The 55,108-nt window shown below is 36.1% G+C and overlaps 1 long non-coding RNA gene and 1 pseudogene across 1 annotated transcript; one reads left to right on the top strand and one right to left on the bottom strand.

The window, feature by feature from the left end:
• Positions 1–6,849: 6,849 nt before the first annotated feature.
• LOC136822966 (uncharacterized) lies at positions 6,850–13,714 on the bottom strand. Its single transcript, XR_010848972.1, has 7 exons — positions 13,661–13,714; positions 11,173–11,320; positions 10,517–10,609; positions 8,868–9,062; positions 8,215–8,468; positions 7,439–7,567; positions 6,850–6,958 (listed from the first exon to the last, which is right to left on the bottom strand). It is a non-coding gene; the product is annotated as an uncharacterized lncRNA (long non-coding RNA).
• Positions 13,715–30,777: 17,063 nt separating this feature from the next.
• LOC136822905 (beta-TrCP-like) lies at positions 30,778–49,337 on the top strand (annotated as a pseudogene).
• Positions 49,338–55,108: the final 5,771 nt, after the last annotated feature.

Raw genomic sequence — 55,108 nt, forward strand, 5'->3', positions numbered from 1 at the left:
TTAGTCTCGTATTTAGATTCAACTTCCTGAACATTACGAGTATTACGTCCAGCGACTCTTAATTTAAAACCTTTCAAGTACGATGGAAACTCATCCTGGTGATAATCGATTTGTGTGCGAGTTTCAAAAGTTCAAAATTAATTTGCTGCTGGATCGGTAACCAACCAAGCTGTACTACATCCTCGATTGTAGAATATCTCAGCGTCACAAAAGCTGCAATTCTGCATAGCAGTTTATCAAGTTTTTTCAACTGGATTTGTGGCAGGTTCCAGAACAATGAACAACAGTAGTGTAACTTCGATATAAGAAGGGCTTCGGCCAGTTGCTTCCGCAGACGAAAAGTTGCTGTACGACGAAGATAGCGTAGAACGTATAATTTTGCGTAAATTGATTGAAAGAGTTTGTCGATATGAGTTTGCCAATTTAGATTTTGATCGAATTGGATGCCAAGAAGTTTATAAACGGTAACTCGTTCTATCAGTTGGTCTGTGTGATAGATATGAAAGGTTGCGTGATCGAGGTTCATGAAATCGTGAAGGTTTGACATTCTCAGTGTTGACAGTAGCATGATTTTGGTTTTTTTGTTGTTAAACGCCAGATTATTAGTGCTTGACCATTCTCTAAGTTGGTTTAAACGATGTGTTAAGTTGACGATTGAAGCTGGGAGGTTTACTGTCTTACAGTGTTCATAGATAGTAGTGTCGTCTGCATATTGGTTTTTACTCCCACCATCAACGTTATCTTGCAGGTCGACTAGAATTGGTCCAAGTATAGAGCCTTGAGGTACCCCAAACGATACAGTTCCGTAGTAAGATTTTTTGTCGTCAATCTGGACGAATTGGCGACGATTACATAAGTACGAAAGCATAAGCATGGCAGCACTGTTCGAAAAGCCTATCTTTCGTAGTTTTACCAGTAGCGTTTTGTAATCGACGGTATCGAAGGCTTTGGAATAATCAAGAAAGGCGGCTAGTGCGACTTCTCGTATCTTCATTAGGAGCGTTTCGGTAGAATGAGTGACGCTTGCGGAAACCAGACATGGTTTGTTGATATATCTGGTTTCTTTCGATGTACTCAACGATCTGCTTTGCCATTAAACGTTCGTAAAGTTTTGATAAGATAGGCAAAACAGTGACGGGTCTGAATTGGTCAGGAGTGACGGACTGTTCAGTTTTTGGAATCGGTGTTACTTTACCGATTTTCCATTGCTGATGGAAAGTGGTTTGAGCGATCCCTGTGTTTATGATATGAGTTAGTGGTGACGCTAGATGGTCGGCGATAGGTTTGATCAGCGATACTGGTAGATTGTCATACCCGGCGGAGCAGTCACTTCGAAGATTCTTTATTTCTTTGACAACTTGATCATAAGTGACGGGTTGAAACTCAAATTCCTGATCAACCTCAGTGACGAAATTTCGAAGAAGATGTTGGATTTCTTCAGTGGAAGTTGGTTGCGATCCAAGGATTCTTGGTGCCGTGGATAGGTAGTGTGCATTTAGTACGGATGGTTGGATATTTATCACACTTTTTGTTGGATTGAGAATTCGATGAATCAGCCTCCAGATTTCTTTTGGTTTTTTCGATGAAAGAAGTCTGCGGTAGAAAGTCTTTTTAGTGTGTTTTATCTTTCTTTTTAATGCATTGCGAGCGTCACGAAATTCGTTCCAGTCGGAGTCTGATTGAGTTCGATGAGCAGCAATGCGCTTCTCGTGGCAGCTTTGCTGTAGATCGTTGATTTGTAAGTCTTTCATCCAGGGTGCTTGCGGACGAGTGACTCTGATTCTTTTTAAGGGTGCGTGGCGTTCGACGCACTCAAAGAGTAGATGATTGAGTGTGCTTATAGACTATCATCTGTACAATTGGTTGCATAAACGAGATTGAACGGTAGGGTGGAAGCATCAGCTACGTATGTAGGTAAGTTGAAGTTTCTCATGTCACGTATTACTTTGTACCGTGGTTCGAATCGGGCGACACGAGTATTCAAGCAGGCAAACACGGCATCATGATCACTGATTTCTGGTGTTGGTAGAACTTCGCAGAATTTGACTTTGCATGACGAGTTGGTCGAAATGTGGTCAATGAGCGACACTCCTTTACGTGATGGAGATTTTACATGCTGGGTGAGGTCGAACGAACGAAGGGTTTCGAGATACGAATCTTTTATTTGAGAGTTCGATAATAGATCGATATTAAAATCACCCGTTATTACCACGTTTCCCGTCGAGTCAAGAATAGCTGTTCCAACGATTCTGTCGAAGCTTTCAAGCCAATCCACTTTTTCTTGGTTCGTGAAGTTCGGTTGATACGCAACATTGAGGAGTAGTTTAGAATGTTTGTTTTTTCCTTCAATTTCAACCCATAGATGTTCGAGGGCTGGGTTGATGTTGGTGATATCTTTGCGTATTTTATGCTTGATGTCATCTTTGATGTATATGCCGACACCGCCACCACGTCTGTTGTCTCGGTTATGATAATAAAGTTTGTAACCTTCAATTTTAACATAATCAAGCAAGAAAGGATTGTCTTTTAGCCAGGTTTCGGTGAGTGTTACCGCATCGAATTTGTATTTATTAACAAAGAGCACAAATTCATCGAACGTGGATACCATGGACTGTGTATTGATGTGAGCGATGCTAAACAAATGTCTATTTTCATTGAGTTTTTCGAATTGTAGATCTTGGAATTGTTCTTGTTGGATCTCTTGATCAATAAGCGAAAGATCTCGTACGTTGCAGAATGGTAATACAGATGGTAAGCATTGGGAACACATCCAACCAGTGATTGTCGAATTGCGCTTCGGGTCGACGCATCGAAGATGGGTCTTTTGTTGGCAGCGACAGCAGGTCACAAGTTTACTGTTTTTGCGTACTGTTTTGGCACACAAAGTACATAGAGATGGCCCAGGATTGGATTCAATATCGCCTGACAAAAGGATATCGGTACCTGAGATGTTAAGCTGGAACGAAGCAATATGGTTGGCATACAAGCGGATCGGTGCACAGAATCTATGTTTGTTGTTATTTTTCGAAGCAGCAAATCTCGATCAGTTGGGCGAATTTTCCGATCTGCGCGACAAAAAATATACCAGGAGAAGCAGCGTGACAATCTTCTTCTTTTGATGCATATTTGAGCGCACTAAACTGCAAATTCGTCAAATATTTAGCGAAAAACTTCTTGATTTTTACTTTTTGAACGTCAGTTGCAAAAAAACGTTAGTTCGTTCAAAAAATTACATTTTTCAACTGTTTTCTAACTTACTGAATGACTTACCGACAGATCGCCACCGGTGGGATTCGAACCCACTAAATGCAAAGTTCCGATGTTTTGAATCCCAATGCCTTATCCACTGCGCCACGGATTCATGAAGAAAGAGCGTTTCTGACGGCTATTTATATTGTACAAACTACAGACCAGACTGTATTAAGAGAAAATCACAAAAGAGTGCTTTTTTCGAGCTCCAACCCTAACCCTAACTGATAATAACCAAATTCCTAGCCTATCTGATACGTAAGCACACCCAAACCACACCAATACCCAACCCTACCAGGTCGCCTGCAGGTCCTGACACTATTCCCGCATGCCGGATCCGAAAAATAGGTACATGTCTTTCGCTTTTACGAAGAAGCCTTCACCGATAAAAAACCGCCATCTTTGTTTATGTTTCACAAGCGTGTGAAGATCAAACTCGATATAATTTCAGTTACTTTAGGAGTACAAACTTTCGCGAGCAGAAACTTTCGCGAGGACGAAAAATCGCGAAATTCACGACATTTACTTTCGCGAATTTAACGGAAAAATATTTTTCGCGAGCATAAACTTTCGCGAATCAAGACGTAAAATTGAGAATTTTCACATAAAACAATGGCTTAGAGGGACAAATACTTCTTGGATTGGCTTGAAACATTTTTCCTTTGACTTATTAGTCTTTTAGCAGGCAAAAAAGTACCATAAAAGTTACATTTTATTCAAAGTTTGAAGTTTTACAGATTTTCTATTTTTTCAAGAATTTTTCGCGAGCATAAACTTTCGCGAATGGCCCTACCTAGAATTTTTAAATACATTTACTTTCGCGAAAAGGGCCAAAATTCGCGAAAATCGCGAAAGTTTCTGCTCGCGAAAGTTTGTACGCCTAAAGTACTTTTTACTTTTTTGCAAAAGAGTTTAATTTTTTTGCATGAAATGATAGAAACAAAAAAAAAGTTTTTCTAAAAGTAATTTCCAGTAAAATTTACGAGATAGATGCTTCTTTTCACTGGTTAAATCGTATCATTCCTTAGAGCAAAGTCGACATTTTTCACCGTTGTCAAGCACTTCTCGATCGTCCATCGTTGTCAAGCACTTTTCGAGACACTTCTCCGAACATACATATACATTATTTTTTACGTCCGGCGTATGCGGATCTTGCCAAAGGATGCTACACTCCCTATTCGGGCGCTTCGCGCCCTCATAACGGTCGTTCCGCAAAAAAATTAATTTTGCCCTTTTTCAAAGCTCTGCAAGACATTTCCACCACACGTCACTGGAGGGCAAACTTTAAACTTTCGGAAAATAATCACAATATTTAAGTACTTATGTTGTTAACATGGTAATGCTGTGACTTTTGTTTCTAACTTTCTTAAAGTAGAAATTTTGTAATTATTTGTTGATAGTTGTAATTTTCTCAAAAACGAAAACACCTGCATATGATAATTTGTCCTTGGCCTCACATTCCATGAATATTTTGATGTTGTTTTCTTGAGTGAAGTGTGGTCACGGATATAATCAAACCTGATGAAACCTTTACTAAAATTTTGATAATTTACTGTAAAAACTTCAAAAAAGGGATAGTAAATTTAAAAAATCAACAACAAGAAGCTTCTGTTATCAACAAAATTCATACTAAAAGGTATAAGGATTTGCTTATTCAAAAAGGGAGCTCATATAATCAATTGAATAGTATAAGTCTACATATAATACAGACTTTAAAGCCAAAATCATGGAAATCAATACTACCCTACCAACTACATCTCTCAATTCAACTCTGGTAACTTCAGATAATACAAGAAGAACTTCATGTGAAGATTTCACGAATAATTGCATTAATTTTGACTTTCTTTGGACTGGAAGTGTTAGTAACTGTCTTATCATATACTTTTTTACTCGTCGCCAAGACAACCAAAAGTCATTGCTCAAAACCATCTCAACTTACAACGTCTGGTCAATCTTATTAGCAATCACTGATTTGATCGTCTGTCTTATACAGTTCATCCGATTTAGTTTTCCAATGGTCGGAATACCAACTTTCCCAAACATGGTTGAAATCTTTGGACATGGAATTTGCGTTACAGTACACGTGTCTTGTTGGACTATATGCGCATTATCGTATGACCGCTATCGAGCTATTGTCTATCCCCTCAAACCACGCCTGAAACTCAAACACATTATAGGGGTGTATTCTTTATTTTGGTTCATCGCTATACTTTTCAAATCAACAGCTGAAAGTTTGAATATGAATGCTCTTATCTCCCTAGTGTTTTACCATTTAATTTTCGAGACATCTATACCTATTATCTCCTAAGGTATTATCTTGTACGGATTTCGAAAACCTTCAAACAGCGAGATGTGCTTGATAATGTCTCTGTCAAAGAACGAAACAAAAGAGCACTTAGTGTTTGCAAGCGCTTAATCTTATGTTATGTAGTCTGTATGGTTCCAGTTCGAGTGGTCATCTTAGTGGATCAAATGGTCGATTTTAAACTTAATTATGTAAGGACTTATTTTGACGGTCTTGTAGTATTAAACTCTTGTGTTAATGTGTTGGTTTATGTCAAACAAATACCTGCATTCAGATATTTTCTTATGAAACCGTTCAAACGACGCGCAAGACAAGCTCACAGTAAGGAAGCTTCCACGGAGTAAAAGATCTTTCCAATACATTTGAAAAGAATAACCAAGGATCCTTAGAGGATGTATCAACAACACCGTCGTATTGATCTCTGTCAATAGCGAGATTATGTATCGTATTGATCTCTGTCAATAGCGAGATTATGTATCTGTAATTCTCTACGGCTACGGTTAAAGTAGCGAGGAAAATGGCGAGTAAGGCAAGTAATGGCGGGTGAAATATATTTGACGTACGGCAACATTTCGCCTTTGGTGACGACCCGCATGGGCAGCTCCGCAACCGTAGCCGTAGAATATCTCCGATACATAATCTCTCTTCAAATACGTTGTTTTGATGTTGTCGGGATTCTCAAAGTAGCGCAGATGCAAAAATTTAAGCATAACGATGAGCCTACGAAAAATATTTTCCTGGTTTGGCTTTTTTTGGCTGTGATTTTACGGATCTTTTGTACGGAAATTTCCCTAAATTTTTGCTTGGGATAAGCATCCTTATAAGCATTTTCAGCCTTGGCAATCGCTCAACCTAAGCATCTTCGAGCCTGTTTTCACATTTTTGTATTCTTATTAAAAAACATATAGGGAAGGGAGGAGTCAGCGAACAAGTGCTTACATATGCATATGATCAAATACACGACAGCACCGTCCTCAAGAATAAAAATACAGCTCGCTATTGGATTATAATCTGTTCGTTATAAAATGTAGACGGCCTATCCCATGAGAGAATGGGATATGGGATACTTTTGCAAATATGAAATATTTGGATGACTATATGGAGAGATATGACCGATACTCCAAGGTCCCAAATAAAATCTTTCAAAATCTAATAAAAGAGGGGGGGTCCGAAAATTAATAACCGTTTATTCGGGACCTGAGAGAACATGATTTTGAGGCTTTAACTCGATATTTTAAAGAAAAGACAAAGAAAAAAAGAATGTTGGTACTAATCAACGTGGAACTCACCGGCAAAAACAGTGTACTGGTTGAGGGATGTCCATATGCCCAATACTTCTCAAATCAACAAAACAAAATGATGCTCTTTCTTCTCCTTTCTATTCTTCGACTTCTCTGGTGATTGCTAGAGTGGAATTAATACATTTACACGCTTTTTCTTTTATTATAAGAATATACTTCATAAGACATAAGAATATTTATGATGAAATTGGCCAAAAAGTTAAGAATATGGTAAGAATATCACCATCGTGGAATTTGGCAAAAAAACCTAAGAATGCCATTTTTAGAGCATTTTACCATGAAATTACCAGTTATTATCCAGCGATGCTAAAAGAGTCAACAAAAATGCAAAATTTCTTCTTCAGATATGTATTACATGCTAGAATTTGGCTGGGTCTGGATCCAAGCCTAAGAATACCGTAAGAATATTTCAGGAGCATTTTCCCCAAAAAATTAAGAATATTCATGATGAATTGGAAAAACACCATTCTTAAAAAATAAAGCGTTTCAGTCAAAAATTCCTGAAATTCGAAAAGAGACTATTCTTGAAAATTCATCTTATTAAAGTATGATAACCTGTGATAAACAATAACAATTTGAATACCTTTGTTTTTACTCTGGAATTTTCATTTTGATTTTTCTTTGGCGTCCGCTGTTTGGGTGTAGATGGTGGTGGCGGGGAGTGCACCAAACGTGGAGAGGCAGTGGGCGTAATGGTGTCTGATGATACGGTCTAAAAACGAAATAAAACATTCAGATCTTGAATTCAGTTTACTAGATATCGTCGTCTACATGACTAAAGGTTTAATTTCAAAATAAGTGTCTTGGAAGATTTGAAATCTTGCAATTCTGTTCTGCTTTTGAGATTGGCCTTTTTATCAAATGAAAATATTGAGTATATACTTGTTGATATATCAACAAAATGTTGATTACAATCTCAAAGAAAACTTGCTAAGTAAAACTTGCATCAGAAGGACGGACGGAAGGACACAGGTTATAAAGGACCTCCACCGGGGTAGGTCTAAAAAATATAGGGGTTGCGGTTTTTACATCATACTTGGAAGCTAAGCCCTACTACATGACACATGATGTAACTTTTAGTTCGTAAACAATTTCTTTACTGATTCGGTTAATTACACAATATTCCCTACTGTAAATACAATTTTATTTCATCAACCCATAAATTAAATAGTGATTTCTAATTTATGACGATTTTGATTGCTCCATAAAGAAATTTGTCCATATTTTTTGTGGAACACTGTATAGCCCACCTTTGTATAAGAGAGGTTTTTATACGCAAGCAACGCTCTTACCATACGTTCGCAACGCAACGACGTCTAGTATTACGCTAGACAGATTCGTAATGAATAACTTTCTAACCTTTTTATCAGCCAACTTTTCAACCGGGCTCAACCCTGGGTCCGTCGCAACAACGGGTGCCGGTTGATCTTCACGCCTCAGGACCACACTGACGCCCACGCACGCCAATGACCGATGATCATTAGCTTTGAACTGCGCAATGGGAACATGCCGTTTGTCATGGAGGGTAAGAGATTGTTATTATTTGTGTCACTTAATTTATCAAGAGGGATCCGTGCCTCTCCTAACGTATCGTCTCCGCAACAAAAAAAAACCTGAAAATAAGCAAAAACTTATTACCAAAAAGAGAGGAATTTTTGTTTACAATATTGCTTATTTTGCCCCAAAAACACCAATTCTATAGGTGATTTTTAAATCATGAGAATATTCTTGTTTCGTGGAATTTAGAAATATGGACCAACAATATTAAACCTGAATGTTAGAAATTTTTTGACCATAATATATGAGGAATATATACCATATTCAATTATGTCAACTTATGGACCAATGTTATAAATCAATTCCACGCTTAAACTTTATGACGAACAATAGTAAAACAAGCATTTTTAAATTATTTACAAAGTGATTCTCTGCACAATCAAAAGTGCTCTGTTATGTACTCCCGTAGAGCTTGTTAATGTATGGAAGAAGTGATTGAATATTTCTCTACTTACCTTTAGTGTTTGTTTTCGTTTAAGATAAACATCAAATTTTCGAAAAGTTGTGAAAATACGAACACTCGCTCTCTCTGTAGGAATAGAAGGTGTCATCAACTCATAGAACGTTTCGTTAGTGACGTCATTATCAAGAAGTGAATAATAGAAATAGAATCCATTCTCAGAACTAATGGCCGACGTCGATGGTATAAGCTAAAAAGGAAAAAAAAGGATACGTTTATTCTGAATCAATCAGGACACGTTTTTTATAAGAATAAATTATATAAGAACATCAGAAGACTTCCATGACCAAAATATCAATAACAAGTTAAAGCATTTTTTTTCTAACTTTATGAACTCGAAAACATCCAATTTCTTAGGAAATATAAAACAAATATATTCTGTCAATGTTGAAATTAAGAATATTTTGAAGTATTTTGACATATTTGTATGTTACAGTAATTACTTTGATACTTATCAAAAACAATTTTACAAAAATGTTATTTTCGTGTCATTCAGTACTACCAAGAATTCGTAGTGTTGGAGTCCAGATATGATTTTAAGTTGCTGTACTTTGAGTTCAATAAATTGAACCAGTTTGATTTCTAATAAAGAAGAATTTGATATACATTCTTACCACAGATATCACATTCCTTTACACACTAGATAGGCTAAACTGCTTACAGATCTCCCGTGAAAGTGTGTTCAGTAAAAAGGTCGACTATAGCAGTCAGCCATGTCGTTTTCTGTTTTACACTAGATTTTCGAGCGATCGAATTTCAAAACATTCGAAACTTGCTGTTGACAATCAAAATAGTTGTATTCTATTTTGATGGCGGACTGGTCAGCTCTTTAGTTGGACTCACTTCTTTGTATAGGAAGCCCGATCCAGTCAAGAAGTTGGAGATCAGTGATTCTTAACAGTGAGCAAGCAATGATTTTAAGTTCCTGCTTTGAGTTTCAAAATTGCAATGTTTTTTTGCAGACTCAATATTTTTTCATAGTGATTCAGACCTCATTTAAAAAATTATCAACCTGACTTTCAAGTAAGAAAAGGACTTTTGAATCATCAAATTATACTACTACATATTACTATTAGATCGTGTTCAAAAATAAAGGCCTGTTTTGTGACATTTTCAAAGTGGCTGACAATTTTGTTAATAAAATGAGTATTTTTGGTGGCTAACAGTTTATTTTTTCACCAAGCATAAGTAGAACGATTAACCTTTCCAATTGTTTTGGAGCGAAATTAAGTGGCTCACTAGGTTACAAGATATTTCAAGATAAGCTATGAGTCGTTTATGTGGCTGACAACACTGGTGGCTTTTTGAAACCAACCAGTTTCAAAATGTTGCTCCTTTATCTGTTTTGAGATAATATGATACCTCTAGTTACCGATTCAAGTGTCATTTTCAAACAAACCATTTCCTCCTTTGAGGTGGCTGACAAAACACATATTTGGACATACTTGGACCTGGAGCCACACATTTTACTCATTTTACCATTTTTTTCATCAAAATATGTTCTTTGTGTAAATACCGATCATCATATAAAATTTCAACGTTTTATTTGAAATATTTCCCAAGTTATTCAAGAAATACTCAATTTTTGAGTTCCCTAAATGTCACACTATTTTTGAACATGATCATTACTACTAATATACTTACTTTGTTTATATCAGCAGTTTGTGCTGTACGAAGGTCCAAGATGCAATAACCAACTATTTCTTTACGGAGATTGGTGGCTTCTATTGCATACACCTTTGGTAGAATGATAAAAGTGAATAGGTTCTGATTTGTATAGCCTCACTCAAACAGATCTCAAGAAAAATAGAAAATTTGAATTCAAATTCTTTAAAGCATATCAGCTCTCATATGTAAAAGATGTATAAATGCTTTTTCGTTATTAGACAGGCTTTGATACATAGGACCCTCTGAAAAGATTCTGACGCAAATATTATTCACATTATGCAAGGACAAACTGCACCCATGCTCATACACAGCAAAACACTCTTTGTGTAGAAAAGATAATCTCTTATTATTCCCCCTGCTTGAAGGAATTTTGAAAAAAGAAATTACTTGAAACTATAAGCACTTTTAAATATCTTTCCAACGATACCAACCTATTTAACATACGACAAATGCTTGGAAAGTTATCGCAAAAATAAAAACGCTAACACCTTTTTAACAAAAACTTTATTATAGACAATAAAGTATCAATACTGAATACTAATCTCCCAAAAGTGTGTTTTCAGGCTTGAAGCAATAAAACAATGATAAAAACAGTATTTAAGAAAAAATTCTAGTTGTTTGAAAAAGCAAACCTGTATCTTGATTGGGGTTCGCTGAAGCTTATGTTTGTATTGAACTTTGGGCTGTCCGAATGTTTGACAGAATCAGTATTAAGGATTTCACCGTCAAAATTCGCTTCTATTATGAGGTGGTGGTGAGGTCTCTTTGGGAAATGTTGACCTGTAAAGCAAAATGAGCGGTTTACTCCAAAATATTCAAGCAATCCATGATGATGAAGCAGGACAGGGTTCAAATTTGAAAAGTTTTGCAAAAAAATATGAGGAAAGCAATTCCAGTTAGGGAAGCCATCCAGGATCCTGCCATTCTATCAGCCAGCAAAAACTAAATGACACTAATTGTAAACTTAAAGGAATAGTGTATTGGCTACAGTTGAACTCGACAGCAAAGAAACTCGCTCATGTTTTTCCCGCAAAAAGTAAAACTACCCGAGTGAGTATTTCCCGTCAAGGGCGCGAGAAAACCGAACGAGATTCTAGTCTTGCTCAAAAAACGAGCTAGAAGAAAATGGCGACTGGAAAATTTTTATTGAGAAAAACTGCAATCTTTACGAGATCTTCATTGATCATTTTGTGGCTGAGCAGTGTTAATATTAACTGAAATAGGTCATATTATTATTGAACTATCATTATGAGGTTAAGTAAATCGGTAAAATCACGACGACGAAAGAAAAGCCGCCCTACCGCCTTAATAGGCTGCACGCATCCCCTCTGATATGATTTGATATAGGGGATGCGTATCGTCTAAGATATTCCTGTCCCAGCTTACCCCCGTCTTTTCTTTTCTCTTTTTTGATTATGTGTCACAGCTGTACAACGACTTTCCTTTTTCTTTGTTTAATGAATGAAAATTTCTAATTATGAAAGCAATAACACAATGACGTCATTTTTCTCTTTCTGTGATTGGATGTAACAAAATTATGTAAATTTATGCAACTTTCGGTTACCCCAAATTTGAGGTAACTCTCGGACGAGAATTTCATACACGATACGCATCCCCTATAACAAAATAAATTCTGGGGATGCGTGCAGCCTAAGTTGAGAGCAGTGCCGTAGCAACCGGGGGGCAAGGGGGGGGCAATGCTCCCCCAATAATTCTTTCAAAAGTTGTTTTCTGGAAAAACCGAATTTAATAATATTTTTTTCTTCCTATATCACAACTATTAAGCTATTTTGATGCGTTTTTAGATCATCTAGATGGTCCAATTTTCAAAATCGCCCTGAGAATCAACTGACGTTGCGCGCGTTTTATTACGCGTGAATTCTTTGTTATTCTTTTGTTTAATGATATAAAAAACTGTAAACGTTTTGCAACATCATCACATTTTTGACACGGCAGTCAGACCTCCTTTTTAACCCGTCAATTTGTCTTTAACTTACATTTTCGAGATGGGAAATTGTAAGATGACGTTAAAATGGTATATTTGTGACGTCACAAAATACATGCAGCTTATAACTCGAACTCGAGTTTTTCAACTCAAACTTATTAACTCGACTTTTACGAGTATTATATATTTGAAAAGATAGTATTATTTATCAGAAGAAGATAGTATTATTTATTAGAAAAGATAGTATTATATTAGAAAAGATAGTATTATTTTTGAAAAGATAGTATTATAAAAACGATAGTATTTTATAGCGCTTTCGCGCGCCATAAAAGACTCTGTCTGGTTCTGAGCATCATATTGTACTGATTTGGAATTTTATGAAATAATGTTGAGGAAGTAGCAGTATAAGACACATTGATTTGATTAAATTTAAAATCCTGTGACTATCATTGAAAATTAAGATCAAACCATCGATCAAGGGACTTTGTCTTCTTGTGCTTCTGGCATGGTTCGACTCTGAAGCTAAATATCTATGCACCCTTTTTGAAAGTCCTCGTACATGCTATGATTTGAGTACAGTTGAACGTATTTTTCATGTACCAGTTTGTTTCGTGATGGATGGACATAGCTGCATTTTTTTTACAGTGGTATGGATATGCTGCTGTAAGAAGAACTGTTTACATTTTTTTTACGTTGTTAACTTGAGTGAATGTGGAATATTGTGACGGATGTTGTATGAAGTAACGATAAATACATAATACTCAATGATAAAATTTTACGATATTAAAAACATTTTCTGCTAAAAAAAGGAAGTATTTTTTCACCAACAGTTTTCCCTATGAAGTGCTACTGTGTGAAAAATTCTGAGGATGCTTTAATTGAGAATTTTTTTTTGAATGGAAAGAAATATTTTGGAAGGCAATTTCAAAGAGGAGGTCATATTATTCAAATACTTTTGCATCACTCTTGATAAAAGTGAAGCCATTAAGAATTTGTAAATACTTTATAGTTTTCAAAATCCAAATGTATATACAGGAATTTTGTAATGTGATGTTATTTTTTTCAAAAAATGTTTTATGCTTTATTTACTATTTGTTATTTTGTTCATCTGCTCTTGATGAAACACAAAGAACACAGGAAAACAAAAAAGAACTGTTTATATCTTCTCATCTCACCTGATCTCACAATCTCTTTGTGTATAGAAAAACTCTTGCGTAGTATTTACATTTGTGAATCAATTTTGGCGAGTCTGCTAAATGACGCGCCTTACGCGCCCACGCGCCCTCATATTTCTAACGCGCCTTCGCGCCTTACGCGCCTTACGCGCCCACGTGCCCTATGATTTCGACGCGCCTTCAAAATTTGACGCGCCCTAGAATTTCGACGCGCCTTCAAACTTTGACGCGCCCTAGAATTTCGACGCGCCTTCAAAATTTGACGCGCCCTATGATTTCGACGCGCCTTCAAAATTTGACGCGCTCTATGATTTCGACGCGCCCTAGAATTTCGACGCACCTTGAAAATTTCGCGCCCTAAGATTTCGACACGCCCTAGGGTTTTGATGTGCCTTAAGCTTTCGACGGTTTTGACGGACGAAATAATGGGACCGGTCTAATCATACAGGATTGGTATATAAAAGAATGTCGGCGTTAGCAAAATGATCATTTCTTAAGAGATAGCCTAAAGTCGACCCGTTCCATTTATCGGCTGTACACTTTATGTACACTTTATTAGTCTATTCCATAGAATTTTTGCATGCTACACGTTATCTCACAAAATGCACAAATTTGTCCCTTCACAGAAAACCCAACTTTTTGTATAATCATCTTTGACTTGGTAATTTTTGAAACGTTTTCCATTGTTACTGTTTTTTTTTTAATGTACATCTCAATTTGGAAAAGAGTGATTTAAAATAATAATTTGATTACTGCAGTGACGTAAAAAAAATCATGTACTGAAAACACAAACTATGGCTTGGTAATAAAGTACTCGGGAAAAAGGTTTGTATCCTCAATCGCTCATAGAACGACACTGGGATAAGAACAACATTCTTTATGAGACATGGAGAAAACTCTGATTTTCAGATCAATCAAAAGATTTTTTACCATAAGGCAAAAGTGAAGTATTAAAAATACAGTGAAAACTTTTTAAAAAACTGTAAAACTATAAAAACTTCTAGATAAAATACGATAAACAAAAACACTACAAAATATATCTACTGGTATATATGTAATAAGCTTTTTACACGAAATAAATTTTTCACAAAAACAGGCATGACGAGTTAGAATTTAACTAAATATTTTTTAAGTTCATTAAAAAAGTAACAAAAGAAAAGTGTTTTGTTGCTAAAGGGTCGGCGGAAGGCATCTTTTTCGTTTTTTTTTTAACTGCATGTACTCCTACCCCTTAAACATAACTATTTTTGGGCTTTAACGAAGTGTATCAATTTAGCAGTGATGAATCTAACCAGGCAGATTGTCCGTAATTCATCAAACTCGAAAAATTTTGGAAAGACCGTTAAAAATTGTTTCGTTAATCTTGTTTCAAAGATGGGGTGGGCCACTTGAAACAAAGTTTATCAATTAAACTGCAACTTGTATATGATTCTATTTGATGAAAAATGATTCACGTGGCCTCGAAGCTTTTTTTATGCGTAACAAGACTCTCACCCGACGTTTGAATATGGAGGATAAATCAATGAAGTCGAAGTAATTGTTCTCGTTACTGTCAGTTACTTAGGTAGTGTCAAATTATCAGGGCGGGTCGATTTTTTAGGGCGCGTCGATATTTTAGGGCGCGTCGATATTTTAGGGCGCGTCAAATTATCTGGGCGCGTCAAATTTTTAGGGCGCGTCGATATTTTAAGGTGCGTCAAATTTTTAGGGCGCGTCAAATTATCAGGGCGCGTCAAATTTTTAAGGCGCGTCAAATTACCAGGGCGCGTAGGCGCGTGGGCGCGTAACATTTTAGGGCGCGTAAGGCGCGTAAGGTACGAAGGCGCGTTAAAAATACGAGGGCGCGTGGGCGCGTAAGGCGCGTCATTTAGCAGACTCAATTTTGGCATAGCAAAACAGAAAATTTCCTTCATATAAGTATGATAGAAGACAGAAGAAATTACACGAAAGATTTTTCATTCCCCGCTCCCAACTTTTTTATGTCGCAAAGTATTTTTCGGTTTGTTTAGATTACGAAAACGAAAGTGAAAATCCCGTTCGACCAATCAAATTGTAAACTTTTATCGCGCTCGACCAATCAAATTCAAGACACGTGACCATAATATTTTGATTTGCGTAGCAATACACTATTCCTTTAAGTTTCTTACCATTTTCCATCGAAAACAATCGAAAACATTACTACTTCCCAAAGCCGGAGACCAAAGCAAATGATCTTCCTTGATAAGGGCGCCCTTTTGGATCTATTGTTAACTCATTTAAAATGGTGGACAGAGTTGCAGAATGATAAAGCGCCCACTGCTTTGAGAGTGTTAACGCCACAAAACGCCAATATGACCAGCCAACAGAAGGCGAGTTTGTTGCCGCGCGAGTTACGTCATGCACTCCACCGTAGCAAATGCGCAAACGGCATTTCACAATTATAAGAATATGTTATGTGCTTAATTCTATTTGACTTTGAGTGCTTCATTGAGGATGAAGAAGGAGAAAGATGAAAAATGCGCTGGTTAACTTTGTATAAATAGGTGTGTTCTATCGTTGTTGAACTTTGGAGAAATTTCTACCGACGCAGAAACTTTTTACAGCAAATTAAAGGCACAGTCTGCTTATAATGATTATGTTTGCTATATCGTCTGGGCAAAAAACGGTAAAAAAAGACGCAAACGTAATTTTTTTATGAGTGTGGTTATGATTTTAAAGGTTGTTATGCTAAGACATGGAAGTGTTGTTCGTCGAGTACATCCATGTAGACTGCAGTATACAACAGAACCAAAGACTTCTGAGAAACATGAAAAAATTGAAATAAAAAACATTGAGACCCAAACTGATCCCGAAGCTCCAATCCCTGATGAAAGTATTGAAAATACTGCCGAAAAGCCAACTGAGGACGTGGTTCAAGATGCTGACGGACACAAAACTGCTCCAGTTATCATTGACCAAATTATGTTGCCAAAACGAAACCAGACCGTGTCATACAAATGTCCAGAAACCAGTCAATGGAAAACCGTTAAAGTTCTAGGACCGGCTGGAAAGAAAGGAGGAGTCCATCAAAACTGGTTGAATGTCAGAAGTGACGAATCAACTTATTCGATCGATTGGAGTTTGGTGGACGAGTGGAAACTATCTAGCAATATCGATCCTTCCAAAGATGAGATTTGTGTTTCCGTAGCCTTTTCCGTTCCTGATGAATTCAGAGACGCTAAATTACAAGAACTTGAAAAGTGGAAAAAGTATGGAGCATACACTGAAGTTGATGATGTCGGCCAAGAAACATTGTCAGGCAGATGGGTTTGCACTCGTAAAACTGTTAATGGTGAAACATTCCCTAAAGCAAGGTTTGTTGTGAAAGGTTTTCAAGAGGAATCTTCAATCCCTGCTGACTCGCCAACTGGTAGCAAAGAAAGCAATCGCTTAATTCTTACCATCGTGGCTAGTAAGAACTGGACGCTACAAACACTAGACATTAAAGCTGCGTTCTTACAAGGTAAACCTATCGAACGTGATGTTTATATTGTCCCTCCAATCAAAACCAAAGGGAATAAACTGTGGAAGCTAGAAAAATGTGTTTACGGGCTAAACGATGCAGCCCGTATGTGGTATTTTGCAATTTGGGATGAATTGGAACGTCTCGGATGTAAGCGATCGTCCATCGATTATGGAATCTTTTACTGGAGAGACTCAAATGATAAACTTTCTGGTGTGATATTTGCCCATGTAGACGATTTTCTTTGGGCGGGTACACCTGAGTTCAAACAAATTATTGATAGTATCTGTAATCGTTTTGAAGTTAGTCACACAGCTTCAAAATCCTTCAAGTATGTCGGTGCCAATATGCAGCAAAACAGTGATGGCAGTATCACTCTTGACCAGCTAGACTATATTGAGAAAACTGAACCGATCGTGATGGAGAGGAATCGTCAAACCTTGAAGGATTCACCTTGTACCGTGTCTGAAGCCAACGAATACTGTAAATTGGTCGGTAAACTAAATTGGATTGCAACACAAACCCGTCCAGATATTTCATTTGATGTATCTCGCCTTAGTTCTTCAATGAAATCACCTACCGTCAATGACATTTTGAAAGCAAACAAAGTTTGCATTTTTCATGATTTCGTTTGGAAGATTGTGGCATTTCTTGCAGCCTCTGCAATTGACACATCTGACGGACCACTCACTTCCGGCACGTTCAGCTTCATTGATGACGGGGGTAGATCTTTAAGATAGTCAGCTTGATTGTCGATAACATCACCAACGTTTGAAAGATATTCAAGCATCCGAACGTCGGGATCAAGGTCATAACCATTGTTGTATAGATGGAGTTGATTTAAGACGTAATGTGTTGAAAGATGAGCTGATCTGATTCTGTTGAAGACCTTATGAGGTCCTCCAATGATGCTAAATGAGCCATCTGAGTTGACAAAGTGGGGCCCGTATGTGGTGAGTCAGATGGTAGTTGAAATACAGGTTCAGGGAAGTAGCGATTATACTTCATTCCAACCATGAAATCTACGTCACCTCCAATTGATATAGGAACGTTGGGAAGAAATTGAACATTGTTACCTTCCTTGATGTACCAATCTTTGATGTCATCGTAAACTTTTCCTTGGAGTGGAAATTGAGGGAAGGTCTCAGTGATGCGATCCATGCAAGGTCCAATCATCACAGCATTTGACCCATGTCTGGAGTGGAATGGATATCTTGTAGATGCCACGTCGTGTGAGATTTTTTGAACCACCAACACCATTCATTTCGATTTGATTGGATGAATGCTTGATGGCATGATCCCAGATGTCTGACTGCTTCAAAACGACTAATAAAGTGTCATAGAAGATTGTGTAGTTTCGACTATCGATCTTGATTGTCTGGAGCATGAAGATAGTCAATTGGAAAAAAATTAGATGCACGGAGGGAGCAATATATCGAAAAATCAAGTAATTTTCACAAATTTGGTAAATTTTTTACCTTGTAATATTTCCACAAATTATTAAATGTTTCAATTTTATTAAATTTCAATCTTTTATGGTCAAGTCTAAGAAAAAACTATATAGAAATCAGTTACTGAAAAAAATTATTGCGACTTAAAAAAGAGCGGTAAATCACTATTTTCAAAAATAGAAAGCTGGACTTACGTAACTGAGAAAGCAAGACTAGCGTGAATATACTCTAGAACTGTCACATTTTATTTTTATTTGTTTGTTCTATTTTCGCCTCATTTACATGATGGTACTTTGATACTTCTTAATATTTTTGGTTTTTTACCCCGTTCTCACTGCTTAAGTTTCAGTCATTTAAGGCGTAACTCTTTAGTTGCTTGTTTTTGTTTTTTTGGAGCCTCCTTGATCTTAAAAAAATATAATATGTTGTATTATAGGTTTTGACCCGGTCAAAGTTTCATATGTTCAATTATAATATAACTATTACAGTCCCTTGTAATATAATGGTAATATGGTGTATTAATGGTAGTAAAGCAGTCAAAGCTTCATGTGATGAATTGTAATATATGTATTATATATATCTTTGTAATACAATGGTAATATATGATGACTCCATAAACATGACGTCACTCGTGACATCTTACACTGGTCATTAGCCGGATATTTAACGATCATTCTTAACCCATTAAAGTGCCACTTGAATTATGAGATCGGCAGGTCTGGGTGATAAAATAGGTGGTTGTAAAATTATCAAATATCAGCCCAATCTAAAGCACTGAAAATCAAATATTTTCTCTGTCGACCCCAACTATAGTTGGGCCCTCCTTCACCACAACTATAAAGAAAGTATTTGTTAAAGAATGTTATTGAGGTTCTGTTCAAAATCAAAGGGATTGAAAAGAATAATTTGTCCGAAAGATTTCATGGTTTTTACGATTTTGTTAAAGAAAACTTCTTAGGGGTATTTTGTGCATTTTAAGGGTATTGAAAATTCAGTCTTGAGAGTTGAAAATAATTCAACCTTTCTCCTATTGTCGACAGATTCCATTGAAATCCTTTGAAAACTAGCAAAGATTGATTAAAAACCCTAGAAACCCTTGAAAATTTGTGGTAAAAAACCCTTGAAACCCTGGAAAATTAGTCAAAATAATGACCCTTGAAACCCTTGAATTTGTTGAAAAAAGAAGTAATGTTCACCATGGAAGTCAATATTTTCCCAGGAATGACAAAAGAGCAGAAAATCCTTTGCATTTTTAACAATAAAAATGGGTAACTCAAAGTTGGGGGCTACTTTATGATTCTTTAAACACAAAAGGCTACTAGGCAAGGATAGGCAGAAAGCACACAGATATGTCTACATGGTATTTTCAGTTCTTGACAGAATAAACACTGTGAAAACGGCACAGACAAAATATGTACAGGAATATAAACTAGGAAAATAAAACAAATGATTATAGGAGCACAATATAGTAAATAATGACACAATACAAACATATACTAGTAGGTATATATATATAAAATCAATGGGCCAGCAAATGGCAAATACATAGTATAGACCGTAAAGGAAACGGTTCACATAAAGAAAATCTAAGAAAAATATCAAAATATTCGGTGACCTAAGCATTAAATGAAATAAAATTAAATAAAATTGAACCTAGGAAAGCTTCCACCAAGATGCTGGGGAGGGAGGCGGAGCAAAAAACAGCAGTCTGCACTGAAGAACTGAAGAACTGAAAAAGGCCCATGTGGAAAATCTGTGGCCTTATAAGGGGCATGAAAGTGAGGCTAAATCAAGAGTCCGGATTAGGACCAAAACAAACCAATTGCATCTAAACCCTGATATACAAAAACATATATCAGACACAAAAATTTTTGGGGTACCAAAATGATTGGGGGTACCTAAATTTTTTGGGGGTACCTGAACCCTGGAGGACCCTATGGAAAAAACCGGGTTATCCCCAGTTATGACATCATTTTTGGAATTTAGCGATATAATTTGTCGGAAAATATTTGCTTCCTTCACCCTAAGGCTATTACATGGTGTCATCACCCCTAGCAAAAAGATCATGAAGGACACCCAGACCAGGTTAGGGGTTAGGGACTAAAATTTTGCAATTCTAAGGGGATACCTGTTCATTGGGAGTACTAAGCTGTTTTGTGGAAGCTCTGATGGCTCTTAAAATTTGTTTTGTTTATATTCCCTGATAGGAGCAAGGAGATGTTGGGTGGCCCCTTAGTTCGCCTGATCTTACAGTGTGTGATTTCTTTTTGTGGAGGTACACGGAACAAGAAATCTGGGAGCAACTCACCTTTACGATAACTTTTGATTTAGGTTACCAAATTTGACAAACGACCCCTCAAAATTTATGCAAAAGGATTGATTCTTTAACAGTTTATAGAACTCGAGAAAATTCACTTCAAAGAGGGGGACTTTTTTTCTGGGAAACCTGGTAGTTTCCAAGATTATGGAAGTTAAGTTTGGTTAAAGTACTCCTTGAATATACTTAGACACAAGTTTGGTTTTGGTGCATTACATGTAACAGGTCTGATGAAGATGAGAAAATTTCAATGGCAGCTCTCCAATGGAATTATGACTGTCTTTATCAAGTTTGATATTTTGATTATTTAACAAGCATGCAGGAAAGAAGTATGACTGCTTTAAAGGTTATATCCTTGCACAGTCGGATGCTTCCCCTTCGAGCTTTAAGATCTTCAATTTTAAAAGCAGACATCCAATTATAACTTTGAAAAAAAAACGTTTTAAATTTTTTCGATTTTTTTTCTCATTCAGGTGATATTTTTTAATATCCTACGAAAAAATAATAGTTCCAATTTTTTTTAATATTTTATGTATTACTTTTTGTGTTTTGAATCACTTTTTAAAGAAGAAGTTGAACGTGTTTGAGCAGGTTGGTTTTGCACTTGGCCAACTTCTCCTACGAAAAACGTAACGATTTTTATTTCTTTGGCTTGTAATATTATTAACTTAAAAAGGGATCCTCACTTACTCTTAGGTGCCAAATAAACGGGGGGGGGGGTTCGAATAAATGGGGGGGTTGGAAAAATTTATCAAATTAAATAAACGGGGGGGGCCTAATTACCGGGGGGTTGGAAAATGGACCTTTAAAAACCCTAAAAAGGGTCAAAATAAACTAAATTTAGGCTTTTTAGAGTAAAACAAGGAATTTTCCTTTTTGTAGCTGGGAATTTTTTCAAAAATTAATAAACGGGGGGGTCCTTATAAGGTCCGGGGGGGGGTTGGAAAAAAATCGAAAAATCAACAAGCGGGGGGGCCCGTTTTTTATTTTAAGAGTAATTGAGTTTTTAATGGACTTGCTCTAGTGCTAATTTTAGGGTTCCCTTTTCATTTTCAAACCTTTTAAAATTTTAGGTAACAATCCAAAAGGCACTGGCAATACTCCACCACTAACGATGCACGTATCTGATTCTGATGATGAAGTTTGGCTTCATCGCTGTCGCTTCATCAAGAACTTCCTGGAAAGGGCCAGAAGAAAAAGTAGTAGCTCTCGACTATGCACCAGAAGGTTCTCCTCAGATAATCTCGAATTTTTATCTTCTAATGTAGATGCAACCGCAACATCTCTAATTGAAAGACATCATAGACGAACATTTTCAGAAAATTCATCATCACAACCGAGGAAAGCTTCTACCTTAGCTTCTTACTTAGAACAAGAACTGAACCAAATGAAGAAGTTACATTAAGTGAAATAGCAACTTCCCTCCAAAATTTAGGAGACGATTTTGGAAGTAGCCAATGCTTAATTCCATTTCCATCATTAGTTTCTTCTGATTCTATGCATAAAGATGGAGGGCAAGGTTCTCTAAAAAGTGCCGAAGCAGTTCTTTAGAAATTAAAAAAAATAAATAAAAGTTTTTGGTCGTAAAAATTGGATTTTCTTATTTGGGGAAATTCCCTTATGTCACTTTTAGGGAAAAAGAGCATTTCTCGCGATTGGATTGATATTTTCTTTCAGATTTTTGGTTTTTGATGTAAAATGATAATATTTAAAATCTGATGAAACCCGATGTTTAAAAAATAATTTTTTTGGGCAAAATTTGGGTCAAAATGTGCCTAAAATGGTGTTTTCTGGACTAAAATCACCTTTTATCGTCAATAAGGACATCACGCTGAAATATTTATTCACCCCAGTATCTGCGACTATAAGTCATCATACATGCAGACTTTAACTATACTTCACAGGTCGATATTAATTTCAGCTGATGTGATACTCAATCTATTCAAGCAGTGGGGTTGTGGCAGGGGGCGAGGGGTAAATCACTAAAAATTAGGTGTACGAGATTTCTTTTTGATTTTTGATTTCTTTTTGATTTCTTTTTGATTTTTGATTTTTTTTTGATTTCTTTTTGATTTTTGATTTCTTTTTGGATTTCAATCCGTGACCCGAAAGTATCATTTGATTTTTGATTTAAAATCAAATCAAATTTCAGAAGAAAATTGATTTTCAATTATCCCTCACCAATTAAAAATCAAGTTTCAAACCAATTCTTGATTTTAGATTTTTAAATCAAATATTGCATTTATCTGAGATGAGAGCCTGTTCTTGGGAAGCACACTTGTCCAAATGGGACTCGGTTATCTTTCCATGTCATTGACACACACACATGGTACATGAAATTTTGTCCGACTAACTGTTACTCTGAAGCAAGCGTACAAAAATGAATTTCAAAAATCACTTTAAATTCATAATATTTGATTTAAGATTTTTAACCTCTGAAAAGAGGTACTTTGCGCATAGATACCGGGTGTTTCAAAAATTGTGATTGTAAAAAAACTAAAATGAGTACACTTTTTTTTATAAGAACAATTTTATAAGAACAACGAGGCTCAAAATCGCCAAAAAATAAGAACAATTTAAGAACAATGCTGAGCCTGAAATACTAAATTTGAAGCAATTTAGGGGCAAAAGTGGTAAAAATTGGGTATAACGTCTAAAATACCTCAAATGCGGCCTAACAATAAGAATATAATAAGAAAAATTTCAGGCTCAAACTGTCAAAAAAATAAGAACAGCCGAGCCTCAGAAAAGTTTTACTGGTTCTTATTAAAAAAAGTATAGGAAACCTTTCAGATTTTTTTGAAATTACACGTTTTTACCGTGGCTGAATTGGACTTTTAGTTTCGGTTGTGTTTCTTTTGTAACACGCGACCGCACGTTATTAATCGCGGCCGCGGTTTCTAAAACACGGCCGCGTCTTATATAACGCGGTCGCATGTTAAATGTGCGGCCGCGTTATTCAGCGAAAAGACGCGGCCGGATATTAAAAGATAAAAACACGGCCGGATGTTTTTGTCGAGAAACGCGGCCGCGTGTTAAAATATGCGGACACGTCTAAAAAACGCGGCCGTGTGATTAATTAAAAGACGCGGCCGCATATTTTTGAAAAAAGACGCGGTCGCGTGTTTCTGAAAATGACGCGGCCGCGAACTCGAATCATACAAGAAATTAATGGAGAGTTAATTAGGTGCTTTAATAACTTATTTGAGAAAATTATTTCGTAAAATTTAGAAGGAGAGATTTGAGATTTGACCATATTACTCGGATGCATTAATCGATTGTGGTTTTTTTACGCATGCGCACAATAGCAAGTTAGATAAACGCTTTTCTAGCATGGGCTATCAATTGATAGTTGCAAAATCAAATATCTTCGATCAGTTGCTTTTTAAAAGCCCATTCCGCTGCACGCGCTGGGCCAATAAAAAGCCAACCCTGTGGGTAAAAAAATATCTTTTTGAATGCCCTTACTGGGGGGGGGGGGTTGTGGCGAATGTTCTCTCTCGTCCTCCTTCGTCCCCTCCCGACCGGAGACTATTCTTTAAAGCAACACTTTTTTGTATAAGAACTTATTTATAAGAGTACCTTCGACCAAAATAAGATTTAAAAAGCCTAACCTGGGTATACTTTAGTAGCATTTACTTATGGCCCAGAAGGCTCAAAATTGACACTGCGCACTTCTTAAAAAAAATTTTTTTGAGAGAATTAGTGGACAAATATATTCTGCTCGTCCACCTCGGATGGAGTTGAGTTATCGAGTTATTCAATTGAAGAGTTGCATTATCAGGTCTGTATTTCTTACACGACTCATTATTGGCGCGTGAACATTATATTTCCCTCGCTTCATTCCTCATTCATTCCTCATTCATACCCTTACAGTGCATTTTAATCATTTTAATCCTTTTTCAGAGCAAAAAAATCAGACTTTTTTGGCAAAAATCCTTGGTTTTCCTGGATTTACTGAAATTTCCACCCTTACAGTGCATTTTTGCTATCCTGAAAAACACACCCTTAGCCGCCGCACATACCCGTCGGTCAGTTTGCCTGACTGTCTCCCCCTCCCCCTGGGATAAGAAAGTACACTATCTATTTTATTAATTAACTTGTGTCACTTTTGTTTTCCCATTTTCTGAAAAAAGACAGCTTTATTCCTATTGACTGATTATTAAAACTCACCCTGGAGGGTATTTTTTAGAGTATTCTAACGATTTGGCCAATTTTCACCCTGATATTCTTATACAGTAGAAGATATTTTCATAAAAAAAGCATGTATCTGCAAAAGATTGAAATACCTAAAAATTTTCGGAAAAAAAAGACTCTTTTTACACCCCTGTGTCACAGACCTACTGGGATCCTAGCCCCACTGGAAATTTGGTCCCTGGTGGGAAAATACCCTGGAATTTCTGCCCCACTGGGAAATTGACGTTGATTTCATCCCCACTCAAAAATTAATGTCTAAACATTTCACTCCAAAACCATCCACACTGGATGTTTGAACTTTGGAACAATAAAACTTCCAGTGGGATTTCAATAGGGACTCCTCCCCGCTGAAGAAAAAAGTTCCATGGTCTTTAATTAATATTAGTCACTTCAAAGTCAAATAACTTCGTTTCAGTGGATGTTGGACTCAGATAAAAAGTCAATAATTTTTTCATGATAATTTCAGTCGTTATTTTCATATTTGAAAAAATCAAAATTTATGAAAGTGAAATGCTTTAAGCGATAGGATACTAATTGATTAATTAATAACAATGATTTAATTAAAAGATGTTCATTTGCAATTAAAAAGTGAGAAATTCATTCAATTCATAAAAAAATTTTGTCATTGATAAAAATCCAGCATGTCAATATTTTAGGACGCTCTCATCTTCTCGACCAATTTCATTATGAATATTTTTTAACACTAATTAGTTAGGGATTTCGAATTCTTTTGTTTACAGCTCAATAATCCAGTGGGGATTTCCAAAATTTAATGATTTTCCCAGTGGGGATGAGGGTTCAGTGTAGTTTTTCAATGGGGATGGAGTTTCAGGGTATTTTTCTCACCGGGGACAAATTTTCGGCCGATTTTTCGGAGGGGGGTCCCACCGGGTCTGTGACACGGGGGTGTAACTACCCCATTTTCTTAGTTCATTAGGAGTAAGAAAATATCCCATCATCATAACTTAATTCCAATAGATCTTATTTTAAAGAAGATTTATTTAAAAAAATCCTCAATTCAGGTAGTATCAATCAACTTCGATTAAGATTTTTGTTGGAAAATATTAATCCAAGTTTCAATTTAATGTATATAAATGATAATAAATAGGCTGCAGTATGCTCTAAAAAAAACTTTTTATGAAGTTGAACTATCGTTAGGGCTACAATGCTAAAAATGAAAAACCTACATTTTCGGGGTTTACTACATTCTCGGGGTCAGGTGCTACAGGTGCCGTACATTTTTGCTTTTTTCGAACAGGTGAAAATTTGCTGATGACATCGCTTTTTGGATGTTGTCATCAAATTTTTTTTTCTTCCTTGAAGTTTGTGTCGTGATGGAGAATATCTGTACCAAAAAAGGCTGGGGCAAATAGGGTTAAAGTATATTCTTATAAAAAGCATGTAAATGCGTTTTATCGCTAGCTTAGGGAATATATTAATGTGAGAATAAATTAATGCGGTATTAATAAATGCGGGATTAATTAATGCGAATTTGGCCCTAATTCGCAATATTTAATCCGCAATTCCTAAAATTGTGTAATTCGCATTAATATAATCTGCATTTTTGTTACTTCTGCTGTCATTTCTAATGTCCAAAGTATGAGGTAATCTTTGCATGTCTCAGCCAATCAAAAGTTTATTTACTCGGCGTTTGTTTGTGACTTTAGGAAATTTGTGTATTAATTGACCTAGCGCACAATGGAATGGGTCTATAAAACGCAACTGGTCGAAAAGGTTTGACTTTGTCGGGGCCTGTGTGCGCAAATATCAATTGACGAGGCCAGGCTAAAAACCGAATTATAGGACTTACTATTACACGCGTAAGAAAAAACCACATATGATTAACACTTCCGAATATGGTCAAACCTCTCCCATAAAATTGGAAAAGATACAATTAGTCAAAAGAATAAATTAAGCACTTAACAATTCTTTATCATGTCTTTATTAATTGTTTGCCCGATTCGCAAGAATTTCCTCCTTTAAATCTAAATTAAGTTGAATGGCAACAACTCTGAAACTACTAAAACTACTGGGCCGCCTAAACGCTACTTAGGCTTTCTTGTTCCACATTAATTTATTAATTTATTTTTGCATTTATTTTTTCCCTAAGATAAATCGGATACTGCATTGTTTCGGTTAAACTACCAGAGTACTTATTATTTTTCTTTAACTAAAGCAACAAATTATGATTATTAGGTACGCTTAAGGAAAATCGCTTACACAATTTCTTTTCCAAATTTAAAAGATCCTCTCCTCGTTAGTTCCTCTTTCTAAAAGGTACACAAACCTACCACGTGCAACAATGGTAATAACGAAGGAAATAGTCAGGTAGAATTGCATAACTACCCGGACAAAAATGGTGTAGGGAAGATATTTTGCGCAGAGGTCCAGGAACATATCAGGAATCACCAAAAATCCAAGCCACAGGAACACCCTCAAATTCATAAGGATGGACATGGTACTTTTTAATACAATTATTAATGAAGATACATCCTTAACTGTTCTTAATTTCTAAGACTTACAACCTTTCAACCTTTATACCTTGTTTGAACGATGAGAACTCAACTACAGGCTGAATCTGTTTTTGTTTACTGGCATTTTTGAGCCTTATTATTCTCATAAAAATGTTCGAATAGAATGCGTGTCTTTATTAGAAAATTAGAAAATCAAAAATTAAAAATCAGAAATTGAAAGTGATTTTCGAAAATCATTACAGTATGTTTGCCTACGTACTTTTACTCGGAAAAAATTTCATGTGCCATGTGTGTGTGTCAGTGACATGGAAAGATAACCGAGTCCCATTTGGACAAGTGTGCTTCCCAAGAACAGGCTCTCATCTCAGATAAATGCAATATTTGATTTAAAAATCTAAAATCAAGAATTGGTTTGAAACTTGATTTTTAATTGGTGAGGGATAATTGAAAATCAATTTTCTTCTGAAATTCGATTTGATTTCAAATCAAAAATCAAATGATACTTTCGGGTCACGGATTGATTTCCTTTTGATTTCTGATTTCTTTTTGATTTCTTTTTGATTTCTGATTTCTTTTTGATTTCTTTTTGATTTTTGATTTTTTTTTTTTTTTTTTTGATTTTTGATTTTTTTTTTGATTTTCATTTTGATTTCTATTTGATTTCTTTTTGATTTTTTTTTGATTTTTGATTTCTTTTTGATTTTTGATTTCTTTTTGATTTCTTTTTGATTTTTGATTTCTTTTTGATTTCTTTTTGATTTTTGATTTCTTTTTGATTTCCTTTTGATTTCTGATTTCTTTTTGATTTCTTTTTGATTTCTGATTTCTTTTTGATTTTTGATTTTTTTTTTGATTTTTTTTTTATTTTTGATTTTTTTTTTGATTTTAATTTTGATTTCTTTTTGATTTCTTTTTGATTTCTTTTTGATTTCTGATTTCTTTTTGATTTCTTTTTGATTTTTGATTTCTTTTTGATTTCTTTTTGATTTTTGATTTCTTTTTGATTTTTGATTTCTTTTTGATTTCTTTTTGATTTTTGATTTCTTTTTGATTTTTCAAAAAGGTGTACGTGATTTTTTTCAGTGATTTACCCCTCGGCAGGGGGGGCATGGCCCCCCAGCGGAGCTTTTTTGAGGGGGCACCGAAGAGCAAGAGGCGCCAAAAGAGATTTTCTTAAACGCCCCAATATTAGAAATCATACTTTATGCGCCTTAAATTGCGCCCCAGAACCAATTTTACTGAGATAGTTCTAAATACTTGCAATTTTTTTCGCTCGCTTCGCTCGCTTCGCTCACATTACACATTGTTTCTTTATGTTTCTTTTCACTCTAGCAAGTGTCAAATTTGTCTATTTTTATTTAGTGATTTAGGGTATCTTGGCAGTCGATTTTCAAAATTTTCTAGTCGGTCCCAACCCATGGTTGGGCCTGATTTTCCCTTTTCCATTCATCAAAGATATATCTACTCTTCTCCACTAAATATTTTCTTCTTCATTATGCCTAGGCAAATGAATTAGTAGAAGTTTAGAAACTGGTGGGTGGGGGCACCACTTTGGAAAATTGGGGGTTGGGGGTGCCATTTAAAAAAATTGACTTTGGCCCCTCCAGAAAAAATTTCTTACAACGCCACTATATTCAAGCTGCTCACTACACTTTCTTCATGCTATTTGTCCTATTCTTATCTGATTCTCATCATCAGGTAGGTCCATTCAGCACGTTGCTTTATTATTAATAATTTCATTTTGAATATTTTTAGTATTGTAAAAATTAGATTTCATGCATTTTGTATTGTTTTATAATTTCCAGAATTTTAATATAGCTTTTTTGTTTTTGTAACTCAAATAGAAATCTGGTTTGGTTCATTCTCAATTTCACGATCTTTGTTTCTTCACATTTATCTGTCTCTAGCTTATTTTGAAGCCTAAATTAGCATTGATTTAGCCCATATGGTGTTGATATGTTTTCTTCATTCAGATTTATAGATATTAATTATATTTAGGGTGTCAAAATCTAATCCCATGTCCTATTTAATCTGGTTTCTCAAATATTTACGGGTCTTCATATTTCTTGTTCGTTGTAAAATCTTTCCTACATTTTTATGTATCTGTTTTATTTTATCGTTTCAGTAAAATATAAAGTTGAAATTGAAAGCACTTAAATGAAGCCATGAATTTTGAAGGTACTAAATTAATTTTATGAAAATTTCTGAACCAATTATTAATTCAAGAACTTTTGCTAAGATTTTACTTCAAAATATTACGTATAATCTACGGATTAGTATGAAAATTTTATTCACCATATCAATTGGTAACATTTTATATTTCATCACTTTCTGCAGATTTGGGACCTGTTTTGGAACTGATTTTTTCATATTTGGATGACAGCTCATTACGTTCAGCCGAACTGGTTTGCAAGCAATGGCTTTGGTGTATCGAAGATAGTATGTTATGGAGAAAACTTATCAAACAAAAAGTTCACCGAGAGACTGTATGGAAAGGTTTCGGTAAACGATGTGGTTGGATGGATTCATTGAACACCTTATCTGAAGAATTCGATCACAAATATTTTCGTGCTCTGTATTTAAAGACTGAGAAAGATATTAAGGTTTGTATTTTCTTCTGGTACTATATGTAAAATGTAATACAGTCAACTCTCTCTAATTCGATCTTCAAAAGACTTTCTTCGAAATAAGAGGAAGATTCGATTTTTTTCAAGAAACACACTTTTAAGAAACATGAGGCTCAGAATGCCTAAAAACTAAGAAACATGCTGAGGCTGAGAATGAGAAAATAACATTTTTTAATTCTGTTTTTTTTTAAGCCTTCCAATCAAAACAAATGTTTTTTTTCTTTGCATGAAAAATAGGCTGATTATGTCAAAAGGTTTAGAAACATTTAAGGCTCCAAAGGCCGATTTCTTAAGAAACATTGAAGCTACTTGGTAAAACTAGTTTCTTAAAAAAACAACAAAAAAACGTGTATTGCGTTAGCTCGAATTACAGAGAGACGCGAATAATAGAGGTTACGATACGATATTTTGTCACAAACGAAAAAATATTCAAGCTAGGTGATAAACCCGCGGTGCAAAATAACATCATCCTGAACTAAGTTAAAAACACCTCTAGGGGTAGTTTCTAATAAAACCTCCGTTTTGTAAAGGAATACTTTCCTTTTTCTGCCAACCTTTTTCAACTTTTAAAACCTCGAATCCAACTGGAAGACGGGGAAACATCAGTTGACAACAATCTCATATGAAGCTGAATATAGGGAAGGTGTTTACTGCTTGCAATCAGACGGAGAGCAAATTGTCAGCGGACATCGTGATAATACTGTTAAGGTATGTGTATGTGGAAATCAGTAGAAACGATTTGCTCTTTTTTTTATAAGCATGTCGTTAATAAGCATACATACAGTGGCTCAAATTCGGTAAAAAAAAAATAAGCATAATGCTAAGCACAGCTCAAAGCTGAAGAAATTCATCATTTTTGTTTTGAAAATCGGATCAATGAGACAGAGAGGTAGTCAACGAATGTTTCGAAATAAAAATCAGTCGAAAACTGACGATCTTTCGAAAAGGGTTTCGTAAGCATACGACCGAGCTTAACTTGAGGCTGAAACTGAAATTTTTCTAAGGACAATGAGCGTCAGACCGAATTTTCTCAATATTTACTCAAGCAAAATGGGTGTATATGTTTTTTTTGACTCGGTTTATACTGACCCTCTCAACCTATGTCATTACTTTTTGAGCCAATGTTGATTGTTGTTACTCTGAAACCCACTTTTGCTTAACAGCTTTCGCTAAAAATTGTCCTCTTGCTTTATAACTCCAGACTTCACCCAGCCGATGTTTTCGTCTTTTCTCTTTAGATATGGGATACCAAAACACTAGCCTGTAAGAAGATGATCAAGGGGCACACAGGCTCTGTGCTTTGTTTACAATACGAAGGAAATCTCCTCATAACTGGTTCCTCCGATTCTACAGTCAGGTGCGTAAGTTTATTGGGCTGAAATTTCGATGCGATTAAATATCGCGGATTTCGCGGAAATAAGTCCCAATGGAAATTCCGCTAAATATTTTTAAACAAAACTAAAACAATGTCAAACAAACTACTGCATGCATGCATGATTTAGAAGTAAACGGCGCAAAATCGTGACAATATTGTCTCCAAATAGTGCCATCCGCATGTCATCTTACAATTTTGTGGATGAGCTCGACCGCGAAATTTAATCCCATTAAATTATTCATTTTAACAAACGCCACAACTATATATCTTTTCAGATTCCAATAGGAAATTGCCAGATAAAGCACCTTTTCCACTATTATCTTCTTGAAAGCCTTCAACTTCGATTATAGGGCTTTTAAACTCTTCATAAAATTACTTTATTTATAATGCTATACCGGGTGCGACACAAGAAAGTCTTTCTCTTTGAAGTTGATTTTCTCGAAGTCTGAAAATTTTAAAAGAACCATTTATTTTTTCATTGGAAAGACAAGAAGCCGAAGCGGCGTGAAGGCCCAGCTGACGTGACAATAACCAAATGTCGTTTGTATCGGGTACCTTAAGAGAATCAATGTTTGCGGAATCGTATTTTTGCAATTTAAGGGTTTAAAGGAAACATCGAATCCTAATGCACATTTTCGGCAGAGATTGAAATACGGAACATTGAACATTCAAAAAGTTAAAAAAAGTGAAAAATGAAAAGAAAGAAACCAGCTGCGCTGGAAGGTCAGGGGAAGGTCAGCAATGATAAATGATACGCAATATATGTATATAATAGATTTGCTTTATGTTTTTGTTACTAGTATGAAAGAAAAAATCGGTTTAAATAAATTCACAAACTTCAAATGTCAAATGTTGACCGTCAAAGTTCAGAAATATCGATTTAACCCGTAGCATCATGAAAAACATTCCAAACTTATTCAAATTTACACATGAGCTGTATTTTAGTATCCTTTCATGAATTACAACATAAGTTTACTTGAAAAAATTCTCTGTCAGGTTTGAAAAATCCAGCCACCGATCGTTTAGAGCGATAGATCTAAAATTGTCAATTTTCACGGGTTGCACCATGAAAAACATTCCAAACTTATTCAAATTTACACATGAGCTGCATTTTATTATCATTTAATGAATTACAACATAAGTTTACTTGAAAAAATTCTCTGTCAGGTTTGAAAAATCCAACCACTGATTGTTTAGTTTATTTAGAGTAATAAATCCAAATTTGACCATTTTCACGGGTAGCATCATGAAAAATATTCCAAACTTATTCAAATTTACACATGAGCTGTACTTTAGTATCCTTTAATGAGTTACAGCATAAGTTTATACTTGAAAATATTCTCTGTCAGGTTTGAAAAATCCAGCCACCGATCGTTTAGAGCGATAGATCTAAAATTGTCAATTTTCACGGGTTGCACCATGAAAAACATTCCAAACTTATTCTAATTTACACATGAGCTGCATTTTATTATCATTTAATGAATTACAACATAAGTTTACTTGAAAAAATTCTCTGTCAGGTTTGAAAAATCCAACCACTGATTGTTTAGTTTATTTAGAGTAATAAATCCAAATTTGACCATTTTCACGGGTAGCATCATGAAAAATATTCCAAACTTATTCAAATTTACACATGAGCTGCATTTTATTATCATTTAATGAATTACAACATAAGTTTACTTGAAAAAATTCTCTGTCAGGTTTGAAAAATCCAACCACTGATTGTTTAGTTTATTTAGAGTAATAAATCCAAATTTGACCATTTTCACGGGTAGCATCATGAAAAATATTCCAAACTTATTCTAATTTACACTTTAGCTGCATTTTAGTATCCTTTAATGAGTTACAGCATAAATTTACTTGAAAAATTCTCTGTCAGGTTTGAAAAATCCAGCCACCGACCGTTTACAGCGATATAAAATCCAAACTGACCATCTTCACGGGTAGCATCATGAAAAACATTCCAAACTTATTCAAATTTACACATGAGCTGCATTTTATTATCATTTAATGAATTACAACATAATTTTACTTGAAAAAAGTCTCTGTCAAGCTTGAATTATAAAACTCCAACATCCAAATGCTCCCACTTGCTCCAGTGACCTAAAAAATACTTTGCCATAAAGAGAATGAAATTTGACTTTACTACCAACTCAATCCAATATAAGAGTAGGTCAAACATCGTGCGGGTAGGCGAGGCAAAAATTCTAAATCGGCCGCTGGTTTAGCCTGGACTAATGGACTTGTCAATCTATTGCGCGCACAGGCTCCGACAAAGCCAAAATCTTTTCGTTCAGTTGCTTTTTAAAGGCCCACTTGCGCTGTGCGGCTGGGCCAAAGAATGATAAACTTAAATTTTGATAGTTCATTTATTGAATTTGGTTTATTATATCAAAAGTTATGCTCGATGGAATACAAAAGTTACTTTCCACATAGTACGTACGCAATAAAGGGAGTCTTCTCAAAAGCGTATGGGAGGAGGGGAGTGGTCAAAGGAAAATGTACGTACGCAGAGAAAACTTTTTCATAGCCCTTTTTTACTTGTTTTTTTGTCGAGCTTTACGCTTCTTATACGCATCAAGGAAAAGAAGAAGTTTCTTAATAACCATTGAGTTTCATGTATGAAATAAAGGTCCGAACCAAACGATTTGAATTCGAAATTTTCTTCAACCAAGGGGGGGGGGTGTGGATGAAAAGTACGTACTTACCAGGGGGTATAGCCATTTGCGTACGCTTGCGTACGGGGGGAGGGGTATCCGATTTTCGACATTTTAGTGCGTACGTACTACGTGGACGGCCGCTTTATCTCTGGCATCTATGAAAATTCCATAGGCCATTTCACAATCGCAAAGCGTAATGGGTAATCGACCACTGCGCGCTAATGACGACTTACTATTGGTCCAAAATTTTGAAAAACGTTTAATTATTTTTCGTCTAGCCAACGGAAAGCCGTTATGTAGGCGTAATCAGTCCTGATTATCCATGATCCATTTCAGCGCCACTTGAAAATTAACTTTATTTTTATCTTAATTTAAAATTCAATGGATTTATTGAGCGTGGATGAGCATGTTGCCCTTCTTTCTGAATATATATTAAACACTTTTTTCCAATTTCGTTCCCAATAAAATAATTACAATCAGGGATAAGGATGCGTTATGGATGACTCCTGAGCTTAAACAAATGCTCCTCGACAAAGCTAAAATTTATCGCCGGTGGAAAAAGCGGGGGAATCCCTTGGATAAACAGGCACTTGATGAAATCTGGCTATCTGATGACTGGCTATCGAAGAAGCCAAGGAAAATTATTTATTCGTCTTGGCAATTCACTTAACGATCCTAACATTGGAAGTAAGAAATACTGGTCTACCCTTAAACAATTCTTGGGCATGTGCAAGACACCAAAAATCAACACCCATATGCGATAACAGAGATATTCTAGTATCTGATGTTTCTGAGAAAGCCAGCATTCTTAATTCTTTTTTCGCCAAACAATGCTCTCTCATTGAAACTGGCAGTGTTCTGCCAGCAGAACAATTCCTTACCGACTTGAGGTTGGAAAACTTAGAATTTGGTGAGGATAAAGATTGAGACTCTAATAAATTCTTTAAATATAAACAAGGCTCACGGATGGGACGATATTTCTACACGTGTGGTTAGGATTTGCGGCAAATCTCTTAAACCTTTTTGTGGCATTTTCAATCTTTCCCAGTGGAAGAAAAGTAATGTTGTTCCTGTTTATAAAAAGGGGGCCAAAAGCATTGCTAAAAACTACAGACCAGTTCTTTTCTTCGAGTGTTTAGCAAATTATTTTTAAAAAATTTCAAAAATCGGCCAATCGCCAAATTAAATCCCCGCAAAATTTAAAGAAATTTTTTTTAAATTCTATGGAGAATATGCATTTCTTAGTAAAATACCACGTATGTTTTAGTTTACCGGGGACTAAAACCTTCCCAAATTAAATCCCCGCCAAAAAATTCATCTTTGCCAATCGCAAAAATCAATCCACTTAAAGTATTACACCCCTGGTGATACTAAGTTTACGAAGACGTATGGATGTGTCCAAGTTACAAACTCAAACCCGAACTTTTTAAACAGAAGATCATCAGTTGTTTTGGGACCCTTAGAGAGACTTTTCTCAAAAATTTGGTCGGTTTTCTTCACATTTTGGTCCAAACTTTTTAAAATATGACCTATTGAGAAAGTGAATATACAATATTCTCTTGATTTCGGAAGTCGTTTGGAGAGTCCAGATTGATTTTCTAAACAAACATTCATTTAATGTTCACTAATGTTGGGTTGGTATACTCAAGAAATTCCTTACAGTACAATGTTTAAAAAAAATTCTTAAAATTGCATAAAATCAGATTTGAAAATGATAATTTATCTATGTATCACTAAGTATTTATCATCTGCATGTTTTTTTTATAAGCAAGTGTTTGTTCCTATATCAGGCTCGCATTATGCTTAGCATTCTATTGTTCTCAAACAATAGAGCCATTGTTTAGGTACCAAAAGCTGAGCCTGTATATCTATATATTAATAGTGGTAGTCTGTATGTGTGTTTGTCTGTGTTTTCTACTTTCGTTTTCGCTTTGTTTGTGTTTTAAAATTATGACATTTAGTCTCTTGCTCCACAAATTTGTTTTATTGGATTCGCGCCATTTGCAAAAGATCGGATAGAGCTTGGTTTAGACTAGGCTACGTCATATCTGCCTTCGCTCCGAGCGTAAAACTCCTCCTCTTCGGGCTATGAGCACTGCTCTTGGTTAAAATATTGAAATTCTCCAGATAAATCGCATGCGCAGTAAAGACACGCATAATCAGTCTTCGATTATTCAAAAACAACAGACGGCCTTCGCAATCTAAAATCATAACAATATGGCTACCGACAATCCCTTGCATTTTGATAGAGACGAAGCTGTGAGTTTTTTGGAGAAATATACCTTTGGCATCGAAAAATTTCATCCTAAACAATTAGCATTGATAGAGGAGTTCTGTTTGGGGAAAAATATCTATCTGAGTGCCCACACTGGCTTTGGGAAATCAATTGTTTTTCAGTCTATACCTTGGTTTTTTGACCTATCCAATGATCAAAGTCTTGGGACATCAACCCTCTTGGTCATTTCCCCGTTGGTCTCTTTGATGGAGGACCAAGTAAAATATTTAAAGACCAAAACATGCATTTCTGCAGTAGCTATCAACCAGACTACCGAGAACCTAGATGAGGTACTTAAAGATGTTGAAGATGGCATTTACTCTCTTGTGTATACTTCACCAGAAAGCATGCTGTCAAAGGGTAGATTACGTCGACTTCTGTCTTCAGATAGCTTCCAAGATCACTGCATTGGTGTGGCCATAGATGAAGCCCATGTTATGGCAGAGTGGTTAGTAATACAGTATATGTCTTTTCTGTGTATTATGTTTTATATTGGCAAGGAGCATCACACCAATGTATTGGAATATCCATCGACAATTCCTTCTGTGCTTTTGTACTTCTTGTCTGCGCTATATCGCAGGTTGATCAGTATTGAATTTTATTTTATGTAGACGTTTGTATGTTTATTTGTGTCATTCGTCATAGTCAATAATCGTCAAAATGTGACTAATGATTAGTTATTGAATGGCGATTTTCATTGTTCGACACTTATATTGCTTAGCTAGAGTTGAATCACGCTTGTTATTGCTTTCCTTTTTCCATTCTATTCAGGGGATTTGCTGATTTCAAAAAAAAGGTTTTCCGAAAATGGTACTCCAACCTTATTGAACTGAGGTCCCTCCTTGGAAGCAATATTTGTTTTGCTCTCTTCACAGCAACAGCGTCTCGGTTGATGGAGCTCAAAATTTTTGAATCGCTTGGTTTAACACCTGATGATTTTACTTGTGTTGTTCTTGACCCTGATAGAAAGAACATTTGCTATCAAGTTCAAATGGTACCCAAGGTCAGTTTGTCCATTATTTTTGACTTTGTATTGCGTGACATTTTTGAACATGGTGATAGCTCTACAAGAAGACTTATTTACTGCCAAACTAGAAAGCAATGTGCTATTCTTTACAACATGTTCCTCCTCAAGCTTGGTAGCAGCATGTATAGTGGTGGAGTTGAGCACCCAAAGAAGAGAAGAGTTGACATGTTTCATGGGGGAACAGCTGATTCTGTAAAGAGCCACATTTTGGAGGAGATCTCAAAAGAGGATTCTCATATCCGTGTGGTTATTTGCACTATTGCATTTGGAATGGGTGTAAATGCAAAAGGTATAAATGAAAGTATTCATTTTGGCCCCTCAAAGTCAATTACGTCATTTGTCCAGGAAAGTGGTCGCATTGGTCGTGAAGGCAAACCAAGTGTGAGCAGATTGTTTCACACCAGCACACTTACTGGCAAAGTTGATACAAAAATGAAGGAGTTTGTTCATTCCAAAGACCAGTGTAGACGGAAGATCCTGCTTTCCCTATTTTCAAATTCAACATCAGCTGAATACGGCTGTGGTTGTGAGTGTTGTGACATATGTGCCTTGAAATGTGAATGTTCCATAAGTAAATGGGCACCTATTGATTTTACTTTGAAACCTCAGAATAATGACTCCAAAAGTCGTAAAACCTCAGATTCTGCCTTAAGCCTTCTTCATGAAAAGTTAGACGAGTTCCGAAGAAGCTTCCTTGAATTTGATGTAAAACCTGTTGGTGTTCCATCTGTATACATGGAATTTGATCACTACCAAGTTAAATCGTTGGTTAAAAATGCTTCAAAGATCTTTTGTGTCACAGATGTCTATTTTTATGGTTTTGTTTGGAGATGGAAACATGCAAAAAGAGTTTTGAAGATTTTCAATGAGGTTTTTGAGGACATTGATGAGCTATTTTCTAGTTTGAATGAAAGCATGCCAGATTTTCATAACTCGCAAAGTTTAATTGGTAATGAATGGTATGAGATTGCAAATGACACTTCCATGTTTGACACACTCAGTGATTCCATCATGAACAGTCTGCGTAATGACACCCAACAGTCAGAATAAGGGCTAATTTTTCAGCATTCTTACTTACTTATAACAAAAAATGAAAAAAAATCTTTATATACTACAAACTTTTTCTTTTCTCAAACCAATAATTAGAAAAAAGGCGATGAACTAAAATTGTTAAATTCTGATCACATCTAATTAGGCCACACAGTCTTTTACCTACAGCAATTTAATCTTATGATTCCAGAGTTATTTAAATTGATGTTAGTAGTTTTTTTACTTTAGTCTAATGGTTTTTTGTGATACAATTTATAATTATTAGCAATGCTTAATGATGGAAAAACGGTGGCTTGTTCATTTTTTTCTGTATATCATTATTCAAACAAGAAGTAGGGGGGGATGTTATTTTGCAAAAATGGCGTAAATTCTTAGCCCATTTGTCAAAAGTTGCCTTTGGGTATAAAAAGAAGAAAAAATTATGTTAAAACCCTGTGGTACCCTTTTCAAGGTTGCCACGGGCAGGGTGGCACCGTGGCTCCGCCAGCAAAATCGAAATTTCAAAAATTTTCAAAACATAGTGAAGTGACCCCTCATTTGAAAGGTATTTTCATGCTGGTTAAGAAAATCTAAAAGGCCTAAAAGCCTGGAGCTGTATATTATGTAGACTAGGTTTAGACTTTATTAAGCCTTTGTTTTGAAATTTAAGGCCCATCTACATTTAGTAATTTTAACTTCTGCCCAGACTTGCCTTTTTCTCTCTTCTTTTGTTTTAAATGTTTTCGAATGTATTTAACGATCGTATTTATTAATGACATTCGAATTCTTTTCAAAACAAAACAATTTCAATTCATAGAAAAGAATATTTCAAAAGTAAATCAAAACATAAAAAGGTTTGTGGACAACAACAGCATTCAAAGGGCGATATAAAGCATAAGAAAAAACCAGTTCACTTCTTTTTTCTTATAAAAATATTCAAGCCGTCGTTACCATTGAGTTTAAAGCCCGAAGGGCTAAAGTTCAATCTCTAACCTTTCTCAGGCAAGAAAAAGTGAAGCTTAAAAAATGCGCCGCATTTTTGACGACAGATTGAATCTAGCAATTCCTTTGTTTACGATTGATATTTTTTTCGAAATTTAGAGGTAAATTTTATAGTATTAATCTGTCATTTGTGTAAAAACCAGGCGATGCCGCTCAAGGCCGCGCTACTTTGGTAGGATTTGTTGGCTTCAAATCCTACCAAGGAGATTGACTTCTAGCCCTTCGGGCTTATACTTCATTGGTCGTTACTGCTAAAAAGTGTGTACGTCATTTTCCCGGGGGGGGGGGGGACTAGGGCTTTATGTTTCGGGAGGGGGGCAGTAAACGATCCAAATATGGTTAAAAGATAAGACACCCGGGGAAGGTTAGAGTTAAACGTTGTACAGATTTCTTTTTTTTATTTGATCGCTTTTTTAAGCCAGCTTCAACATCCAAAGGACTTTTAGTGCGTTCAGCTACAGCTTAACCGGCGTGCGACGCCGGGTACCGGCTAGTATGCTTATAATCGTTATGCTTATAAAAAAACATGTAAAGTACTTGCCTTATCTGATACAATAATTTCTATCAGAAGGTAAACGTTCAACTTCTTCATTGAGTAGTTCAAAAAAGAGATCATAAAACTGCTTCGACGTGAAATCTGTGCGCGGTGTTTGAATAACATCGTTATCGGTCATACTGGGAATGAATTTCTCGTTATCGACGAGGTGAATTTTAACAGTTTCTTGCGTTTTGAGAACTGTGAAGGCTGGGTTCGAGTCATCATTTGCATCTGTTATAATAATGTTGATCATTTTATCATCAAAGACGGCTTTCTTCAGTTGATTCGATTTTGAGGCTTTTATTTCTTTCAATTGAGTATTCAAGACCTTCAGGTTCTTATCAGTGCAAAATTTTCTTTCTACATAAATAGTCCCTATAGTCCTTTTCATGTGCAATGCAATTCCACAATCTTTGAATACAACAGTCAGTGCCTGTTTAATATCATCGAAATTGAAAGTTTGAATATCGTAATTAATATGTCCTTTTTGCTGGTTCACAACCCAGCGGTATGAATGATACATAGCTTTATAAGGATTTTCCACACGAGTCATGTGGTGTATCTTGACGTTTAATGAAACACCGGTCAACCTCAAAGTGTCATTTAAAGCTCTCAATAAAATCAAAGACTTTCCTAACGTCAATTCCATCTTTGAAATCACTCGACGCTCCTTCAGTGATTATAAAACTGATATTAAGTTGATTTTTCTCCAAACAAGTTGTATTTATCGAATTTTCTGTTATCTCTAGTTCAGTCCCTTTGTAGTCAGGATTACGTAATATGTTTCTTACGTCATTAAATTGTTCCATATGCCTGCCAAGATGGTACCACAAGTTTCGGCGCTGGGTTGAAAGCCAAGTGAAGTTTGGAGTATACATAACCATTGACAATAGGATGATTGCATATTGTTTTTTGTTTTCAAGCTTTGATAGAGCATCTGTTGTTTTATCGTCGATTGAGTGACCAGCGATATACAAAACAACATTACGCGTTCCCTTAGTGTTTTTTCTCAGCTCTTCCTCAAAGAATTTGTAAGAGCCAATAAGGTAGACAAGAGCTTTGATAGGATCCTTCACCTCAGGACGTTGCTGGATAAATTGGTTAGGTTCGTCCAAATTAATTGTGATGAGGTCATTGTGATATTGATCGAAAACCTTTGCAACCAAATCTTTAGAATCTCGGAAGTGCGTTTCTTTCTGTTCCAGCTGATCATAAAAACAGATTTCATAACATTCATCAGTGTGGAATTCTCTCAATAACATGTCAAGGAATTTAAGCCACTCATTTCTAGGATGAACTTCAACAGGATTAACATTGTCAGTGCGGACCAACACTTTGTACATTACGAGTGGCTGCCAAACAACAATGATGCGAGTCTTGTCTACACAAAATGAAAAGTTTTCTGCAAGTGAAAAAGTGACATTTCTAATGATCAATAAAAGCACTGGTACTATTGCCAATGAAACTTTCATCTCGAACCGATTTTTCTATATGAACTAGGCTCTTCTGTGAGAAAATTCTCTGATCAAGAGAAATGAATGAGGTTAATCTTTTAATTGTTTTCATAAACGTGCTCATATCATTAAAATCAAAATAAGCTGATGGAGGTGTTCAGTCTAATTGTTACTGCTATCGTAAAATCTCACTAGGTTACACTAATTCAATTATAGCTGTCAACTTCGCCTCACAAAAATGCGAGAGAGCTTCAAGCCGGAAAACTTTTCCCCGATAATCCGATTTTTCTGAATTGGAGAATGGGGAAATCGGGGAAATTTTTCCGTGAAATCCAATTTTATCCGAAATTTTTTCGGGAAATTGGGGAAGTCGGGGGATTTTTCATCCCAATTTTCCAAAATCAGAAAATTTTGCCATTCTGTTTTTCCAAAACCAAAATTTCTTTTTCAGGAAATCGGAAAACTTTTGCAAATGCGGGAGAATAAAGTGCTCAGAAACGTTGAAAATCAACCTATCAAATTTTCATTTTTAAAATTTGGCAGTTGTGATAGCCTTTGTACGAATAAGAGCATTTCTTAGCAATTATACGCATAGGTTTTGAAACTTAAGCCTATAAAAGGGTTTATAATCTTTATGAAAATAATTTTCATTTGTTTTTACCGAGTTTATCATTAGATTTTTGGTTCTAGACCCGGGGGGGGGGGGGTTACTAGGGTTGGCGAATGAGGGGTATGAGCGGACGGGACCTCCGAAAACCGACCCTTAGAGAGACTGATTTTTGGTGAAAAGGTGACCCTTAGAGAGATTTTTTTTTCGATTTTTGAAAAAAGTCATACCCTTAGAGAGACTTTATTACAAAACTCTCTGGAAATCAAAAAATTTCCTAAAAATCCTGAATTTTCCGACCCTTACAGAGATTGATTTAAGACTTACTGATTTTCCAACCCTAGAGAGACTTTGAAAGGTGAAAAAACCACAGATCTGTAAAGCCCGAAGGGCTAGATTTGGGGCTTTTATCGAAAAGTGAAGCCTAGGTTTGGAAGGATTTCCGGCAATTTTACAATCTATGGTGGACTGAAAAACACTTCGAAAAATACTTCACTAATACACGTATTCAAGTAATGTTACATTTGTCACGAATGATGACATGTGGCTTCCCCTTTCTACTTTGTGCTATACAAAGCGTAAAAAGCGACGACTTACACATTTCATACTACACTTCCATGACTATTTGAAACATAACCTCACTTTATTATGAATGCGTGTCATACTATCATACTAAACTTACACATCACCCTCATCCGTGATAACATAATACAAAGTGAGTATTACAATATACCCCTCAGGTAATGGTAATTGCAGTAATTTCGGTAATCACGGTAATCACGCCCTTACGCCACAATATATCGCCCTTTATAGCGCCACACCATAATGAGACAATGTAGTATACAATGTACCCCTCAGGTAATGGTAATTGCAGTAATTTCGGTAATCACGGTAATCACGCCCTTACGGCACAACATATCGCCCTTTATAACGCCACACCATAATAAGACAATGTATACAATATACTCCTCAGGTAATGGTAATTGCAGTAATTTCGGTAATCACCGTAATCACACCCTTACGCCACAATATATCGCCCTTTATAGCGCCACACCATAATAAGACAATGTATACAATATACCCCTCAGGTAATGGTAATTGCAGTAATTTCGGTAATCACGGTAATCACGCCCTTACGCCACAACATATCGCCCTTTATAACGCCACACCATAATAAAACAATGTATACAATATACCCCTCAGGTAATGGTAATTGCAGTAATTTCGGTAATCACAGTAATCACGCCCTTACGCCACAATATATCGCCCTTTAAAGCGCCACACCATAATAAGACAATGTATACAATGTACCCCTCAGGTAATGGTAATTGTAGTAATTTCGGTAATCAAGGTAATCACGCCCTTACGCCACAATATATCGCCCTTTATAACGCCACACCATAATAAAACAATGTATACAATATACCCCTCAGGTAATGGTAATTGCAGTAATTTCGGTAATCACGGTAATCACGCCCTTACGCCACAACATATCGCCCTTTATAACACCACACCATAATAAGACAATGTATACAATATATTGTATATTGTAATACTCACTTTGTATTATGTTATCATGGTAGAGGGTGATGTGTAAGTTTAGTATGATAGTATGACACGCATTCATAATAAAGTGAGGTTATGTTTCAAATAGTCATGGAAGTGTAGTATGAAATGTGTAAGTCGTCGCTTGTTACGCTTTGTATAGCACAAAGTAGATAGGGAAAGCCACAAATGTCATCATTCGTGACAAATGTAACATTACTTGATTACGTGTATTAGTGAAGTATTTTTCGAAGTGTTTTTCAGTCCACCATAGACTTCCCGGATTTCCTACCAAAGTCACGTGACTAAAATATGCAATTTCACCGGTTTGAGAGATGTGAAATAGCGTTTGCCGCCTACTTTTTTTGATCTCGCGCTCCGAAAACAATTAAAATGCTAGATCCTATCCATCGGCACGAAATTTAAAAAGTCAAATTTTTGCTTCACTTTTTTTTGCTGGAGAAAGCTTAAAGTTGCCTATCTAGCCCTTTGGGCTTTACAGATATCTGTGGAAAAAACCGACCCTTACCGTCCGCACATACCCATCATCAATTTTTGCCTAAGTACCCCCCCCCCCCGCGCGGGTTCTACACTGGATAAAGTCAATGTAAGGCTGGATTTATCTCGAAACCCATATTTCATACATTTTGATTAACTTGCCAGAATTTTTGGCATTTTCTGAATGAAGAATTTTCTTCCTTAAGTTGAAATTCACTTTGACAGGTAATTATAATTTTAATGACTAAAACAACAATACTGATGTATCATGTGATCGTGCTTCTATTTATTTTGATAGGCTGATTTTCAATGTTTTCGAGCACTTTCAGGAAGTAACTTTTTTATTCAATCGAGCATGAACCAAATTTAATAAATGACCCATCAAAATCTAAGTTAATCTTTTTTCATTACGATGAAAAAGGATTCGTTCTCTTTAGATCTCGGGAAAATTCACTTTAAACAGAGAAACTTTTTTGTGGCGCACCCGATATATTGAGTTTAAAGCGCCGAAGGTTCTTGTATTGAAACCCTTGGATGGGAAACGAAGCCACTTATTTCACATTCAAAACGCCAGATCTCGAAAATTATGCGTCGTGAAAGCAAAGAAATAGCTGAGTTTATGCCTTCATTCAAAGAGCAGGGCAAGCCATAAAGCTTTTTCTTGCTTGATAAAGTTTTGAGGTTCCTCTCTAGCCTTCAGACTCAAATCATCCAAATGATATACTCTTTTAAATCGATTTTTTTCTTGATTTTCGAATTTTGAAATATCCAATCTGCAAGAGTTGGCTAAATCACGAAATTGCCCTGTGAATTATTGTGAATTACAAAGCTCCCAATCTAATCTCATTTCGACGAATTTCCAAAGGATATGGAATCTGGAAACTGGGCAAGAGATGAACAAACTGATGCAACACAGCGATGCAGTATTGACGTTAAGATTGCAAAACAGCACTCTGATATCTGGTTCAAAAGACAGATCAATCATTGTTTGGGATGTTCATTCACCAAATGCTGCATCTTTACGTATGAAGATGGAGGGCCATGAAAAAGCAGTCAATGTTGTCGATTTTGATGACAAATTGTTTCGGAGATCGAACAATTAAAGTGAGTCACTGATCTGTAACTATTTCACTTGATCTATATGAAGCGTGCTTAAAGTTGCCTAGTCCTCCATGTTATTTTCGATTCTGGTCGTCAACAGCGCGATTCGAAAATGGTGTGAAACTCGAACGTTTGAAAATCTAAGGTAAATTGGAACACAAAATACCGGACTATTAGACTTCCAAACTGGATACACTTCCAGAGAAAATCTGTTAGTAGTTAGCCTTCCTAGTGTGCAAAGGAATATGATATCTGTGGTATATAGTAAAAGTTTTAACGATATTATTGAAATTTTGTCACGGTCAACAGTCATGTCGTCGTAGAACATAGACAATATCTATCAATATTAGGCCAGGGGGGGGTCACTCATATGATCTGGCCTACGTCATGTGCCGCGCTTAAGGGCAGGGTTTTTCTGCATCCCAAAATACACTGTAAGGGTGTGTTTCTGTGAGATTGCACTGCAAGGGTCGAATTTTAAAACAAATTCAAAATAATTGTTAAAAAGAAAGGTTTTTACTTCTTGTTTGTTTGAAAAAGTTTCTATTGTCTGATAATTACAGCTGACAAGAATAATTTTCTCAGTTTTTCTTTGAAACAGAAAAATTTCCCAAGCTCCTTCTCTTCACGCAGATTTACAGCTGAGTGCACTATAAGGATTGGGTAAATCAAGAGAAAATGCACTGAAAGGGTACCTTTTCAGCCATATTGTGAACTGCACTGTAAGGGTACGATTTTGAAAAGCAGATTTTGCGCGGCACATACGGTCGTTTCAAAATCGAGTGCCCCCCCCCCCAGGACATTAGGTCAACCTAAAGTACATCAAAATCTATTCCGCTTCATTTACTAGGTGAAACCATGTGTAATATGGATTGGCCAAATGCAATCCTCCCACTCCAAGGTTGTTTAGCTAATGATATCAGAGTGTTTGCTGATGTATAAATGGTTTTCCTTGAATAGATTTACTTAAATTTAGCTAAACTTTCTCTGCACTGTAAAAGGATCAAGTTTTGAGATTATAATTTTTGTCCGCACATACATGTTTTTTTTTATAAGCAAGTGTATGCCCCTTGGTCAGGCTCGTGTATGCTTAAGTTCTCAAAGCATCCAGGCATAGTTTATGCTTATTATATGCTTAAGAATTATGCTTATGATTCACCCCGAGCCAAGTTTTTAATGAAATTTCAGAAATTTTGTAAAAATTTGTTCAGATTTTGGGAGCAGTGGAATGTAGCTAGCCGTGGAATTTCTTATTTTTTACTTGACCTCTACCAAACCTTTTTTAAACAGATAAAAATGACAACTTGAAAAATATTTTACGCTGACATAATAATTATATGCTCATGTTATGCTTAGTAATTCTGCAAATCTGAGCCTTCATATGCTTATAAGTGTTATGCTTATAAAAAAAAACATATACGGTAGTTTTCAGATTGAGTGCCCCTTTCCGCCTGGGGGGGGGGATGAAGTCGAGTATAATTTTTATCAAACACTATTCACTATTCTCTAGCGAGGTTAAGCAAGTGTTTATTTAGACTGTTCAATATCGTAGGCCTGTACATAAGATTTCGCTTGCATGGTTTGCTTTGGCAAGTTATGTACAGGCCTACAGTATTGCACTTTACGGTCAAAATAAAGCGGTGCTTAACCTTGCTGTTATGATAATTCTCTCTCCATAGGTTTGGGATTCCAATACATTCAATTTTATCCGTAACTTGGCAGGTCACTCACGTGGCGTAAATTGTTTACAATATCGGACGCCACTGGTGGTGAGCGGCTCCACTGATCCACAACAATTATGCTGTGGAATGTGGAGCAAGGAACATGTTTGACTGTTTTTAAAACTTACAGTGAGATGCTCGTCAGGTGAGCAGTTTACATTGAGTTTAAAGCACCGAAATGGACTAGATAAGAAGCTCTCAACCTCGTCCCCGTGTATTCCAGGCTTTATTTACGTTACTGATAGATCCCAGAGAATCTAGCACTATCAGTAAGCAATAAAAAAGCTGATAATACACAGCGAACGAGAAGCTCTTTAATGGACATTGAAGCAACTCTTTTCCCCATCCAAAAATTCAAACTTTCGATGTAATTCCAAGAGGTTGGATTTTAAATACACGGATTTCAAATTAAATCTTTGCATGGCTTTTGCTTTGACCGCAAAAAATCAAGTAAGCTGAGCTCTTTATCCATAGTTACAAGGTAAGAGAAAGAAAAAAATGTTAGAATAATGCTCATATAGGAAATTTTTGGGTAATTTTTCTCTTTTTGGTTGAAAACCGCCAATATTAAGGTGCAAAAAAGCAAAGGGGCGCCGAAATTAGTATACCCTTTGTATTTTGGCACCCCCAAAAAACATCCTTTCAGCCCCACAATAATCGGATCAGTCATTTGTCGATCGATCATTTTCAAATCGTTAGTTGTTCATTGGACGATACTATTTGCATATTGGACTTCGATGAAGCTTCTTTTGAAGTGACATGATCGAGATATCATCTTTGTTGGCCGATACGTATTATAAGAAAAATATCGGAATGCATCGAAAAACCAACAACCGTGATATCACTCCATGTCGTGAAAGCAACAGCCTAATAAATGTATTTATTCATCTTGCAGTAGCAACTTCCACAACATCGTTCTGTTTTGTCCCCCAGCAACAACAATAGGAGACCATGGCAAGGCAGGGGAGATATTCAGCCATGTTCCAAATGAAGGAAAATATTCCAAGATTTGTCTTCATTCTTTCCCAAAGATCTTCAACTGTTGTCATTTTTGGAGAAAAAGAAATTGTTATTTTTTACTGCGTGAATCTCTTTTTACTATGGATGGGAATATGTTGCCTTATCACTTTCAAATTATCAAATTAAAAAAGTTACTTTCAACTGTGCTTGTCACGCTAGTTGGGAGCATCGATTCCCTTTGAGGCGTTGAAAATTATTTCTGTCATTTTTTTTCGTTGGGCAGAAAACTACATTACGGTTACAGAAATTGGTTGCTGAGATCGATGTTGACCAATCTTCCGTTTAATTTTTATTTGGAATATTATTAACAATTTATATTTCAAAATTCAATGTGCCAAAGGTATATTATTATTATTTTTCTACCTTTTAAATAACTAACATAAACTTATTTTGTGTCTTTTTTGCGTAACATTTCAAATTACAATAGTTTTTATGTAAGTTTTAAGCTTTTAGCCTGCTTATTGTGTCCCGCTACGTGGCATTACATCTCCCAGGGACAGTTACCCCCTGGTAAATTCTCCCACCGAAAAATAATAAAAATCTTGCACTACTTAGTTTTCTACAAGGGGGGGTCGATTCATTCTTTAGAGAAAATTTTGACTGCCAAACATTTCATCATACAGTCAACTTTCTCTAATTCGAACCTCTACTATTCGAATTCTCCTCTAATTCGAAAAAAATTCTTGGACCCTTGAATATCGAATTAGAGAGGGACAACTGTACGTTTATTTTACAGTGGTCATAACAAAACCGAAAGTGATAATTAATAAAGAAGATCATTCTACTATGCAAATTTTTAGAATGTTTGGAGTCTAGGTTTTCTGGTTCCCGGTTTTTGGTGAGAAACTTGCTTTTGAGTCCAGCCCCGTCCAGGCCTTTGAGTCTTGCTTGTTTTTCTTTTACTTTAAAAATCACATATGATGGGGGTGGGGGGTTAGAAGTGTGCCGTTCTTTTCCGTGCTGTTTGTAAGACTCCCTCAAAATTGGAAATTGCCCTTGTGGTAATCGTCCGGGGGAAATTATCAATTATCAATTATCAAGTCAATTATCTCAAAAAGTTAAGAATATCCCAAGGCTTCGAAAATTTTGGATGTTCTTACAAAAAACGCTATATTCTACATTTTCCAGATATTGGATTGTAATTGGAGAAGTTGGAGATACCACGTGGACAGATTAGATAGTGGAAGTCTTGGTGTTAATTGGTTACTAGTACAATATGATGACCAACAAATCGTCACTGGTCAACAAAAATGGAAAAATAAAGGTATGATCGGTTAGGCAAATTGCATAGAATGGCAGGGCTGCAAAATTCCACAGCTTTGGCGTTTCGAATTCCGCAACGTTGTCAAATACAGATTGGAAGGCTCTTAAAAAAGCCGAATTAAAAAATGTTATTTTCTCATTCTCAGCCTCAGCATGTTTCTTAGATGTTTCTTAGTTTTTAGGCATTCTGAGCCTCATGTTTCTTAAAAGTGTGTTTCTTAAAAAAAAAAAAACGTGTATCGCAGCTTATCCGCTGTACAATTTGAAAATGCTTGTTGTTGAACCAAGAACGGGATCGTAGGGTTACAAACGAGATCTCCAAATCATGTGCTACTACATTTTTTAGAGCAATTTCGTTGCGGAATTTTGCATTCCTGTCATTCCATGCAACTTGCCGAAATGTGATGGAAGATTCTAATGGCCTTAAGTATTCATAGTTGCTTGATTATTCAAAAATGTTGGTATAGATTTATAAGGCGTCGGCGAAAGTAACCAACGTTTACCGGTTCAAGCCCCCCGTTTCTCTGGTTCCAATCAGTTTGATGGGTTTGCTGAACCAGTTACACGAATGACCTTCTTATAGATAGATAGAATCGATATCTTACATCTTAAGCCCAGTAATCTAAGACTTTTAGGCAGTCTTTCGATTGCTTTTACGGGGTCCACGACCAGCCGGCTCGGCTATCTATGAACTCTCGGGTAAGTTATCAAACTTTCACCAAAGATGTATCTCACTAAAGTCGATCGACTTTAGTGTAATACATCTCTGGTGAAAGTTTTAAGACAATTAGATAAACCATTCTTGAGAAATTCAGTTTTTAGTTTTTATGACGTCATCGATTATGACGTCATAATCAGTTTTTGCGGTTTTTCGCGAAAATCAGCGAAAGAACAGGTCACACATCAGGTTAGAAACACCACCATAGTATCCTTCATGTTCAGTCATTTGTTTGGTCATTTTCTGTCGACTAATGCGATCTAAAAAATATGGCAATTTTAAGTTTTTGAGACATGCCATAATTTACCCGAGCTGAATAAAAATTTTAAGGAGCGGAGATCCGAAACGTGAACTGGTTTAAGACACTGATACCTTTTGACCACTTGGCCATCGATCCTTAAATTACCCTACTTATCCCACCTATCCTACTGGCCAATAAACTTATATCGTCGACTTTTCCTTATTAAGTAAGTAGTGGTATATTCATCTGGTGACTGTCGGCGGAGCTGGAGTGTGGGAGTCTTTCACCATTCACTTTTCTATTTGCATTAGACCTGGGAGGTCTGAGGTGGTCACTCAGTAACTTACCGCCTAGATCAGATTACCCAATTTCACATTCGTGGAGTTGGCAGTGACCGGGGATCGAAACCACAACCCTTAGATTGTAAAGCGAATGCTCTACCGACTGAGCTACCTGGCCACACTTTTCCTTCCTTCCTCTATTCGGATTAGCATTTCACCACTTTTCAGCGTGATGAAAAATTACATGATAAGTGGTTTATAATTATATTTATATCATTTTATTTACAAGGTTTGGGATCGACACACTTTGGGATGTAATAAAGTTTTGGATGGACATACAAAAGGTGTTCTTTGTTTGCAATATGATGGAGATATACTAATCACTGGTTCAATTGATGGTACAGTAAAGTAAGAAATTTCGTTTCTGAGAGTATACACTTACCAACTCTTAGCGGCGCAGTCGATTTTTTAGGGGACTGGTAATGAATTTTTTAGGGAGATTTATTCTCGGCTCACGGCATATTTAGGCAACAACTGAATCAAACCAATCAAATTTCCGCCAAAACTGTAGACGTATTTTTCCGAGTCTCAGCGGTGTAGTGCAAACTATTTTTAGCATTCTAGCCATTCTAATTCGCGTCGGCATTCAGCTATTGCCGACACAAATACCGACGTAATTTGTATTTTGCCGACGTAGAAGTGCTTATTGTACTAAAAAAGCCAGGATTTTTACGGCGCAAAGAAATCTGAATTAGAAACGTTTTTTCGACGTTTATGTAACGTTCACAATGTCCATATAACGTTAGATTAACGTTGAAACAACGTTGTGTGCCAGATGGGTTCTAACCAATTACACTTATCAACCTTTAACGACGCGGTCGGGTTTTTAAGGGACTGGTAATGACTTTGCAAGGAAGGTTTATCAATGCATTTCTAGGCTACAAGTAAATCAAATCCAAGCAAGTCTAGCCAAAAATCTAGAGACATTTTCCTGAGTTTTGCGGTGGAGGTAAAAAACGCTTTACTATTCGATACGCTCCCTTATTCGATAAAAATCTAACCCCTCTTTGAAAATCAAATTAGAGAGCACGTCAACTTTAATTCTTTTAATTTGACTATTTTTTTTTAGAGTTTGGGATCTAACTGGTGATGAATTAATGAACACTCTTGAACATCACACAAAAGCAGTTGCCATTTTAGTATACAAACATGGCGTCCTTGTTACGAGCGCTGCTCTTGAAAATATCATATATGTATTCACAGTTCATTCGTCCAAAGATATTAAGCTGCGTTCAAAGCTACATGAATACCGCAGGGATTGTCTTGCGTTAGATCTAGATGAAAGATATATAGTTACCGCTGCAAGAGATTTTCCCCAACGCTGTGGAGATACAGATATCAAAGTATGTATATCCTGGTATATCTTTGACATTTTTTATGACTTAAAATTTATGGTGCAGTAGTGTAGTGGTCATCGTTCTTGACTTCCGTGATGGAGGCCAGGGTTCGATTCCCACTCGGTGCTGCGATTCACTTGGCAAGTGAATGTACCTTAGCCCGGGTCAACCCATACCATGTGAGGGGAATAGGGTACCATCACTCTGATATAAGAGTATGGGGAGATATGCTGAAAATTGAATGTCATACGGTGGTGGTACTCATATGTTCAGTACCTGCGAGAACGGAAGGTTCTCCCGTATTGTGTGAGTACCATCATCGAAACAGCACGGCTCTGATGTGTCGCGAGCACAGAGTACAGTGTCTGGTAAGCGCTGTGATTTCCCTATCTAGGGGTAGGAAACTATCCTGGGATAGGGTCCGGTCCGATGATATCACAGGGTTTGCTTTTCTTCTCTCTTCTCTTAAAATTTATGTATGAGTTTATCATGTTCGACGTAAATATTTTTCTTGTAATTTCGAGCACTAGACACTTCATCTACAGTGTGTCTCAAAAAAGTGGACAAATTTCATCATAAAAGTAAAATCCTCAAAAATCATTATCTAAAGTGGGCCCTGCCTATTTTATTTGTTAGAGTAAGAAACAAGTTGACAGTAAGTTAAAATCTTTGCTTAAAAAAGATTAAAAAAAGCCATCGCATTGGCGTCAGAAGAGGGCAACGCAGTTACATTTGCCAACTTCAATACGCAACCGAGTTTATGTATGTATGTGTTTCTACGACGGAGACTGCAAACTTCTGGATTTTTCTAGATCTTGACTCACTGAGAACGATTGTAAACCAACACTTTTACCGTCCAGGTTAGAGCCGCGGGTTTTCTCCTAATCGCTTCAGTCACTTTACCGTTCTCAAAAATGAAAATACATGAACTCGCTACAATTACAGGACAAGGCAAAAATTGGGCCGTCTAAACCACAGCTAGCCTGTACCAAACTCTTCTTCACTAGCTTAAAAGATAATACGAAGAAAACCTTCAAAATATAAAAAAAGCCCGTGGGCAGGGTGGTACAGGCTAAACCACAGCTATAGCTAACAGATCATTTTCTCTATTTTCCCAAAGGTTTGGGACACCAAGACATGCGAGCACGTTCGTGACATTACTGGGAGTGAAGAAGGCACTATCACTTTACAATATCGTTATCCTTTAATCGTCACGTGTTGTTTTTCGTTTGATATGAAAGTTTGGGACGTCGAAAATGGCACCTGTTTGCGAACTTTCAAAGGAAGTACTGCATACATACTTTTAGGGTATGTATGTATGGTTTATGACATTAGTTTTAGTTTTATTGTCTAATTCTGAAAGAAATCATGTTCTTTACTATGGATCTTCTATTGACAATACCTACACTGTGAGTGGATGCTTTTATAAATTGTAACTTTGAAATGGTTATAGTCGATAGTTTGAGAGGATAGCCCAGAGTCGTTCGATTATTTTCATGCATTTAGCGACAAGTTGGCTAAGCGGTATGTGAACTGAACAGAACATTGGTAGTAGCACATCTAATAACGGTAAGTTTTTAAGTCAAATTGTAAGTCATTTTTTTATTGTTACTTTATGAAATAGCTACCCAAGCTATACGAACCACTGACCTTTATATAACCCTGGACCAAGCAATATCTGCCATCTTTGATTGGAGTTTTTTTAGAATTGGTACCCAAGGAGAAGCCATTGCAATGCCAAAAATTAACGTCTAACGCCGCTACATCATCAAAAGAATTTGAGGGAAAGTAGACCTATAGCGCTCTCGATGCATTTACACCGCTATAGAGTAGTGCCGACATTAGGGTAGCAATTTTCAAAAAACTCCGATCAAAGATTTTGCTTGGCTGGGATTGAGAAGATTTGTCCAGGGTATATATAGATCAGTGATACGAACTTCAATCGACCCAAACCTTCGAGAATTCTTATTTTTCAAGCATCGTAATGTTAAGTATATGGCATGTCTCCCTTGTTCCTTGTGTATTACAGGGAACTCCAGTTTTTTATGGTTACTGATAGCGCCAGATAATACCCTGGTACTGTCTGTTTTTCAAATGCAAAAGATTACGTAATTTTCTACACGGGGACGAGGCTGATGGCACGTTCGACGTTTGAAACAATGTCGTATTCTCTGCAATTTCTTGACATTAACTCTGAGTGAAAACACTTATAGCACTATGGTTTATATATTTCGTTGTATAACTCATGCTGGATTAACTTACGCACTTGTGCCAGAAACTGACACGAACAAAAATTACAATTCGCTGTAAGAAAAGTTCGGTTCGCTACCTTAAGTACATATCTACGTTTACTAAGAATTCGCCGGCCTAGAATCTAGAAATCGCCAAGAGTTAAATTTAAAAATTTAAAAACAAAGCAGAATCCCTGTAGACCACTCTATAATGAACCGGGTATCCTCTGTTAAAGGGAAGCCATTCATCATCATATACACGTTTTTATAAGAACAAGCTATATAAGAACATAAGGCTTCGATGGCCGAAATGTTAAGAACAAATTAAGAACATTTTAAGGCTTTGGAGACTCTTAAACACCCGATTTATTAGAAAACGCACAAAATTACCAACAAAATGGTGAAAATGAGAACATGTTAAGAACATTTTTAGGCTTAGATTTGAAAAGGTTAAGGACATCCGAAGGCTTCAAAATTTTAGAATGTTCTTCTACAAAAAACGTGTACTCGTTTACTAATGATTCTTTTAATGAGTTATCCGCTCGAAAGGATTAAATCCTATTGGTTTTAAATGAGGCCCCCAAGAAGTTTTTGTGATGACGTGATAGGGAATTTTTTCTAGCGTTATTATACGTGATTTGGAATTTTTTTCGTGATTGCGTGATTAGACTAGAGGTCAAAACGCGATCGTGATTTGAAAGATTTTTGAGCCGTGATGCGTCATTCGGACTTTTGTGATTATCCAAATTGTTTTCTGATTTAGGTGATCGCGATTTAAGACAGAAAATTATCGTGATCAGACTTACCACTTGGGGGGGGGGCTCTTAAATCTTATTACATGACTTCTCGTTAAGAAAACATGCATGATCGAACAATATGCTTTTTCAACATAACTATTTTATCTTGATTCTTTGACGA

This window comes from Clytia hemisphaerica, unplaced genomic scaffold (assembly GCF_902728285.1).
Source record: "Clytia hemisphaerica strain Z4C2 unplaced genomic scaffold, Clytia hemisphaerica genome assembly, whole genome shotgun sequence".
NCBI lineage: Eukaryota > Metazoa > Cnidaria > Hydrozoa > Leptothecata > Clytiidae > Clytia > Clytia hemisphaerica.